Source organism: Choristoneura fumiferana, chromosome 18 (assembly GCF_025370935.1).
Source record: "Choristoneura fumiferana chromosome 18, NRCan_CFum_1, whole genome shotgun sequence".
Taxonomy (NCBI): Eukaryota; Metazoa; Arthropoda; class Insecta; order Lepidoptera; family Tortricidae; genus Choristoneura; species Choristoneura fumiferana.
The window spans coordinates 12,999,772-13,066,160 of record NC_133489.1 but is presented as its reverse complement, the minus strand read 5'-3'; the positions used below and the strand labels follow the sequence as shown (position 1 = coordinate 13,066,160).

The following is a 66,389-nucleotide window of genomic DNA, read 5'->3' as shown; positions in this document are numbered from 1 at the left end:
TGATTTTTTTCGTAACGGCCACGGAACCCCATTTTTGGGCGTGTCCGACACGCTCTTGGCCGGTTTTATTAATTTGGAACAAAGGAACTGTCTATTTTGGAATTGTACTAAATTATAACCCGAAAGCGATATATATGTCGGCGGCCGATCGTAAAATCCGCCAGATCACGAAATTCCTAGGCATATCGTGAAATGCCGCCATTTCATGAATGGCTAAGGGACATCCGCCATATCGTTCAAAAACTCACCGTTAACGATTTGCCTAGTGACGTTTAGGCAGTTCATGGAATTCCTAGGCATATCATGAAACGCCGCCAATTCATGATTTGGCCAGTTTAGGCAGATCATTAAATTCCTAGGCTTATCATGAAACGCCGCCATATCAGTTCTGGCACTTCGCCGGCCGCTGCCGCGGCACGCTCGCTTCGCTCGCTCGGCTCGTTCGTCGTAATCACAACTTACACTAACCACTCCTCGCTTCGTTCGTCGTACCTAAATTTTTCTTCTTTTCGGCATATCACGATGTGCCCGGTATAGAGATAAGAATATCGACGAATGCGTTGTTCTAATCGATCTACAACAAAATACTTACCTCCAAAATACGGGCAGCCGTCCATGGCTTTTTCACATTGTGCACAGAATCCGTTTCATTCACATAAAAAGAATGGAGCTGTTGTTCAAAAGCTTCTTTTGCACTTCTATTTTGAATTCAATAACTATTTTCGGTTCAAAGATCATTTTGTTGTGACGCCGACATTTTTCTCGCGGTAAACAAACACGGCCGGTCAGCTGGTCACGGCCGCCATTGCATACGCAGCGCCACCAGTGGCCAAAAAAGAAACTATTTTACGATGTGCCCGGTAAAGAGCTAGGAATATCGACGAATGCGTTGCTCTAATCGATCTGCCGTATTATTTCTCAGGAACATCGTGATATGCCTGGCCAACGTTTAGGCATATCATGAAATGGCGGCGTTTCATGATATGCCTAGGAATTTCGTGATCTGGCGGATTTAACGATCGGCCGCCGACATATATACTTGCCCTGATATATTTTAATCACTTTCAATTATACATATAACATTATTATCATTTACACATCACATTCTACATATGTATGTACACCCGCATATTTCTATAAATATTCCTCAGTTTGATTGTTATTACCTACATGATTTAATCTCAATAATATTTAAATATTGTAAGCTTGTATAATTTTATTCAATAAGGATAATATTTTGATTTTATCTTGAAACAGTTCACTAGTAATGTTGTAATGAATTTGGGAGTAGATGCTGACACTTGAGATACAGGTTTATACCTAGTTCAGTGGTCAGTGACTTCATAAAATTATGTATATATCTCTTCTTGATGAATAAAATATTATTATTATTATTATTTATACTTGTCGAACGCGCGGAAATATCCACTGAAAATCATATATTCTGTTTCTATACTCTGTTCCAACGGCAGGCAAAAAACAAATATTGAAGAAGTATAATATATTTTTCGATGCACATGTTTACTTATCATTTGCTCTTAGTACAAACTTGCAAATTATGGGCTGTTAGTGGGCACTCAGGACAATAAAACTTGTTGTATCATATTTTAGAATGACGTTGAGAGACACATGGGAAAGATTGTGCATATTACGTTTTTTTGCCAGCCGTTTAGAGTATACTCAACTTTACTGACCTCAAAATAGAATGAGTCGAATTAGCAGACTCCTGTGTAAAAAAGTAGTGAACAATAATAATACATTACATGTTATATACTAAGAGTGAATTGCGGGGAGATAGAAGCGCGAGCGAGCCCCCCACTGTTCTATTTGCACACGTTTTGAATGTCATTGTCACCGTACTAATTGCCCGAACTGCGTCGCGCCACGCTACCTCTGCCTACAATTATAGGTCCTATATGTCACGCCAAATATGCAATTTTGGCTTTTATCCTTTGCCGCCGCTCTTTCATTGCAACTTTTTGAAGCGACGACTATATTAAATTGCTTGAATTCCTTAATCACACTGCAATACATTGTTAGAATAAATTATACTTTTATGAAGCGCGACAGATATTATCAGGTGTGCGGAATATTCCGTCTTTGATGTTTGCTTTCAAATTTCATGGTAGCTTGAATTTTTCAGACTTCAGTTAAATCACAGCTATCGTGGGTGCTACTGAGAAACATCAAAAGTAATTATAATATTCTTATTTCGTTGAGCAAGCGAACATATTTCTAGAAAGCTCTTGGAAAGCACACGCACTCGCCGGGGAGCGGAAGCGGCTCGCTACAGCAACTTCGAAATATTTTTTCCACGCAGTTGAGTTCGAATGCGCTTCCTGCTCGAGTCGCCTGAACTTAAAAGCAGACTTTACGTGTTTACATTAATCTTAACTCTTATGATATTTAGCGAGGTTTGTTTACGACTGTCGCGGGTTGACTCTTAAAACTGAAGTGTACGATGACTTCGAAACGCAGGGGCTTTAAATTGCAGGTTCAACAGCGCGGCCATAAAAGCATGCAAGGAGCATTTCCACTCCGTATGAGTATCTATTTCACTAACAAGTTTGTATATATTGTTAGGCAATGGGATATTTTTTCTTTTAGGAACGATAATCTACAACAGCGTCGGAAAAACGCCGAATACAATTAATTTTTTTGTTGATTATTTTCCTCGAGCGTAAAAAGCGGATTAAAAAATAAAAGATGTAGGTAGGTAAGTATTTGTTTAGGGTCGCAGAATGTTTTTGTGGCATTTGTGGGTCAGCGTGAGTTTAAAGACGAGCTTAGAGTGTACATAAATACTGGTATACCTACATGGATTACTTTTACATACATACAGTTAAGACGGAGCCAAATTTCAAACACTTTTTTTAGGGTTCCATACCTCAATTGGCAAAAATGGAACCTTTAATAGGATCACTTTGCTGTCTGTTCGTCTGTTAAGACCTTTTTTCTCAGGTACGCGTGAAGGTATCAAGCTGAAATTAATATCAAATATCCGACTCTGCTACTTTGTTTTGATTTGTGAAAACGGGTGTTTACAAAAAAGTTTACACTTTTTTATTTAAATTTTGGAAAAAATATGGTTTTTCCTCCTCAGAATCAAGAGCACAATCGATGCCGATAGGTTAAAAAAAATGACAGTTTTGTGATATTTTTTTCATAGGTACACTTAGTATTGACGTGACAAAAGTAACTCATAAAATTTTGTATGAAAAAATTAAAGAAATTTTGAAAGAAATACACCTTTTTGAAAACGCCCAATTACATCAAACTTCTGAGTGAAGTGGTTGGTGTTTTTTTTTATTCGACTGGATGGCAAACGAGCAAGTGGGTCTATTGATGGTAAGAGATCACCACCGCCTATAAACATTTGCAATACCAGGGGTATTGCAGACGCGTTGCCAACCTAGAGGCCTAAGATGGGATACCTCAAGTACCAGTAATTTCTCCGACTGTCTTACTCTCCACGCCGAAACACAAAAGTGCAAGCGATGCTGCTTCACGGCAGGATTAGCGAGCAAGATGATGGTAGCAATCCGGCCGGACCTTGCACAAGGTCCTACCACCTGCTAAACTGCAACTGCACCTGCAAAACTTTGTCGACGAGACTTTACAATGTGATGTGGTTAATGTAGTGTAGGTACCATCAGCCAAATATGTGGTCTACCACCCTAAAGTTGATAATCGTTTGCATGTCACAAAACAATAATTTCAATAGACGTGTCTGTCAACTTGAAAGTTTGACTTTAGCGACATATTCATTTCATAGAAACTTGTTTAAAAATTGATAGACCATTTATTTGGCTGATGGTACAGTCGCCATCAGATATTTCGGAGCGGCCAAAGGTGGTTAAAAATATAGAAGCATACTACACTCTATTATTAAAGTATTAGAGTTCATGTTTTGATATTTTTGATCACCTTGGCCGCTTCCAAATATCGGATGGTGACTGTACATCCCTACGAGTGACTAAGTATAATAATTGTGATGAAGATGAGAGTAGCTTTTCGCCGCCGCCAACGGCTACTTTGATCTGAGTAGTCTAGCTGCAAGAGCGCTCCGCTGGCACGCGGTTCACGTTTGGCTTTTCGTTCGAGCTCTCTTTGACAAGGAACCACAGATTGATTCGCAACATGTCGGGCGTACCTCGGCTATTGATACGTGAGTGACTCGTGCAACACATTTTAATAATTAGTACTTATGTAATTTATTCCATTTCTAAAGTTGAGTTTTGACTTGCAAGAAAAATCGTGCAAGTTGCATTACATTGGCAGGCCGTAAAGCCAACGAGTTTGTAGTGGTCAATCGAGCGCCGCATGTAATGCAACTTGCACGATTTTTTTTGCAAATCTAAACTCGGCTTAACTATTAGATAATATGTAATGTATCATTTACTCTTAAATTTTAATGTCTATATTTTACAAATAAAAATTAAATTAAGTAAATAAGAAATTAACTTCAATTATAAATTAAATCAAATTACAATTAAATTAACCTAGATTACAACAATTATATCAATTATTTGGTTACGCGCGCTAATAAATATTGTTTTGTAAATAACCAAAAATGTTACCTACTCAATAATTGGCAAACATTGTGGACGCAGGAAACTATATATGCTTTTTCATCAACGCAATGCTTTTTCATCAACGCAGGATCCCATATGAAGTTAGGACGCGTTATTTTTATTGGCAAATATGGAAACTCACACAAACGTCAAACAACATTTTCGATACGATACCGTCAAAGTAAATATCACCGACAGAGGAAATGCCATAAGCAAATATGATTCCGCGACGAGCTCGATCAAAGGTTAATTGCCAGTACCTACCGATGTGGTGTGTTCAAAGATCTATGGGCAAACAGTCAGGACGTTTGTTTAAAAAAATGTCTAGTCTAATTTCGGTAGCTTGGTGAACGGTTGTGTTTCTCTGAGGATGAACCCTGGTTGAGTTCGAAACGCATCAGTATAGTGTGATGGTAGTGATAGTTGGGATTGTGTGATTCGTGTGTGTTCTTACGTGGAGGTGAAGGAGCTGCAAGAACACGTATTTTTGCATCGTAAGGTCGCGGGTGAACAAAGTGATTGTTTATGGATCATTGATATGGACCTCCTCAAAGTAACGCCTGATTTAACAAATTATTTAAAAAAAGGTTACGTTGTTTGTGAAATAGATACAAATTTTGCAAAAGTTCTAAAATAGATACAGACTTATGTAAGAGTCAAAATATCTATATAGGTACATTTAAAAAGTGAAAGAATTTACCTATTATCGACGTTAAGTTAAACTGCTCAGGGCGCCGAAAGTAAAAGGATAACTAAATACATAATAATGGCATCACAAACTGCTTTCTGTAAGAGTTATCGAAGAAAATCAGTGACTTAAAATTATATCACTGTGTTCAAAATAGTTATTTGTGCAACAAGAGAGCAAAGTTGTTTTTTGTTGCGAGTGTTGATTTTGAATCCCGAGTAAGCGAAGGATTCTATAATTGAATCACGAGCGTTAGCGAGTGATTCTAGGTTAGAATCCTGAGATCAGCAAGGGATTGAAATACACGAGATGCAAAAAAACTTTGGTCTCGTGTGACACATACAATTTTTCACCTCAGCAGCGAGAACATAATTTAAATGTAACATAAGAATAAAACCACATATACCTACCTGTTTACAAAACAAACACATTTTTTAAATAGAATCCGATTATTATCAAATATAATAATTACATTTAAAACCATAAAAAGAGTCCAGTAGCTACAATACAAATCGCATACTCATAACATGCAATCTTAACTTCTTGTACTAATGTCACACTTATTTTTTAATAGGTACTGCAAAAAGCCTCATCTCGGGGTAATTGAAAAGGTTGAACAATTAAACCTTTAAATATGATTTTTATTAAGATTTCTATTACATAAACATAAATAGATTTGTTAAAAAATCATTCAATTAACACATAATAATTATACTGTAGAGGCCGTATACGGAATTCTTTTAAAAAAAAAAAACAAGAGCACGGCTTTCGTGCAACGAGGTTGCATACTTTATTAAAGATCGGGAAAATTTACATTTTGGAAATATTTCGATATATTTTTAATACCAAAAATTTAATTTAAGTTTGTAATCGACAAATTTGATCCTATCTCTTGCTTTTTTCGAGTTGAAGTGAAATGACAGATCAAAGTAAAGTTCAAATATTTGGAATTCAGTGAGTAGACCCAACACTGTACTCAGCATTTAAAAAAAAAAATTAAAAAGTTACTTTGTCTCACGGAGTGAGCAAAATGCGATTTTGCTCACTGATTTCTCATAGCAAAACCTGCCTGTTTGAGGTGCTGAAGTGAAAAATATTTTATCTACACCCATATAGTAAATCCTCAATTATGCGTTCAAAAACCATAGGTAATGACCAGCATTACGACATTGGATTCTATTATGAACTCGGCTGTATCGTAATGGCTGTTTCATACATCATTACAACACGCAGCAGCACGTCGTCGCGCGCGCAGCGGGCGCAGCTCATGGGGCAGACATACACATATACACTCATGTGACCCTATTATGTTTTAAGGACTCCTATTGCGATCCAGTTACATAAAATACTATAATCCACATATACATGTACGTATATAGAGATCATCTATTCAGAAGCCAACAAAAAGTAAAATTTTATGTGTTTTTATTAATAGGTATAAAAAGTTAAAAAATGAAAGGTATTTTTGTTTATACAACGCGGGGCAAACAAATCCCAAATGTATTAGATACATTTTATCGTGAATAATAATCCTATCGATTTGTAATTTGTATTATAAAATAGCTAGTGTTTTTTTAAAATTTTTAGTTGGTACGATTCCCGGGTGAGACAAGCAAAGTCTTTAAATGCAGTTTTTTTTTCATTTTAAAAATAAAGGAATGTTTTCTTTCAGTACAATTAGCCAACTATTAAAGGATTTAAGGTAGTTGCCCTCCAGAGCCCATTGATTCTTTCCACCCTGTATATGAGGAAGCAGCCGGGAAACACACATAAAAATTCATGCTACGACGTAGCAGTTTTCGTAGACATTTAAATCTTTTTTCACTAAGCTCAAGTGAGTATTACAAGCATATGTAAAGCACAAGCAAAGGATGAAGGTATTGTTAATCCCACTAATATTATCCGAAAGTTTGTAAGTTTGTTTGTTGTTTTGCTACGCCGCTGAACCGTTTTAGATGAAATTTGATATACTGGTATTTTGAGTCCCGGGGAAGGATCAAGGATAGGAAATAGTTTTTACTTATCCTGGAACATTGCATATTTCCCGAGGGACAGCGATAAACGAATTGTACTCGGATGGAGTCGCGGGCAACATGCAGCTAGTAGGTTAATAAATGCTTGCTCTTCTTCTCAGCCTATACACATGCCACTGCAGGGAATAGGCCTCATTTCAGAACCAAAGGGCTTGATCTGTAGTTCCCACGCGGGCCACATATCAGGGACACCATCGAACTTCTTCGCAGGCATCTACAGGTTTCCTCACGGTATTTTCCTTCGCAGTAAAGTTTCACGAAAAACCCAGTGGTGAAAGCCCGGGTCGAACCCACGATCCTATGCTCGAGAGGACATAGGTCAAACCACTACGCTACCACGACACTGAATGCTTCCTCATTATCTATTAATTACGCTATCTGGTAAAATAATGACAGAGCGTCACACGAGATGATAAATATGGTAATTATTATTTAATTTGGAACAGGAAAGTAATATTAATTAATGACTTCTCAGTTTTTACCGGAATTAAAAGCCCACGGCTCACAGTCGTAAATCAATCTAATAATTTATTTATGAATATAATATATCAGTGTAATATCAGTAATATCAGGTTTTTTGTGATGAATCATCGTAACTTGATCGATACGGTCTACCTACCTATTCATTACAGATTAAATAGATGAAAAAATAAAATAAATTAAAATATATATATATATATATATAAGTACGTCGAGTTATATAATTGTTCGAATTATGTGATTGATAAAAAATAATCGAATAATCCAATCGCGTTTTAGCTAAATATACCTACCAAGTCATTGTTAGACAACTTAGATGTAGTACTAGCAAGCAACTGCTTAAATAATAAAAAGGTGACAGTGACTTTTCTAAGTCACAAGCCATAGCAAAAGTTGGAGTAGATAAACCCATGTGTCATTTTTAATAAAATGAACGAAGGACCCTTGCTAGGTTGCACTTCCATTATGATGAAGTCGTAGTCGTCTACCTCACCTACATACTATAACTATATATTAAATAAATAAATAAATTGGGCTTCGATCACTCCTGGTGGCTCGTGCTGAGGCACCGACTTCGGACTGGCAGAAAAATATTTTTATGGTTTTTTGTAGTCGGTTCAATTTATTGTTATAATTTTTTTATTATCCAAGCATTGCAGGCGGAAACATTAAATGTACTATTTAATACGAATATTCGACGCTACCGTGCGGCGGTTATTTTATTTAGCTTGATCGCACTACTTCACGGAGGAGCAAATCGAATTAAGTATCCATTTAATTTTAAACATGGTCCTCCAAAGAGTAACGTCTGAATCTATTCAGCAATGTATGTATGATGTTGATAATGCGCGTCTCTGCTCCGCTCCGTTTCAATGTAGGTAAGCACACCGTCACTCTAAATCCCGCTCCGAACTTAATAAATGGCGACAAGCACTCAGCTTGATTAACTACAGTGAAATGAAAATATTTAGAGACTAGCGATTTGTCCGGTCATTGTTTATTTACTTACTTAGTTTGTCAAGAAATATCATGAAGTTATTGTATAAAAGGTCAACGACATTAAATTTAACTACTTAAATATTTGCCCTTTGCTAATTAACCCCCGACGCAAAAAGAGGGGTGTTATAAGTTTGACCGCTATGTGTGTCTGTGTGTCTGTATGTCTGTGTGTCTGTCTGTGGCACCGTAGCTCTTAAACGGGTGGACCGATTTGAATGCGGTTTTTTTTATTTGAAAGTTTGTTTTCAAGCGATGCAGATAAGATATGTTTTATCAAAATCAGTTCAGCCGTTTCAAGATCATCAGCTCTTTTGTTCGCTGCGGTAGGAATCTTAGAAGCATAAGGGGTATTTATTTACTTTACTTTCAAACATATTTGGGACCTAAAATTTGAAACATCCATGTATGCTATATAACTATGCAAGATTAAAGAATTCCCGGCCTGATGCTGCAGCCAGGATATCCAGAACACTAGTAGGTACACTCTTGAAAAAACTATAGCAGATATATCGTGTTTGGATTCGTTTTGATCAGTATTTGATTCTACATACAATGCAATGGTGTCAACAGGATGAGCTGATGCTGCAGCCAGGATATCCAGCACACTAGTACACTCTGTAAAAAATAATAGCACATATGTCGTGTTTGGAATTTGGATTCGTTTTGATCAGTAATTGATTCTACATACAATGCAGTGGGGGCAACACGACGAGCTGATGCTGCTGCCGGGATATCCAGCACACCAGTATACTCTTGAAAAAATAATAGCAGATATGTCGTGTTTGATTCCTTTTGATCAGTTTTTGATTCTACATACAATGCAATGGTGACAACACGATGAGCTGATGCTGCAGCCAGGATATCCAGCACACTAGTACACTCTATAAAAAATAATAGCACATATGTCGTGTTTGGATTCGTTTTGATCAGTAATTGATTCCACATACAATGCAGCGGTGGCAACACGACGAGCTGATGCTGCAGCCAGGATATCCAACACACTAGTACACTTAAAAAAATATATACAGTAAAAAATAATGAATACACTAACCTAACCCGCGACGCAAAAATAACGCTAAAAAAAAAAAAAATTAAAAAACAACGCAAAAAAACTAGTGCTGTACCTAGTAAAAGGCCTATGCTTCATAAAATTAGTAATTTTATATACCTAGTAATATTTATTTTTATGTAATACTTAATACTTTAAAAATAAACTTATATGTACCTACTTAGATTGCCAGTATATTTCCATAATTACTGTAGATATAAAAGGGTTTACCTGGATATCCTTTTATCCGTTTTTTAAAGGTTAAACAACAATGGACTAGGTATTTAAGCAGGAAGATTTGGGTACTTTTCCATATCTTTCATTCTTGGTATTAAATAGAAAGGAAAGAAAATCTCAAAAAAATAATAATTATGTTTTCACCTCAGCAGCTCAAACAAGCAGGTTTTGCTATTAAAAATCGCGTAAAATCGCATTTCGCGTTTATTGTTCAACCTTTATAATGACCCAAAGATGAGGTTTTTGCAGTATTAAAAAGTATGATGTTTTACAAGGAGCTCTAACTATGTTGAAATTACAATGCATGTTATAAGTATTAAGTATGAGATTTGTATCGTTCCTACTTGATACTTTTTCGTTCCGTATTCAAAACCGGTCTACTTATCGGAGACTCTTGATCGTTGTCTTTGATTCTTAAGTGACATTTTTGAAAAATACTAATGGCGACTTTAGGTACGAATCATTTTTGACAAAAGGTTTTAAATATGATTAAGAACTTATATTTGTTTCTTAACAATCGGATAATATTTTAAAGTTTTCGATATTTTTTGTCTTCTAAATATATGCGGTTTTATTTTAATCTTTAATTTTAATGTTCTCGCTGCTGAGGTGAAAAACTGTATGTATCGCACGGGACCAAAGTTTTTTTGCATCTCGTGTGTTTGAATCCCTCGCTGATCTCAGGATTCTAACCTAGAATCACTCGCTATCGCTCGTGATTCAATTGTAGAATCCCTCGCTTACTCGGGATTCAAAATCAACACTCGCAGCAAAAAACGACTTTGCTCTCTCATGTTGCACAAATAACTATTACATTAACACACACACTTTATTAACTTACGTGGCTGTGCCAACGCTATACCATTTTCACCTGTTCAGTTTTCAATTTACTAGGAACTTTGTCTTGTCGCTCTCTGATTTCCCACCTTTCAATTAACTGGTAATCATACACGCCCCGGGAAACCCTTTCATTAAATGCTGTTAATGACTTTTCACCCTTCGGCGAATGGTGGACGAAGCTTTGGCAGCTGGCTCGCGTCATGTTTTGTCTTTTAGGTTTTTGCAGACTAATTGGGCAGGCGCAGTCGCTGCATTGCGCATACTTTATTTTGTTAGTGAATACAACAGGCTTTCGGCTGAAATACATAACGTATAGATTAATGTGTCATTTTTGTTTGTGAATCTACTGTAGATACAAAAAGTCACTAAGTCGTATTTTGCTGTTTTGAGATACGGAGGTTTAAAGTTGTAAAAAAAAACTATCTTTTCATGTTTATTATAATTGTGGTCTCTTTGCAATGATATAATGTCATGGTATAATCTCATCATCATCCCAGCCTATATACGTCCCACTGCTGGGTACAGACCTCCTCTCAGAACAAGAGGGCTTGGGCCATAGTTCCCACGCGGGCCCAGTGCGGATTGGGAACATGGTACAATCTACAACTGCCAAATCGAAACAAAAAGCTTAATTTTTCAAGTAGTGCGATAATTACTTTTATCTACACCCATATAGTAAATCCTCAATTATGCGTTCAAAAACCAAAGGTAATGACCAGCATTACGACATTGGATTCTATTATGAACACGGCTGTAACGTTTTGGTCATTACGATACAGAAATCTTGTATCGTAATGACCACGTGCAGCAGCCGTCGTCGCGCGCAGCTCGTGGGGCAGACATACTTACCTACCTAGTTCTCGTTAATACAGGTCATTCTCAATGGTTCTTGAACACATGATGAAGGATTTAATATATGGATATAGATAAAATATTGTAAACAACTGTACGTAATTAGGCCTTAAAACACTCATGTGACCCTATTATGAAACGAGGCGTAGCCGAGTTTCATAAACCCACACTCGTGTTTTAAGGACCCCTATTCCGATACCTAGAGTTAGTGACTATTCGCATGATATTTAAAGCTCATATTGCCATAATTTGATAATCGAAAACTCAACGAAAATATTTAGTTTATTTTCGCTTTCATATTTTGTAACAAATTATGCAATCGTTAGGTAAGTTGTTCTAGTGAATTTTGGGAATAAAATAGTGCTTGGTCATAGAAATAACTGGGTATGGCAAAAATAACTAAAAATACTTAAAGTATTTAGTTAATTCTCTCTTGAATTCATGAGCAAAATAACAAAGTAATTATTTTACTAACTTTTTAAAATTGTATCTATAATGGTTCCTATTGACATAGCAATAAGACGGAAATTTGCAGAAAAAATAATGATATTTTTTGGCATTAAAAAACCAATTTCGAGATTTTGGGACTCGGTGACTTGTCGCTCTACGGGGACGATTGACTAAGTTGATTACTTAGGAACCTACCAACCCTGAAGTAGGTACGGTCAAGGCCATAGATATATAATATATATACGTTATCAAGTCGTGAAAAGTATCTATAGGTACAGCTTATGCCACTAAACATAAGGTCGTTATATATATGACGCTACGTACATATATATCACGCTATGGCTGTATAGATATTTATGCTCTCGACTGTACTTATTGATAGGAAAGAGCTGCAGTGTCACTAAAATAAAAACCAAGGTCATAGTAAAGAATCCTGTTTTTGTTCAGTTAAAATCCAAACAAATACTCGTCACTCTTTTTCACAACTATCTTTAGGATGAACTTAAGTTTTTTTTATTTACTTTTTGTAACGTATCGGTCACAGACCTAGTATAAGTAACACAAGCTACTTGTTACTTGCTACTAAGTACTCGTGATACATTGGAACACACGGATTCGAGCCGTCATGTTGCATAGTAGGTACCCCTACTAGGAGATAGAAGCTCCAATTTCAAAACAGAATCGGCTTACAAAACCAAATTATTAGAGAATGCTATCGGACACTAGTGAATGCAGAAATAATCCTACCTTATATTAGGTATACCTAACTTCTACCTATAAATGCGAATGTGAGTATGTTAGGCTTTCATGTTCAAAGTTCTCAACCAACTCGTGATGAAATTTGTTTTTATCCCGGAAAATAGTGTTGCAGGTGTTTATGGGCGGTGTTGATCTCTTACCATCAGGAGACCCACTTGCTCGTTTGCCATCCAGTCGAATAAAAAAAAATCAGACAATGTTGGGGCCAGAGGGCAAAGTTGAAGTAGTTTACGGTGTTGGTGTGTGTGAAGCTCCTTATTCCGCACCGGGCCCTCGTAGGATCTAAGGTCCTCACATTTTGTCAAGAGGCTTATAATAATAATATAATATAATAATAATAAATATTGGCAGTTTCGTAGAGACACAATAGACCAAGTTTTGTACAATATCGTCAAATCTCAATCTTTGTTTATGAGCTGCTATAAATAATCATTAGGTAGGTACTTTTAATTGGGAAATTAGTTTTAGGGCCAGTCTTTAAGAATGCCAATGGTAATTCAGTGGTTGAATGTGCATTGTGAAAGTAAATCTTTCAGCGAAATGAAAATCTCACGACTGACGAGTCGAACTGTCCTCATTAGAGGTAATGGCGGTCGGTCGAAGCCGATATTCGAGACAGAGCGGTTTAATTAATGCCGAAGCCGCAGACCCTTTGTTATACCAGATTATTACTAGTTCGGCTAACAATGATTCAGTCGCATTAACTATCGGATTATTCCGTAATAGTAACTTGTGTTTATCTGAAAAAAAAAATGAAATTATTACGAGTATTCAATTATTTGCACTGAGTGTCTGCCCGAACACTGCTTTCGTTGTTTTGTTTGAAGATTTTAATTGGAATTATCTTCCATCATATCATCATCAATTCGTTATCCATGGGTTATCTCATACAAAATCCTCGAATTCTTTGTTTCATTCTATTTGAAATATTATCCGCTACAAAAAAATTACTTTAGACGAATAATATTGCGTCAGCACTCCTTTTTGCCTTTAGATGTTACTATACTTCGAAAACGTCCAAGTCATTGTGTATGTAAAATTGTCCCTTCACGCACTTCGTTTGCCCGTCGCCAGTTTTCTGCTCAAAGTACGCGCCTGTATAATAAGATCCATAGATTGATCCCTATTTATACCTTTAACCAATATGAGGTCAAAAATAAAGTTAAAAGTTGGTTGCTAAAATTGACGTACAGTGATACTGAGAATCTTCTTGTATCTGTAATATAGGTCATCCCTGATTGTTTACCTTTTTATAGAGCATATTCCACTTGGTGTATGTCTAATCTAGTTTTTTCTTTTCTGATAATCCCTGAGTGTTCATCGTTTTGCTATTGGTTAAACCAATTATTACCTTGTTACTATAATTGCTTTTCATTGTTCTAAAGAAAGTTATTGTACTGCCATTTTGTCCTAACATTGTATTTAAGATGTTCGAAATCGGAGAAATCATTTGCCCCTAAGATACAGGTGTTTTATACCTAGTTTAGGGGACAGAATTTCTGAATACTCTATAATGACTCTCATGTACAAACCTAATTATTGTATAGTGAACTGTGACATGCTTATGTACAATTAAATTATTATTATTATTACCTACGTTATCAGTATGGTAGGTAGGTTAGTCTATTTTTCTACGTCAAAAAGATCAGAGATAAATTATGTCCCAAATACTATCTCTATATCCCTTCGTCATAGGTTTTACTACCTTAACTCAACATAGATATTAGAATGTCACAAATCAGCTAGCCCTCTGCCCAGAACAGGCAGGCAAGCGACATTATTTATGGATCGTATCCTAACGCAGATTCGGGTTCCTATTTTTGGTTAAAAGGAAAAGGCAGAAACGTCTTTTCAAATAGTAATATTTAATGCGAACAATCGGAACAGTTTTGAAAAAATACATTATAAAACTGTATTGGTTACAAATGTTGGGTCTAAGTAGCGTGTTCAGTCTTGCCGCCCGTTCCTACAATTGACCCTTATTTCATTTATTTAAGACTTGCACTTACAAATTATTTTATAAACATTCATAATAATGATGGGATTATTTGTGAATTAATTTTACGAATTGCCTGCTTGACAAACTTCCATACAATGTGTGATCGCTTAATTGGTAATATTATTTACAAAACAATCACAAATAAACTGATTATTGTGATAATATTTTACATTAGGTCCGAGAACTTATTCATTATTTAGAAAATACTAATCTACATAACATCTGTACATGATTCAGTTGCATTTTGAAACTGATTTAATACATTTTATACCCGTTTTAGTTATGTAAAAAAATAACAACATTACGGGCCTGTTTCACCACTCATTGATAGAGTTTATGTGTGTGATTTGTGATGCTGTCTCTGTTTATTTTATCCGATTGAACAGAGACAGAATAACATTTACCTGTCACATAAAGTTAATCAATGAGTAGTAAGGCAGGCCCTAATTTATCTAAATTAAACCTGAAATTGTATGTGTAAGAATATTTAGGCCCATAACGAAGAAAGTTTCTGAAATCAGGTTGACTGGATGACAAGTGTTGTAAAAATATGATTAAGGTAAACGTCCGAGTGCTCGATACGCTAATTCCTAATAGACGACACCCTGCTGTCACCTCTATTGCTAATGACATAAGATTAAAGATGCCAACTATTGGGACAGTGACGGGCACTCGTACGTTTACCTTACAAGCACTCTTTCTGAATATAACACGGTAAGAACAAGTCTTTGGCACAGTAACCTTAAAATTGATATACATTATAGCTGAACGAAAGTATTATACTGAATGTGTATATTCGAAATATTTAATTTTAAGCTTAATTAACTAGGTATGTAGGTACTTTTATGAAACATAAATCTGCCTCCATCCCCTTAATAAATCATCTGTACACAACTCAAAAACATAAAAAATATCTTTGCACACGATTAAGTGTATCTGAAAATATAAATTAATATTTAGAGAGGTATCTATGTATACTAATATACTTAATGCAAACAAATAAAATATCTATAAAAATTTAAACATTTTTATTAATTGTCATGTCGATTGAGTATTTTATTTACATGAATGACTTAATTAGAATTTTTATGATATCGTCGAGTTAATACCGCTTTTAAAAATTTAAGAGACTTAAAAGCAAGCTCAGTTTTGAAAGACTACTTTGGATACGAGATTTAGTTTGATGTCGGTTCATAGTTCAGTGCTCATCTCAGCTGTGGCTGAAGTTTTGGCGCCATCCGTCGAGCCCGGTGTCGCCTCCGCAGGAGAATTCAATTGCTCTGGAGCCTGTATTTTTACAAATCAAAATTAATTATACTTAAAGTAATGATCATACTAGGGGCTGAATTCATCAAAAATACTGAAATAAGAAAATAACATTGCAGGTAAATCACGTGTTTGGTTATAAAAACATGTTTAATTACAACAATAGATACAGGGTGCGACAAAAATAAAAAAACACATTTGAATAAAAGTAAAATGATAAAGGTTAGTCAACTCGTGTTAGTCTACTCTACCACCACACACGTAACCACTAAACCACAAACGTGCACAAATAAAGAAAAACACAAAGAATGCCTCCGCAGGCAACAGGGAGACCAATGAACAAACCAGGTTTGCGTGCAGCTATTTTCATTCCGCTACGTGATGCGACACAAAGTGAGCTGGGGAGTGCGAGCCTTACTTACTGCGTGCTTTCTATGAGAGGCTTAAGGATAATGTCGAGGGTGTTGTCGTGGCGGTGGATGCGCGCATGCGTCCGCGCGAGATTCGCGTTGTGGTCGCGCGCCTCACGCGTCTCCCGCGCGTCGCCGCGAGACACGCGCGCGTGCCGCCGCGCCAGCGACCCGCCTGTGCTCTCGCCGACCAATATGTTGTTGTTGCTAGCATGTCTCTGTGTCCCAATCACACGAGCGTCAACATACAACTACCGGTGCACACCTCATAGCTTTATACAAGTACCTACTAATAAAGTAATGTAATTATACAACAGACATAATTAAAGTTCAGTGTTCCCAATAGCGAGAGGCATATATTGACGCAACGAACTACAACGGTCAGGTTATATAAGTGACGTAGGGAATATCTAAATGACCACTGTAGGACTTTGCTGCCCTGGAAATTGGAAGCCCCATAGCATAGAGTAGCTGTATGTAAATGAATATTTGAAGTGAAAAACGATTGACCGTCTAGTCTAATAAAAATGCGTCAGTGAATTAGACTATTCAACTTATATATACTTCATATTATAATGCGCATAGAATAAGAAGATACTACAACGTATTGGATATCTCTTACACCATGATAAAATCCTATAATGTAAAATGTTTAAACTGTAAATGGTTTTCGGGTTTGCAGCAGCCTGTACACGGTTAGCTTTGTCAGCGACCAAGAAACAGGAGCTGCGGATTAATCCGTCGGCCCTTGTAAGCTTCTTTGTAATTTATTGTACTTTGCAGGGTTCCGTCTTGAGCGAAGCAAGTACGTAAGATACAACATGTTCAATAATTAGACAACGTTACTATATACGTTTAAATAACAAACGCATTTCAATACATGCATAAAAATTATAAAATTTATAATAATAAGTATGTTGAAACAAAAAACAACCAAAAATATGTTAAAATTTCTGAAATATTGAGAAGATTATTATCTCGAGATTCACTATCAGCGACGCCTTAGTATGAACCAAGCGAGACATCGTGTCGCGTGGAAAAGTTTATAACCAGAATGCGAAAGTGTCAGGTACTGTAGATACCGATATTTCTTGACTTGTCCATTCGTAGAAAAAATCCAACAGTTCAGTTATAGACACCGACTCAAATTTGGCTTAACGGTAGACAAACGAATTCTGATCTCGTCGCATAACGAGAAATAAACTTGAATCAAATAACACCAAGATTTTCTTCAATTCGCTGTTTTAATTGAACACCTAAAAATGGTATACTTAAAACCAGATGCGCGGTATCGTCTAACGCTCTGACTCTTTCCACCCTTGTCTTATACTGTGTGATAGAAAGAACTGGTGAAAACGATTATGGTTCAAGTGCGTTAGACAATACGGCCTAAGATAATTTAATGAGTACATGGACAATCTCTAATCAAGGGCCGACGGATCGCGGAAGTGTGGTTAGAAAGCCAAGCGCCCACTCACGAAGAGAGAAAAGCCAGCGTCCGCGGGATGGGGGTAGTGGCGCGGCGCGATGTCGCGCGGGCGGCGCGCGGCGGCGCTGTCGCTGGCCACGGACAGCAGCGAGCGCTGCGAGCCCGAGACGCGCGCGCGCGGCGGCGCCGGCGGCCGCCGCGCCAGCCCCGCGCCGCCCGCGCCCGCGCCTGCGCCCGCGCCTGCCACCCGCCACTGCCTACTCACTGGCGCCGTTGCCGCGCTCGTGCCGCATTTCGCGCTGTCGCTCGACCTAGACAACATAGTTTTTATTACAAAAAAAAACACTTTTAATACAAGATTATCTTCTTGACTGTACTTTTAGCTGACTATAATTACAATGAACTGTACTAATTTACTTTGCTTCTCGGGTAAAATCGAACAGCACAGCTACGTCTGCGCGAGTGCGCGACACATGTGTTGTGTTACAACATAAATAAACTATCATGGGACAGTTGACACCATTGACCTAGTCCCAAACTAAGCAAAGCTTGTACTATGGACACTAGGCAACGGATAAACATACTTATATAGACAAATACATACATATTAAACATCCAAGACCCGAGAAAAAACTGCGTTTCGCGTTTATGGTGTGTGTTGTAGTTCTGCGAGATGGAGGGCGGAATCTTTTTAACAGAGGAGAAGCAAGGTAAATTAATGTAGTTCATTGATATGGACCGCCGCAAAGTAACGCCTGAATCAACCTATGACTATACTTGCTCAACCAACCAACCTTGAAAGCGCACTACAGGTGAGAAAAGATTCGGACAACATAATATTATACAACGTCCTTGTCTCAAACAAATACCCGAGATTTCAGAAATTCCTTAACGAGGCATTCTAGGTGTGAAAGTTTTGAACTTAACTGCCAAGTATTACTAAACAATAATCTAGGTACGCCCTATGTAAACAATCTTAGATTTATTTTTTTGATGCTATATGCGAAAGTGAATCTTAATTCAATATAAACAAGGCTTATATTTTTAACTCATAAGTTTACGACAACCGTTTTGAAGTGCAGGCTAACTCTCTAAAGTAAACTTTCGTCTTCCTTGTCATCCTACTAATATTAGGTATAAATTCGAAAGTTTGTAGTCTGTTTGCTTGTTTATTTGTTTGTTTGTTACTGCATCACGTCTAAGCCACTGAACCGACTTCGGTGAAATTCGGTACACAGATAGTTTGCGTCTCGGGGAAGGACATAGGATAGTTTAAAAAAAACGGAACCCTTATAGTTTCGCCATGTCTGTATGTCCGTCCGTCCGCGGCTTTGCTCAGGGACTATCAATGCTAGAAAGCTGTAATTTTGCACGGATATATATGTTAACTATGCCGAAAAAATGATCCAGTAAAATAAAAAAATTAAAATTTTTTTTTAGGGTAAGTATTTCCCATAGACGTAAAGTGGGGTTGATTTTTTTTTCTCATCCAACCCTATAGTGTGGGGTATCGTTGGATAGGTCTTTTAAAACCATTAGGGGTTTACCAAAACGATTTTTCGATTCATTGACTTTTTTGCGAAATATTCAATTTTAAAGTGCCAATTGTCATTAAAATCGATCGTCCCCCCCCCCCTCTAAAATCTAAACCAGTGGGTGGAAAAATTTGAAAAAAATCAGGATGGTAGTAAGAATATCAAACTTTCAAGGAAAACTATACCGGCTAAGTTTTCTTGAGAATTATTAGTAGTTTTACTCTTAAATCTCTTAAATTACCTACCTATCAATGTCAGGTAACAAGATTATTTTCCAGCAAGAGAGTTTTAAATCGCATCGAATGACACACGCTCGCGCTCGGGGCGAGCAATCGTTCAATTACGTATTGCCTTTCAGTCCTCAGTCACAGCAAATTGATTTAAAAGTGCAGGATATATTCTCTGCAAATGTAGTTTATAATAGCATAGGTAGTTTTTATGTGGGTCTACGAGTATAAACGGAGAAAAGCTTAAACATATTTTTTCGAATAAGTTTATTATTCGTTTTAGAAGAATCCCCTTATTTTAAAACAAGTTGCATAAATACGAGGTTACTGAAAGATGTGAAACTAACTATTCGTTATATTTATTTTAAATTACTAAAAACTCAAGTTAGTCTCTAAGAAAATATTTAAAATTTAGAAATTCTAACTACAAGTTTTATCAAATGCTTTATTTATTTTAATTTAGTTTGGATGTCGTAGCACGCCCAGAAAATGACCGTACTTATATTTACATCCAAAAATACACGTAGTATTATGAGATAATTAAATTGCTTGTTCACCTTTCGGAAGAATACGCGTAATCCTGATCAGCTCCGAGGCCCGAATCGGTGTGTTCGTGGGAGACCCTCGCGCTCCCTGATATCAATTCCCCGCTTGAGCTGTTGCTATTACTATTTGTCACGGGGCTGTAAGGGTTGTTGTTGTTCGGAACGGGCGTCACGTTGCCTTTATACCCGTTGTTTGTTAGGAAATCATCCCCGCTCCGGCCTACGGTCTCGTCATAGCTCGGGTACACACGCCTGAAAACATTTGTAATATTATAACCAGCACTGCGTAGCGTAACGGTGTAACCAGAAGGTACAGTCGCGAACAGGGATTGTCGAGCCACTTGCCAATATTCGTAATTTGGCCGTATAAAGCTGCTCTGGTTTATTAGTATGAAAAAAATAAAGAAAATACATTTATTTAACGTCAGACAAGATTACAATTGACATAACAATGGATAAACAAACAAGACATACATGACGCTAAATATATAAGTCCCCACTCAGCATAATGTCACGGCAAGCCAATATTTATTAAAAGTATTTACAAATCAGGTAAATCATGAACAGTGGCTCAACAATCCTGGTTTGCAATGATACATGACTCTGATTTGTTATAATAAAACATTTTGATGCCTGATCAAAAATTATCAGTGCTGCAGTGTTACTAAAAGCTAGCTAATTTTATTAGTCATTCCACCAAAGTTCTTCAAGTAGCTGCAAAACGAGTAAACAAATCCTATCACGTGACTCGGTGAATCCAATTAAGTCAATCTTTCGCATCTGTAATCTCAGATTGACAGACTAACTTATTTTTGTGGTCTCGTTTGTTTACCTCATTTTACGTAGTTATATTTACAGAAACGTGGTAAAATGCTATTGATATATCAAATTACCGCAAGTTATTTATAAGTTTCTTCTAAGTTTCAGGCTATATAATTTTGCCAGGTGCTATGCTACCCATTTCATTTGCTGACTCTACGGTAAAAGATTACAGATATAAATCTTGCGTCAATTATTATAAGTCTACAATTCTACAACTTTGATTCCATTTCTGCACAATCATAAATTCATCTAAACTATCTAAATCTGCTTTCTATAGATACTCTATAGATAGATAGATCTAAATCTATTGAATATTTACTAGAGGCCCTGGTATGCTACTTTTTGTCGCAGGTAACTATTACTTACTCTATGGTAAAGCTGTATATAACCCTGTCAGTCTCAACGAAGCCGCAGTGTTGTGCAAATCTGCTACCTATTGTAGTTAAATCTGTTATAATCTCTAGTGTACTAGAACCTCTGGCTGTGTGATAGCTAAACGCTCTAGTAAAGTAACCGCACAAATCTATTTCGCGGTATTGAAGTCTTACCTTCCGTATTTCTCGTTACCGGTCCTGTGTGTACTGAGGGTACTTGAACTCGATCGGAGAGATCCTTGGTTATGGTTGTCATGGGCGCTTTTGCTGTGAGTTAAGGAACTCTTCTCACGCCTCGCTAATGATCCGTGCTCCGTCCTAAAGGGATGGTGAAAGGAATTGATTTTAGCGCGTGTAATTTCTATTGACAACGCAATTAAGTTTTTTTTTACAGACGAATAATTTTATTTTATTTTAGAACTGCTAAAATCAGACATCGATATATTTTTGTAACTACCAATAAATAGATACTTACGCGTGCTCACATTAATAAATATAATAATAAAAACTATGTAGTTGTAGCTATCATGCAATAAATTGAAAATAATTTAAAACTATTTGTTATTTCAAAAATAGCAAAGCCGCAAAGTGATGTCGTTTTAACCCAAATTAATTTTGTTTTAGAATAGAATATAATATATTTATTTGAAAAGAGTAAGTAGTTACATAAAATATCATTAGGTGGTGTTGAGACCATAGGCAGCTTATTCTGCTATTTCTAATTTATAGCATGCAAATTTTTTTTTAGACTTAAGCTTAAGGTTTTTAGAAGGACGTTTTTTTGTTTCATCATGCAATATAACAGTTTTAAAGTTTATTATCTGCTCGTGCTCGTATTTGTTTTCCGGTTTAAAAGTTTGTGTACGGGACATTGCGATTCTCAAGCTCGGCAGGTCAGAAAAGCAGGTCAGCTTGAATGACTGTTAGCGTTTTCTAAAGTTTCATCCATAAATTTAGATTAGAACCATATCAAATGCGAAAACTTGTTCTTCATCGTTTTAGTAAGCAACTCTATCAATAACAAGGTTTCTACTAGTACCTGGTGTGGTGACTCGGACAGGGTTCGGAGAAGGAAATAGTTGGGACTAGTTTACTTAATTTAATGTTTCATTGTTTTTTTGTAAAGTTTACTTACTGCCTGTGCCTTGAAGAAGTGCGAAGTTTCGTCTGACGCGCATGACTGGTCTGCACGACAGTGTATGGGATCTCTTTGAGCTGTTCCTCTGTCATGCCCGTCGTATCCACCAGGGAGAACTCCAGGTGCTGTTTCAACTCAGTCGGAAGCCATTTTTTATCATTTGGAGACCCAGACCGCGACCTAGGCGAAAAATTCATAGTTTTTACCCGCTGCTCAAAGTAAAAGAGTGTATTGTTTTCAGGGTTTATTAAGTATTTAGTAAGTACTTTAAAGAAACTGCACACAGGAATTTCAATCAAAATGAAATAAAAACATTACATGTAATATTACAATAGGCACAAAAAATAATTATAATACGTTCATATGAAATAGGGCAATCGCCGTCAAACAAAAGTTTCAGACTTTCAAAGATAACAAGCATTTTGTAAATAAAACAATAAATACGGTAAGGCTGCCCAAAAGTCAAATGCGACTCTGAAAAAAAAATAAAGCCGTCTGGAATCTAGACTTGCATTTGACTTGGGTTAATAATACGTTATTCAGCCTTAGGCTGAGTAAACAAACGGATGAAATACATATTCGTCTACTGCTTTATTTATTATGTATAGGTACCGTGTTGCTTTATTTCAAAAATAATTCACTACCTCGAAAAAACTTTCTCAATTTCATGTAATGGTGGGTTACGATCAAAGTTTTTCGCTAAGTCACTATTCGTAACTATAGAAGGACAAGATATATGGCATGCGCCGTCATGTAATAAGTGAGCGGATAGAAAGTTTACCGGTGTTTCCTGTGTCTCCTATGTTTGTGAGACGATCTATGCGTTCCCGTTTCTGGTTCCATTTGTGAGCGACGGACGCTTGCAACCTACAAATTTAACAGGACATTTAGTAGTTTACACCCGTATAGCGTGCTTCCCCGTCCATTCCTTCGGATTTAATAGTGTAAGTGCTTCGTCAGAAATGTAATTGTTATGTTTACGATCGGCACTAACCTGGACGCCGGTGCCCGCGGTTGTCTGTCGCAGCACTTCCTTCCATTGTGATTCAGATTCAACCAACTCATATTCTCTGAAACAATTATTATGTTTAGAATTTGTACTCCAAGATACCAGATTATACTGTAGGTACCACCAAAGTTTACTGTATTCATTTGGGCTAAATAAGAAAGAAAAAAACGTTCGAAATATTCGATAATCATTTGCAAAACCAAAGTTTAAATCTGTTCCTTGTCCTGTCGTCTTTCAGAAGCAAAAAAGTTTAAAAATTGGTGGAAAAAGTTAGTTTTTTAAATTTCTTTCCATAGCAAAAATGACAAATTATGGAAACTTGCGGTCATTATGAAATTTTACTACAGTAGAGCGCACAAGGCGTAGGTAGGTATGACAGAAAACACGGTCGTAAAAGTTGTGGGATACCTATAAGTACTATAGTGACTATACTGCACCGAAGTCTTATTCGGCCATTCTAAACTTTTGCCCTTGCCTACCTTGCCTTTTGCCCCGATATATTTCCAAATCTTAAAAATATGAGATATGTTTGTTGCAGGACACAGTAAATATCACACACTCTGCCGAAGCATCATAAGATATAAACTTTAGTAAATCGGTATCAGTTCAAGTTGAACTGTTTAGACTTGAAGAAATAGGTATTCATTTTCTGGACATCCTACACACAAACACACGTTTTAAAAATGTATCGGAATATTTCAGTAGATGCTGACTGTACATTATATCGTCGGCTTACTTGGTATCTGGCTGCGAGTCGTCCCGTTCGGAGCCGGACTCGTGCTTGTGCCGCGAGCGGTGCCGGCGGTGCCGCCGCCCCGAGCGGCCCGAGCCGCGGGACAGCTCGCTCTCCGCGTCTGATTGCTGTCTTCGGGACCGGTGCTTGTGCCTACAGTAATAAATAAATAAATTAATTAAATGATCTACTCTCAGACGTTTAACGTCCATAGTATAGATTATCTTGTAAATTAATTTGGCAAATCCACACAACCACCAAAACAAATAAACAAATGATACCAATTAAGAAATCATAAATGCCAATATACCGGATCCGAAATACTTATAGTTGAACCAAACTGACATTTCATTGAAGTAAGTTGCATTGCATTTAATAGAATAGAGTTGTATTAAATAAAATTGAAGTATACTAAGTACCTATAGCCGTGGTGGCAGAGTGGTTTGACCTAAGCCTCTCAAGCAGAGGATCGTGGGTTCAAACCCAGGCTCGGATCTCTGAGTTTTTCGAAATTCATGTGCGGAATTACATTTGAAATTTACCACGAGCTTTACGGTGAAGGAAAACATCGTGAGGAAACCTGCACAAACCTGCGAAGCAATTCAATGGTGTGTGTGTGAAGTTCCCAATCCGCACTGGGCCCGCGTGGGAACTACTGCCCAAGCCCTCTCATTCTGAGGGGAGGCCTGTGCCCTGCAGTGGGACGTATATAGGCTGGGATGATAGGATGATGATGACTAAGTACCTATGCTTCATTTAGCAGTTTAAACCCACCCAACTAATATTCCCACACAATTCACGAAGGATTCGTTATTTATTATTAACTATAGCTTTCGCCAGCGACTCCGTCTGTGAGTCGATCGTTTATCGCTATTCCGTGGGAACCTTGCAATTTTTCGTGCTTCTGGTTCTGTACTTTGACGGTCATCGTTGCAGCTTCATAACCTATATACTGACCTGCGATTAGACCGCGAGTCATTAGAGCTCTGCGAGTCGACGGAGGCGGAGCGGTGGCGCGGCGCGGGCGGGGGGCGCGTGGCGGTCGGCGACGCCGAGTACAGCCCGCGCCGCGCCGGCGCCGAGCGCGTGGAGCGCGGCGAGCCCGGCGCGGGCGCAGGCTCGCACCCACCCGTGCCGATTATCCTGGAGAAAAGTTAGCGAATAACGAATGTTTCTTGGCCAGATGTTGTTTATTGAGATTGTTGTGGTTAAAGGCGCGGATTCACGATAAATACAAGCCGCTTCTAACCGATGCAACTGGAGTTTCAGCCAAATATGTGGTCTATCACCCTAAAGTTCATAATTTTTTGCGTGTCATAAAACAATAATGCCAATAGACGTGTCTGTCATCTTGAAAGTTCGACTTTAGTGACTGGCACCTTTAAAATTAAACTGAAACAATTCTAAATATTCACAGTTCCAAAATAAACTTTAAATAAAACACAATATGGTTGAATTTTAAAAAGACATAATTTCGAATTATTACAGTAATAAAGGTGCGACACATTCATTTGATAGGAACTTGTTTAAAAATTGATAGACCATTTATTTGGCTGATGGTACATTATTGGACGTCATACGGCTGATATAATGATGATGATAAGATAAAAATATTTTTAGATAAAATCATAAGTAGGTTCTTAAATACATCGCTACGACTCAGGTACAAAAAACGTTTGTATTCATCATACAAGCGGCTGCCCCAACTAAAGTTCGAAACCCCGGGCCTCTACCTTTATACTCAGGATCACTAACCACTTTGCTGTCATATTGACAAAATAAAGCTCGGCTTAACACAAAACTCCTCAAATCAGCAATATAATTTTTGAATTGTCAGTCACTTGGCACTTGTTGCCGTTTTTACAAATTCTTTTGTCAACCTTATCATCTTAATCTGCTATTATTTTGGTTAATTTTCAAATGCCCGTGGTGTTCTAATTACAAAGTCATAATTTTTCCTCTTTTGAACGGATCTAGAAACGTTATTCCTCGGCAACCCTTGGGAGTGATTATAAAAATGACTTCAATCAGTCACGTGAAAATCGAATGAAAATCTGGTGTGGCACTTACGAATTGGGTCGGTGTATTGAGGTAGGTTGTTTGATTTCCGGAGTGCAGTCTTTTATTCTCAAGTCTTCTAATTTGTGTCCTAAAAGAAAGAGAATTAATTAACTATTCGAACTAATCATAATGATAATGATCTACTCTTTTATTAACGCCTATATATACTTTATTTGTGTAGGTGCCGGTGGTAACTAATTACACCTAACTCTGAAAACTTTGGAAAGTCAAAAAGTCAAAGTAGAATCATGTACGAGTACGTTTTTCGTAAGTTACGAGTAAGTACTTATAATATTTTTCTATAATATTTTAGAATCTAAACTATTCTATGAAAGAGAAAAATCATCTTGGTGAGAAATAAAAATAATTTATACTGGTTTTAAAACATGAAGATATTTTTTTATAATCACCCTTTCAGCTTCTTAAAACTGAGTGACACTATTACTTTTTAAAGAATCCTTGTATACTATTTGTAGTATATAGGCTTCTTTAAGAAACGTCAACCTGTTTTACGTGGGAATATTTACCATCATGTAGAGACGGGTGCGACGCGTGCGCCGGTCGCGCGTTACGACGAGACGGCGTCCGCGTGAACGCAGGCGGCGGGCGAGGCCGGGCGCCTCTTCCACTAATACAAAAAATCGTTTCAAACATCAATAAAATTATAACACCAGAAACCATTGTGTATGACGGATATTTAAGCCTCTACCCTACCCTACCATATGGACAGTAGAAGTGTAGAGAGAATAGAAATCTCTTACGAGAGAAAAGTTGCAAAAGTGTCCAGCTTTATGCTGTAAAGAATAATTCTCTAAAGGTGCGCTAGAGTCACAGAATAAATAATAGCTAGAGTGTGTGTTTGATCAAATTTAGTAAATATTTATTAAAATCTTCAGAGCAACACAACCGTACACCATGTAGTGTGGTGGTGATAGATGGGTTTGTGTGATTTGTGTGTGTTCTTACAGTGTGGAGGGAGGTGGAGGAACTGCATGAACACGCATATCTTGCATAAACGTAGCTATCATAAGGTCGCGGGTGAGCAAAGAAATTCTTTTAGTTCGTTGATATGGACCTCCGCAACCGCCTGATCCAATTAAGTATATTCAGTATAGTAACGGAAATATTCCTTTTACGTGTAACTTTTTCTTCAAAGTTCAAAGTTAGAAATGACAAAGTAAAGACTAAAGAAACCTAGACAAGGTTGATGTAAAAAGCTAGTGTAAAACCAAAGAGTCGAAACTTATTAAGAAGTTCTTGAGAACAAGTTCGAACAACTATCAGACTGATCACAGCGATCACGAAGAAAGTTAAAGTCAAAGGTGCTTCTTTTCTCTATCGCTAAAAGTTAAAATTTACGTTAATATGCGAAAATTACAAGCTTTTTTTACAACGTAAGAGAACATTGTGGACGTGTGATGATTAGTTACACTTCTAGCAAAGCAGAATAACAAAAATGTTACCGCGAGTAATTAATTGCACACAATATCAGCTCCATAAAGATTACTGACCTATTTCTCAAGCGCGAGCCTAACGCGAAGATGTCAGCTGATGCAGGCGACGTCTGTTGGAGGCGGAAGAAGGCATGGTGGTCCGTGCAGCACCGCCACAAGTGCCGGCAAGCTGACCTCGTGGGCGATTCGAAGCCGTACGTTGCTGTTTCATTCTAGGAAACAAAACGGCAGTCGCTCAAATTTAAATTGAAATGAAATAATTTATTTCGCAGGAACATACACAGGTGTTAAAAATATTACACATGTCAGAAGAAAAATTACATAGGTACATGTCATGTTTGTTCTGCCCCAATTTGGCATGCAAAATCTTAACCTAATCGCAAATTAATAATCTAATTTAAAATCAATACTTCATTAAATTAATTATATACTTTATCAAAATATTCATTCAAATTATAAAATGGTCGAATAATCAAGAAGGATTTGAATTTTCTACAAAATTCACTAATATTATTACATTGTTTTATGTCCTCATTTAAATAATTATAAATTTTAATACTTTTATTATTATTTTAATAAATACTACTTTAATAAGAACTGTCCGATGTGTATTAGTTTCAATAAATACAGCAAAAAAAATGTAATGTAAGACGTTTAAGTGCGACTTTTCTGAGCTCTGCGACATAGCGAGGCCGCACTGGCGACGCGGTTATCAGCTACCCCACAGCGCTGTAAATACCGCGCTCAGTCCCTGCGACTTATCTATAATTGCCTTCCTACGAATGTCTTTCAAGGAAGCCTTACAAGGTGGACCCGACTTGCACCACTTCACTATTCACTGCGCAGCGATCATGAGATAGCTGCCAACCGGAAACGGGGTCAAGAGTCCCGGCAGATTTTGATGTTTATTTATTCGTTTCTTAATTAGTAAAGTTGCAGCTGGATTTTGCGCTTGAGCTGTCGCAGGCGGAAAAATTTCGTGGATACTCGTTAATTGAAGATGAGTGCTTACATTTTTGTCCGCCACACGGAGCATGAAGTAACGACCCTTGTAGTAGAGCTTGGAGACACGCGGCCAGTAGTAGTTGGCAACTGTGTGTTTTCCTCTTAGCAACAGTAGGCCACTAGGTGCCAGGCCGAGGAAATATTCTACACTGTCTTCACCCTGTTGGACATTTACTTCAGTTAAAACCACTTTCACATTGAAGAACATATCAAATTATGACAAATGCAAAATAGCTTTCTGATAAAGCTTATCCTACTACAGGAGCAAAATAGCAGCTAAGTAACAATTTGACACTATTATAGTTATAGACCTACAAATATATTCTATCTGCGGCATTTGCAAGTTATCCATGAATGAAACATTCCTTTGAATGAATAAAACATAGCACACACAGTGTCATAGTTACCAAAACAGGGTGTAAATCGACGCCGTACATGTCGAGCCATTTCACTTTATCCAGGTAACTCAGTTCAGCTTGCGCCGGTGAAATACCTCTGTAACAAATAACGCAATTTGAGCCAAAGGGTTAACATAACAATAGATAATAATAAGGAATAGCAGGAGCGAATCATAACAAATTGTTACATTATTCTGGGAAGTCTAACAATGAATAATCAGTTGGTTGGCGTCCGTCGCCGGCCGCGGCGCCGCACTTGGTGCTAAGTACACGTAATTTGCATGTAATTGCGGCTTTGTGACGCGCCCTCGGCCGCAGACTGCATCTTTGTACGGTTAAAAATTCATTCAATTAGGCGAGAAGCGCGACGAAGTTTAATTTCCGGCGCGGGCTGCGACGCTTCCGGCGTGAAACTGCTCCCTCTGAAATCTTAATTCCCCTGAACTTACTTTCTTTAGAAGATGCAGGCAATTTACTACTTACTCTCTTTACTTACTGTGCTCTCGGTTTACGGGTTTTGGTATATGTGCGTCTTTTTGTTCTAATCTGCTTTAGAGTCAGAACGTACTGTTCTTATAGAATTCTCACATGAAGTTTCTCACACGAAGCTTTCAAGACATACTTAGACACGATGCAATAATTATGACATCTTTTATGATGCTTCTCGCAGTTTACAAGTTTTATTTTACTCAGAACAGCTAGATGCTGCTCGCAGCTATTTATATTGCTTGGTATATGTACCCGCAGCAGAAATATCTGCTAGGCAGGCGTATTTTGCTATGTTTATAAAAATAATTAAATGGCATCAATCGGCTCATAATTTCAAAGATTTCTTACTAAAAATGGAGCGTTTTAATTCACGACTACGATTAAAACTTGGAGATGATTCGACTAGTTTCGGTTCTTTTGGAATAATATTTTCTCAGGAGTTAGCGCGTTCACGACGAAGGTTCACCCTGCACAACAGCTCAAAGTGCAGCGCTTTGCGCTTGTATAGGCAAAGAAGAAAGTTTTTTTTCTTCAAATCAAAATGTGTTCTCACGTTATAGTCATGATTGTTTAGCAAGGTGTGTGTGTGTGTGTGCTGTCACTTGAGTTCATCGGCGGTGATGGCACTCACGTGAGGGTGCGGTGGATCTCGGCCGCGCGGGTTTCTAGTTCGGGAGTCTGGTGCGCCAATAGTCGGAACTCTGACACATATCCGGACACGTGCCGCCGAGGGTCGTAGTCGCCTAGCTCCGCTGCAGAAGGAGAAAAAAAAAGTTGAAAACTTAGGTACCTATAATTATGTTTTTTTCCGTTTGTGAATATTTAAATATTATTAATAGTAAGAAATTGATGTCAAAACTACGGATATTACTTGCACTATGAAGTTCAATCTAGAATATGGTACTTATGTAAATACAGAGAAAATAATACCATCAACCATACTAAATGTGGGAAATAACATAAAGGGCGGCCCTGAAGTTTGTTCCCGAACAGTAATAAATAATAATCCTCAGGTGATTTATTATGTTACCTAGATATGCCAAACCATACCTACGCTTAAGACATAAGTGCTTGAATCTTAGTTACATAAATCATGAGCGAGTGGTCGCCTAACTAAAGTACCCTTAGTTTATTGCTTACATCAATCTATTCGCCAGACGTACAATTTTGAGACAAGTGATTTTGCTCGACACGATCTTCTCCTTTAGTCGTTTAAAATGACTATTAGTTTAAAGCTTCACTGTACTTACAAAATTCATACTTTACATCTCCTAATTTTCTCACAAATATAATTTAATTTTAGTAGCATTGCTTTTTTACGTGATTTTTATTTTAGGAAGAAATAAACTACGACCGCCTTAAATTACCTATTTTGACACAACTACAGCGTCATAAAACAGACACACAAAGTATCATGTACTTAAGTCCATTTAAAGGCGCTGGGATACTTCAAACAGAGGATAGAAATAACCGGGAGCGCGCGACGTTGGACCGTTTTAGTAACAAATGCCTTGTTTGGGGCCACGTCACATACTATTATAGTGAAACGAAAATACCAACAACACATACCCCGACGTGTCTGTAACGCTATTATGATGCCGACCTGCCACCCCAATCTTTGGAAACAATTAATTTAATCAATGCAAAGGGCTCTATTCCTAACCAAATATCAGTGTTTATGTCTATATGTGCAAGCATCTAGGACTAGTTAATACAATTATAATCGTCCTTACGTCGTACGAGAACTACGTGTTCTGTTTATTAATGAATTTCGGTTCGGATAATAACGTTATATTCGATAAAACGGGTAATATAATTAATGTCATTATACTTTATGTCATCAGATAGAAGAAACAGACATATTCATGAAGCCTACCGAAAGATTAATGGCTCGTTCTGTGTTTACCGGTCTGTAGATGGTGTTTAGCGGACGTTGGAGGCGAAAGCAAAATATCTTCGCAAAGAGACTCGCCAGAAAAAGTAGGATGAACGAGGCGGAGTGTCATTTCCCGCCGTATATCTTTTTTGTTGTAGAACATCATACATCTGCTACGTGCGTTTAGTGTGAAAACGTGCATACGTAGGTATCTAGATTAGGCACTTTTACTTAGTACAGATATCTCTACAAATAGGTTTGTATTAGGTAAAGTACATAACGCGCAATTGTATTGTTTGTTCGAATGACTCAGTAGTTAGCCAACTATTTAATTTGAATCTTTTAGTTTTTTTAGTTTGTCAAGCATCTAATTAAGCTATTACATGGTACGTCAATGATTTTTCTCTTTGTAAAAGTCTTTTGCTGAGTTTGCAATAAAATATTGCTTATTATCAATATCGTTTGAACTTTTAAAATTTTTACAAGGTAAGTACTCGTTAAAATAAACATTATTTTCCCGGTGAATATTCGCGGTTAGCAAAATATCCAATCCAATCTGTGTAATTTATGAACACAAGCACATTACGTTTTTCAATATAATTTGAACATCAAAGAATTTCATCGTCTGATGGTTTCCATCAGGTGTATCATCAGTATAAGTCAAGGGGCCGGAATCTGTTTCGCGTTAGTGGATGTGAATGATCTGCGGAGGAACATCGATCATGAAGCGGACCGCCCATCCGTCGGGCTAGACGAATGTACAGCCGCCACAAACACTTACAGTGGCCACATTTTAAAGACCTTTTATAAACAAGTAATAATTTTATCCCATGTGTTAACTGAAAAGTAAACAGTTTTGAACGCATAAAAAAACATTCTACGAATTTCCTATCATTAAATTTAGAGCTTTTGACAGCAGCTTCCCGTTACATTAACGAGCATCGTTAAGTTTCAAATCTAGCATTTTGTCAAGTGTTTATAAGCCGTTTACATTTAGTTGAGCCAGATCTCTATATTGCGGTTGCCGCGCGACGTCTCATTTGGCGCTGGCAATTACTCGACTGATAAATGTGAGTTTTCGTCGCTAAATTGTTGCGAGCGAGACCAAGCGGCGCTGGAAGGACCAACATTGACAATGAGCCGCTCCCGACTGCACGAAGAGATACGATGTGCTTTTGATCATTAACACTAATCACTAAATGCGTTCTTCTACTGGGCTGCGGCTACAGCCAATAATCTCATCTTTCCAAATGCATACAGTTACATATAGGTACCTCTGTTATACGAAACCAAAAATAGATAATAGCATCGCCGTGATAAATTGAACGTTGTCGTTTCCTGAAATGTGCTTCTTTTTATTTTACTCCTAATAGTGATCCTCCCGAAATTATAATGAAGTTATTATTTAGGGTGATTTATTAAAATTACTCTACGTAATAATGGAGGCTTAAATATGAAGAATTTAATTTCAACCAAATAGATTCTTACTTTTCTATTACACATATTTTCAAGACGACATTTTATGGAAAAGGTGTCCACGTTTAAACGCAGCCTCGGCGGCTTGGATAATTTGGGGTAAAAAAGGGCGGCCAAGGGGAATATTTCACTTTACGAGTAGGTTCTTACATCGCTGCTCCAGGAAGACAAACGAGCGTTCGGAACGTTCATCTTTTGTGTCTGATTATTAGGTAAATTATTTACTAGTCATTTCAACGCTATTTCAACGTATAGAAATACACTATACCTATAAACAAATTTAATGTTTTTATTAATTGATTTTATTTGAAGCAGCGTGTAATGGCAGAAAACGTGGCTTTATCGCGGCTCGTTAATGAAGTTATTCCAAGTCTTGTAAACTTGAACGCTTTCTTGTAATTGGAAGTTAGTACAAATTGCATACGATTACGGGACGCCGGTGTGTGTCTCGGGGGCCACGGCGACACGGCACAAAGGTCGAGATTAGATGCAAACGACGCCGCCGCTGATGGCTCATTTACCTCTTGAATAACGCATCGATATTACCCTCCGCCGCCCTTGTTTACGGCACTTGCAACCAAACGGGGATGTCGAGAAAAATGCCCTTTTTGAGAAATTACTTTGGGATGAGTGAGCATTAAGCGGTCATGTTCAAAGCTGTCATTAAGCATCAACATTGCGCGAAATTTATATGCAATCACTAACTCGGTGCTGTTTTTCAATCCTTATTTTTTCCATGTCACGCGACACTATTTCCAATCACTTAAGGGGTATAGAACATTTCCAGTTTATTAGCTCTACACACAAACAAGGTAAGACAGCAATAGACAGCACAGTAGGTACTACTACGAGTAGCAGCTGTATAATAAGTATTTTAATAGTAGAGAAGGTTGGATCCAAAATTATGAAAAGAGAGATTACATTTTCAAAACATGACGGGCAAAAGTTTCACTAAGGAATTTTACTGCTTTGCGTAAAATTTATGGCTTAAAAGTTTGTAAAAGGATGAGTAAAAGCACCTAAGTGGAAAGGGCGATAGTGATTGTGCTGGCGTGGTCTCGCCTTATCGCGACGCCTCATTCACGTCAAGAATGGTTCACAAGTTCAACTTTCAACGACTTTTAACCAAACTCATTGCCAAATACACTATAAATGGATCTAACATCGAGTAAATGATGCGAAAGATTCATAATGTCTTATTTGGATGAACACAATCTTTTTAAAAACATAAGTAACGAAAAAGTATGTTACCATATTTTCTTCCGACAATTTTAAATAAAAAGAAGTGCAGTATATGGTATATAAATCCAATATATAAAAAGTATAAACAAAGACGCCATTAACCCGACCACAGACTATTTAGTGATGTAAAAACCTACAACCTATTGCAAAATAACTAATCGATTCAATAAATCGATTAATTTATTCACCGATTAAATCGCGTTATTTGATACTTGAATAGATTGACGAATTTAAAAATTAAATTTTATTTTCAATTATAAAAGCAGTAAGTAACTATTTTTAATTTTTAGGTAATTCAAAATCGATTATTGACCGAGCTTTAATGTCTAATTTCTTCCCATCTCTACGCTACTACAGACTATACATGTGTGTTTTATTCAAGAAATATTACGTCAGATTTTGACGAAGAGTTTTCGAATGAAAATTTAATATTGAAATCAAGTGATTTTTGGTGAAAAAAGTGATTAGACGTCTGGTTAAAAGACACAAAGTATAGATAAATGAATGAATGAATGATGACTATTGATTCGATACAGTGGGTGTTTATAAAAGAATTTTGATGAAATAGGTTTGTTTTATAAATTGGATTGATATAGGTACCGTATACTGTTGCTCATAATTTACAGCAGCAAATTACATTTCTTAAAGGAAATTCCAAACTTTTCCATCTAAAAGCTACAATTAGGTTATTAAATTACTTGTGCTTTTACGTAGTAAACGGTGGGTGTAGACACTTGGACGAATAAAATCGGCGTGTTACTAGCCGGGCACTTTGTAACCCGAGCACGGGCTGCGATTTTATACGGCTACTACTGCTCTTGCCGTACCACCAGGGAACTCTAATTTGAAGCAAGATTTTTACACGCCTTGAGTACTAGGATTATGACTTTAGTCCATTTTGCTTATTGGTCTCAAAGGAAGCTCACAGCGCTATTCACTCTGTTGGAACAAGATGGGTATTGTCGGAAATGTGGCGTACCTACTTATCACCGGTTTTCGAGAGTGGTCGATAACTATTTTCTCTCTCAATTCCGACGTTATTGCCAATTTTATGTTGTTGCCTATCTTGTCTTGTGTCGTAGCTTGTTTTCAATCCAGTTTTGAGAACACTGTATCATAATAACGTCAACGTTAATAAAATTGAAATACTTAGATTTTTAAAGACATGTTTTTAATTTAATGCTCTAAAAACAAGAAAATAAAGATGAGGTAAACTATATCTATCAATTTATTACATTGTAATATTTATAATATGAAAAATAAAACTTGTCGCGACGTTTACGCCAAGCTTTTAAATGTAAGAAACTGAACTGAACATAAAGGTAAGTTCAAAGTTTTGTGTCTGTGTCATTAAGCCATTAACTATTGAATTATTGATGCTTTCCCTCCTACGGAGACAGTTTTAGCCGACCTACCAGGATGTGACCGCCCGATTATTTGTATTGTCACCCACAGTCACTGACCGACCGAATCCGACCACTAAAAGTGGGTCAAAATTCACTTGTAAAATTTGATCTGAAGAAGATACCTACATACAAATAGTGCAAGTTAATATAAGCTTATCAAATGGTACTGAATGTAGGTATATTTAAAGTAAGATTGTTCTTTACAGATACTTAAAAATCAAACAATAATAACAAGTCGGTTCTCTGGGTCGTTTTATAAACACTGTTTACAAAAAATAAGTAGATTAAATCTTGCGTTTATTAATCGAAAGGAAATAATTACAATAGTTGTACTCACATTGCAGCACATAAGCGGCCAGCTCAGCCGCGAGGTCAAAGTTAACGGGCAGTCGCCCGCGCAGCACATCTTGCTTCACTTGCAGGAACAACTGGTACCTTCGCAAACATAGACATCATAAAATACTCTATAATAACAAAACGAAATAAAACTCCAAGCAAAAAGAAATACAATTATGTCTCCATTTAAAAATGCAAAGAACAGAAGCAATAAGAAAATTAAGAACGGTTTGTCTCAAAGAAAAATGCATAGAAAGTTGCGCTGGGAATGCTGGTTAAAGTTGTTTCGAGATAATTTAATGAGAGATATAATTAATTTGTAACTCATTTCTCTCCTTCTGGAATTGCGAGCTTAGTCAAAGCGGTCTAAGGGAATACAGTCCTAATGCGAACTTAAATATTAAAAAGCGCATTAAGTAGGTACTGCAAAGATTTTACGAGTATTAAATTCCGCTCTCATCTACGACATCTGAAGGGAGATGTTTTTTCTGCACTAACACAAACCGAGACGCGGACAACGTAATAACGAAATTTTAATAAAACATTTCAATTCCCCCTGCAAGCCTACCTACGTGGAAATAAAGAATAATGAATACTTTTGGAAATTCTATTTAACTGCCTCCAATTGTACCCATTGTTACAGACTTTAACAATAAAAGTTTCACAGGAAAAGAAACCGTTTCTTTTAAAGTACTTATATTTAAAAAAATACAAGAGAAAGAAACAATTAAGTAAGAATCAAAATTGTAACGAAAAATTGGTTAGGTACATTTGCTAAATTTCATTTGAAATTGTTTTATAAGAATTTCTAGAAACTAAAAGCTGATGTGGTTGAGTTTACGAGCTCTAAAAGTTGCGTAAGCACCACTTAGGTACCCGTATTGTTACCTGAAGTTACAAAAATAATTATAACAGTACCTAACCAAGTAATAAAACTACGCCATATGAGGAGTGTCTCAGTAGTCAGTATAAACATACTTTATTATATCATATACTTTATGAATGCTAGTATTGTTTACGACAACGGTCTCAAGATCTCTGAATTTTATTACCAAAAATGCTAACTGTTGGATTTAATACTTACTAAATAAGTAGGTACAGTCAAGGGCACAGATATCGACACGGCCAAAGTTACAAAAATATGTATACACGTCTTTATGCACTTAACATTAAGGCCGTGTATACATATTTTTGCAACTTTGGCCGTGTCGATATCTTTGCCCTTGACTGTAAAAGTACGGATTTAATTTGACCCTAAACCTGTGGCTATTGTTCAAATAAAACTAACAGACAGATGTTCCTACTCATCATCAATGTGCACTTTTATATGTCCAGAGTTCATAAAGCTGAAGACTTCATTAAAACCAATAGAAAAGTGAAACTGGTTTGACCTGTAATAAAATGTGTGAAGTTTCTACAATCACTCGTAAGGTTCTTGCTTGACTACTTCAGTTTTTAATTAAATATAATCATAGTTTGCAACTTTATTTTCATCTGACTTTAAAAAGGAGGAGGTTCTCAATTCGGGTGTATGTTTTTTTTTGTATGTTTGTTACGCGATAACTCCGCCAATTGTGGGCCGAATCTCGAAACTATTTTTTAGTTCTAAATTACATACTTCCGCGGTGGTCCCGTTGACACCAAGTCAGGATCTGATGATGAATCCTAGAGAAATCGAGGGCAACCCTCGAATTTTTAAAGCACACATATAGCGATTTTGGCATTTTTAACACCAAGTCAAGTATTTACTTTCAGGAAGTATCATTTGTTGAAATGGACCTGATGATGAAGACCATAGGTACCGGTACTCTGTTATATAATAATATAACTATGCCATCTTTGAGCTTAATAGCTACAAATCACTAAAAAGTATGAAAAAAAATATTTTTTACATAAAATGGAACCGACTGCAAAAAACTTGAAAATATTTTTCTACTACTTTTATGTCGATGCCTCAGCACGAGCCAGCAGGAGTGATTAAAGCCAAATACATATTATGTAAGTGAGGTAGACGACTATAGTTCCACTCCTGCTGGCTCGTGCTGAGGCACCGACTTCAAACTAGTAGAAAATTATTAGCAAGGTTTTTGAAGTCGGTTCCATTTTTTTTAAACATAGAAGCGTATTATTATAGTCGTTCCAATCGTTTATTTAACTTTTGACAGATCACGCACGTGAAGTTTTGCATTAATTTTCGGTACAATGTACTACAGAGAATATACCGTACTTCATGGACGGGTACCGCACACTTAGTGATTTCCCATTCGTAATGAATGACCATAGACTATAAAAACCGTGTTGAAATAAATCGATTTTATAAATAAAACATAAGTATAAAACTATTGTGATTATATTTTATATCAAAATCATTTAAAAATAATAAATACATTAATATGCCTTTAGGGATTAAAAGTTAAAACAACTAAAATAGGCACTGTACTTAATACTATTTTTAATTATACCTACCATGGGCGTCTCGTTGTGAGTGACAACAAACTGGCGTCGCTGCCGCGTCCAGTTTTGCCGCTTCATAATTGACAAAATTACTAAATTACCGTCGGAAATGATAAACATATTAACTTAACATAAATGGTTTATTTTAATATGTAAGATAAAGTAACTTAAACACCTGTGAATGTTTATAAAACAATGCAAAATGTTGAGCAAAAATAAAATATGAATGTGTTAAATCAATTAAAACTTCTTCACGAATAAATTGTTAAAAGAAATCGAATCAGTAACGCATCAGGGCATCACTATTTAAATTAGTACTCGAGCTGTCAAAAGTTAAATAAACGATTGAAACAATTATAATAAGATGTCATTATAATTGTAACCTGTCACATCACATCTGTCACGTTCATCTAGCGGCTAAAGAGTAATCGATGCGCGTGGTTTGTTCCCATGACGTAATTCCTAAGTACGGCATATGGACGTGGGAGCGATCCCTCTCCCATGTGCGTATCTATTTATCTGGCATTATCTGCGTTGTTTATGGATTCAATGAGCCTAGGACCGTATTACCACTTTAAACTCTGTCGAAGAAGTATTCTGGTGATAACTGCTTAATGGTATAGGTACTTACTAATGAAATGAAGCCTTGTCTGTACTGAGGGTTTTTATAGAGATTAGTAGGTAGTTAATGTTCTCAAGCCATTGTTATCGTATCGTATCTCTTTCTATCTTACTAATATTATAAATGCGAAAGTTTGTGAATATGTGTGTGTACATTTGTTACTCCTTCACGCTAAAACAGGTGGACGGATTTGGATGAAATTTGGTAAGTATGTAGATTTGGGACGGGAATAACATACAAGCTACTTTTCATCCCAATATTCCCACAGGATCGGGATAAAGACTTCCTTTAATGCAACGTCGATGAAAACTACGACATAACTATTGAGAATTCCCATGAAATTAAGTACCTAATATCCCGGAATTTTAATTCAACTGCCGAATCTAATGGATTACGGTTACGAAACTTGGGGGAAAGTTTAGTATATAAATAAATTTACCTTTGATAATTATATGGAAATACGAGGGAAATACGATTGTTTTGGTTGAAAGTCAATAATGCACATCGATTGGTATGCGCAACCTAGGTAAGGTTTATATATTATTTGGTGACACTAAAAGAAAAAAAATTACACCATGCATGTGGTAGATTTACGGTTATTTTCTGAATTATCTATTTAACCATATTTTGTAGCTTAGCACAATAAATATATTATGATTATGAACAAAAGTCCTCACAAGGGTACCTATAGGTAATACAGATAATCCAAATGGATTTGACCTTTTATAATAATACATATAAGTATATCCGTTTAATAATAGCCGAGGGGTGTGTTAGGCGATGCTGGCGAAGCGCTGAGCAGAAGCACAGATGTCTTTTATCGTTTCGATCCCACCCGCAGGGCTACTACGAAACTCGAAACTCGAAGTTCGTGTCGTGCGGTCCCTCTGACACTTATACTATTCAATACGAGAGCGAGAGGGACGGTACGAGACGAACTTCGAGTTTCGAGTTTCGTAGTAGCCCTGCCGTCCTTCCGCACATATTTTCGACGTGCGAAAAATGCCTCGAATATGCTTGTACGTATTCTTATTTTAGTGCTTCAGCCAGGTTGACTTTCAATAGGTTTTTAGTATACTTTATGAAAATATTTAAATCATCATCATAATTATTATACCAGCCATAAGACGTCCACTTGTTGGATATAGGCCTCCCCCAAATATAATTTACATACGTAAGTATAATGAAAATTTTAAATGTATATAATAACTGCAACAATTTTATATTGTTTTCTTTATCCTTTTAGTTAAGTTATTCAAGTTCTAAACATTCTTAATAAATACGATATTATATTTAACAAAAGTCAAATTGAAATTCAAAATTGTTTATTGCATGTCACATTACAGGCAATATCTCACTGGCTCTAGCTATACCTATGCATCTATGTGTGTACCTACTTGCTTACCGCTACACGTGTAGGTATAATATTGATACACGAAAACCACTATGAGAGGTAAAATAAATATAGCTGGAGCATTAAATATTAATGCGTGGCCATTCGTTTAATATTCACAAGCACAGTTAGCGGTTTCGGCCGGTCGCTTTATAATAACCGATATATTGCTGGGATGAAGGTTAGTGGTACAAGATGATTCCGCAAACAGGTTTCATGTCCACTACTCTCGATACAGTTAAGAGTATTCCGCAAGTTCGACTTCACTGAAATAATCTTTGGTACTTAATAAAAACTCACCGACATTTTTTTTAACAAAAGCAGTGCTAATTATCTCTTGACTAATATTTTGAAAGAATCTAGGAGCACAACAGTTAATGAAATAAGTCACTAAAATATTATTTAATCATCACAAGGAGGAATTTACCTGCTTTGTATTTAGAAATTTTGAAGTAGGTAGGTACTATAATTTGATTTAGGCTCTACTGAACTTAAGGGCCTTTTGGAGAATATAAAGGACAAAAGAGACACGACCTTGCCTTTTATAATTAAAACATATTATAATAATGATACTGCAATTTGGTCGCTTTCAAGTCTAGGGTGAATGAGCATTTACTAGGCAAGCGTGCTCCATCGTAGGCCTCATCCTCGCTTTCCATCAGGCGTGATTGTGGCCAAACGCTAGCCTATATTTTATAAAAAAAACTTGAATTTTATTAAAAAAGTTTGATGTGGTTGAGAAAAAATATTACGCACGCATAACAATTTAATTTGAGAGATTATTTCATTACTTAATACAAAAAATATACTTTAGAAATATCTTAGAAACTGCGCAATAAATTTCCTTACTTAATGACGACCGGATGGCCCAGTGGTTAGAGAACCAGACTACGAAGCTTGAGGTCCCGGGTTCGAATCCCAGCCGGAGCAGATATTTGTATGAATAATACGCATGTTTGTTCTCGGGTCTTGGATGCTTAATATGTATTTATGTATGTATTTATCTATACATCGTGTTTTTTTTATATCCCTTAACTTCGGCAGACGACTCAGTTCATTGAAATGAACTACTTACCCGATAATTGACTTCTTTTTTTTGCATATAATACCTTCATATTCATTGTTAATTGTTAAATTGTAAAATAAACAAATTTGACAAGTGACATTGACGTGACACATAAGAGAGGCATAAAAAATCCACATATTTAACTTTCTTTTGCTAAATATGTGTGAATTAAACACGGATTAGTTATGGACTTTGAAAAAAAAACATCATAAATTAAGGACCTTTACGCTTTTAACTGCTAATAATTTATTATGTTAACACTTGATAATCTTTTAAACAGTAAGAGTTAGGCCACTAATGTCTTAGAGAAATTAACATCATTTGACCTGTAGATTGTCCCCTTAAAGTTAACGGATATCAAAAATAACACGGTGTATAAGTATGTTTATCCGTTGCCTAGTCTCCATAGTACAGGCATAGGGAGTTGCTTAGTTTGGGAACTTTGGGACTAAGTCAAAGAGGGCTATCACGTATGAATTCGCTGCTAGAGGCGCTAGTGTAGCGCGAGGTCTCCGAAATGTCAAATCTCATAGTTTTTGGGTGAGCTACGCGGGTTTATTTATAATTAGAATAATTTTGTGAATATTTTGCATTACTTACCTGAAATTAATTATGGCAATTATGCGATAAGGGGCAATGAATGTCTGTGCTTTGAGACAGTTTTGTCTTTCGAATACTTTTGTTCTCCCTTTTTCCGAACAAAACGGGACTACGCAAGACTGTGGTTGCTCGATATTTTTATGGTACGGTTTTAAGGTGGATTAAATATGATTTTAATCTAAACTTTGTTTTCACGCCCGTAATAACAGACTTTGAAAGCCACACTCCAAAACCTCAAGCAAAAGTGGTGCCATCTAGAAAGACAAGAACGATAGCCCTCATTGGTGTCAAGAGTGTTCCATGATATTTATTTTGAAGTTTTAAGACCCCTTTCGGGGTTATTTGTTACTAGTTTTGATACACAAACAATGTTTTCTTCCAATAACATAACATACCTACAAAGCATAAAAGCTTTTTGGGAGAAATTGATACTAAACTGTCAAAGATTTTGCGTATTCGTCGCTTACCTTGTGATTTCCTCCAACAACTTGCAAGGGTCAGCGGCATAGAACTTCACTCCGAAGTAAAACGTGTGCGGGTCGGAACCCCGAAGCTGTCGACGGAGTCTTTTACCGGCATCCAGCCAATGCTAAGGAAAAACATACAGCTTTAGAACTCTGTAGTAACTGCAACACTGATATATGTCAATTTTTAATACATACTGAGGTCTTATTGTCTAACGCACTCGGAATCACAATAGTTTTCACCACTACTTTCTGTCACACGGTGCAGGATGACAGTAGAGAGAGACGGTGAATGCAACCGCAAGCGCACGGACGTTAACGTTAGACAATAGTACGATCACTGGCTCATAAGAGAGAGAGAGAGAGAGAGAGAGAGAGAGAAACATTTATTTACACATTCGATACACATTAGATGGAGAGAAAAAAAACATAATCGAACAACAACATTTTTGTGAATCTTCACTTAAGTATCTTCATATCTTCACATAAGCGATTGAACACTTAAACATAATATAATATGTATGTCTTTAATAGCTTGTACACATTAAGCATTTAAATGGCCCACTTTGGAAAGGGAAATTACAGGAATTTAAATATTCTGAACAGCTGTACGTAACACACTAGAAGCGCACGTAAGTATTTGTCCACCAAATTCTAATATCTGGTTCTTACATGCGTTTCCAGAGCGCGCGTTTTAAAATGGTAAGTATTTAAGGAAATATTGTTATGTATTGTTAGAAATTAAAAATATTTTTTTGGCAGATTGATAGCAGTTGTATTTAAACAAGCGATGCCTACATCGGTAAGTATCAGAATCGTTACACCCTTACGTATACTTACCTGTAGTTTACTTATATAAAATAAAATATAAATATTATAAACTTTTACTTACAGTTTGGTTATCCTGGTCGACATATCGCAGCCCGAAGTAGGCTGTTTCTAAGAGATCCAGGTGCCTGAACACAACATCAAGGAGAACTTGACCCGTGCTGTTATCCTGCAAAATAAATATTTTCATTCATCCATACTAATGTTATAAATGCGAAAGTGTGTATGTTTTGTGTTTGTACGTTTGTAAGTTTTTCCGTCTTTCACGTCGAAACGGAGCGACGGATGACAAGATTTCTGATATAGAGATGTTTATGGGCCAGAGAATGATATAGGCTACTTTTTATGCCGGAAAAATTCATAGTTTCAGAGGGAACAGCGCGCGATAACCGAATTCCACGCGGGCAAAGCCGCCGGCAAAAGCTAGTACTTTATAAACACCAAACCGTAACTTCCCGTCTATTTAACTTGGTGGTCATCGTAAATTCTTTTGCAACTTTTCAGTGCCATTATAATCTTTAAAAACATTTTTTCTATAGGCTTCATTCCGATTTCAAAGAGGTATCACAAATATTATTAGGAGCTTTATCAAAAATTAACACGATTTGAACTTGTGAACCAAGCTAGGTCAGGTAGATGCCTAAAGTTAGTATCACAATAAAGTATTTTAGGTGTAATAAAAAGGAATTATTCGAGATTCTTACGGAATGGGAATAGTACTGCCCTATTTTCTATTTTTCCACGAGGGCTAAATCGCTGACATGTGCACATAAAAATAAAAAAAATACAAATACACAGAAAGGAGAACAAAGGCGAGCTTATCCCTAAGAAGGGATCTCTTCCAGCTAACCTAGTTTAAGAGAAGACATTTTGTTATATAGAGGATAAGCCAGGAGGTACCTATTAGCAGTGCCCTTAGTGTAAGTTTTCGGTAACAAAATACGTCTCGATCGATCGCGTTCGCGTTAAAATCTTAATTTGTATGCAAACACGAACAGCGCCTCTAGCGGAACGTTTGCGATGTTCGTGTTTCCATACAAATTGAGATTTTAACGCGAACGCGATCGAGACGTATTTTGTAACCGAAAACTTACACTAAGGGCACTGTATGCCTTATGAATTAACATCCGTGACAGTTGTGTTTTACCTGACTGCCTGAAGGAAGGTTATGTTTTTCGTTTAAAGCAAGTACCTACTACAAATAGATCCTTCGCCACCACACAGTAACAATAATATACACAGAAGATGAATTTTATGGCTAGTAAAAGGCTTCAAAGCCAAGTAAATTAAGTAGGTACCTTCTAGAAAAGTCGTTTGTTCTTGTGAAATTTACTAAAGAGAGATTTATATCTGCTCCGGGCGCTACAAAAGTCTCTGAACTGTTCCCTCAACTGAATACCTACTTACTGTTCGCAATTCCATTTCCCTGTTGTTTCTTCAAATAACTTTACATTTAAAGTCATAAATTTAAACGTCTGGAACGGAATCTCCTGGTTAACTCCGACTTTTCCATTTTCACGAAACTACTTAGTTTACCTTGACTTTCTGAGGACCATTTCTATTTCTACAACCCTCGGGATAAGAAATATGAATTATTCAAGTTCAGTGCATAATTGCTGTGGTGAAATGATTGTTAAACAGTGTTTCAAATTGAAATTTGTCATTCGGTGCCAAGTTTACCGATTTTTTTTTTGAATATTAGAAAGAGAAAACGCACGAAAGCCGAATATTAATATCCCACGGTATCGGCACGTAACTATCTCCAATTTGCATTTCTCGAAGCTTGGCTTTCCACAATTAGGCTAATTCACACGCGATGGCTGGACTCGCAAGACCAGTAGTCGGTGATATCGCGCGGGCACCATAATGAGCGGGTGCTGCGTCTCACGCGCCCACGCTCGCGTGCGTGTGCGCCCATGACGCGATAACCACTCTAGAATTGCTACAAAAACTGCTGGCAAAATTACTGGTAACCTTTTGTTTCTTCTAAAATTAATGTTCGTGACTTTTGAAAGATCAGGTCGATGGCCTGATGTGGGAACCATGAAGATATTGCTTATTGCAGTGATGATGATAACAACTTGATTTGTTCCATAATCGTTACTTTTTTATTATTTTTTTCCTTTCAACTACAATTGAATAGCAATTAAAGTTCGTAAAAAGCACGATTCCATTTCTTTACTTAACATTTGGTATATGCGAACGATCAAAAGCTTTTTAAGCTACGCGTTCTCATAACCTATGAGAGTTCTTAAAGCAAACTGAGATACGTAATTAACTCAAGCTCACTTCACATTCATAACGTAGAAGCGTAACAATAACAGAACACATATACATATATCTACAAGTGCGGTATTTGCTTGTACATAAGCCTCCGAGCTTGTGGGAAAATTGCGAAACAGTTCGTTGGGTTGAATAATAAATGATTTAATAACAGAGCCGTTTGCTCTCAACGTACCTACGTTCAGTTCGAAAAATAACAAACGATTTAAAAAAACCGCCGGCAGTCGCGGTATGTACGGCGATGCACGCGATCCGCCTCCAGCCGCGCCGCGCCGCAGTACTGCCTCCATTACGTACCCTCCGTCATTATCCAACGACCAAATTGTAACCAAAACTGGGATGTGTCTATTGTGGGACTTGTTGAGTACTTTAAGCATGAAGATAAACTGAGCTGAGAAGAGCTAAACAAGATCAGACTACAATGAAAATATTTGGATTCATAAAGATACCCACTTGATTATGCCGTGCCCGGTTTGAGAATACGTCGGACTCATCCCTCCCCGTCGGTGCCATAAAAGGTGACTTAGGGACTTGATATGAGTGTAGCAGCGCTCTCTATCGCCAACTACCAACTTCGAACATCAGCACTGCTTTCTTTTTTTTTGGAAAATTATGGTTTTTCCTACTTAGAATCAAGAGCACAATCGATACCGATCGTTTAAAAAAATGACCCCATTTTTTCATACAAAATTTCATGAGTCAGTTTTGTCACGCCCATACTGAGTGGAGTGTATGAAAAAAACGTCGCAAAACTGTAATTTTTTTGGGGTCATTTTTAACTACAGGGCAAAGTGAAACCACCACACTATTTTGCCATGAAAGTTGTGTTGTCATGAAGATTCACTACTGACGATCTTCAACCACGACCCTTACGCTACCTTCACTTAAAAATAAAAATGTTCCATCCTGCAATTGCAAAGTAACCCACTTAGAAATGTCCAATTGACTTGTAATTAAGTACATCTATTAGATACTTATAATAGGGGTTTACTAATGTTTCGGCGAATAACGTTTGGCAACCTGTTTCATTTCGCAACTTTTAATTTACCAACTGTTTGATATTTCTGAAACTGTAAATATTTCAGGATTTTTATAAAACTAACCTAACCTAACCTAAAGGGTTCTACACGATGGCCCTGAAATAAATCCTGAAATATTTACAGTTTTAGAGTTTGCAAAATGAAAAGTTGCGAAATGAAACAGGTTGCCAAACGTTACGTAGCAAAAAGGCAGTACTCGTATAATAGGGCTCCGATGACAAAGCAGAATGAAGAATCGTCGACGCAAATCCCAAAAGACGACAAAAAAATTCACAAAAATTCTTTATCTGACAACTAAAAGTAACCTAACCACCACCAAGTAGTAGTACCTACCTAATAATAAAATAAATAAATTTATTGAATTATCTCAGCTGAACGAGGAAATAAGGAGCGATATACCTAAGTGCCATCCACGAAGACGAGTGATTTTGTCAAAATTAGCCATTAATGACATTGTAAATAATATAAATAATTGTAAATAAAATATAAAGGGGTAATTTGACGGGATTTAATTCTCGTTATTTCGTGAAATACCTATTCAACGGGTAATTTTGTTTCAGATCTAGAAAACAGAATTTAGGTAGCAAAAGGGCAAAATAATTAACTTGGAAATAAGTTAACTAATGTTCAAAGCTTTATCGTGAACGTAACGAACGATAGAGAGCTTTAATATCAACAAAAACTAAAGAAAAATAAATCTAGCGAGGTGCAATGTAGATACAACAAAATAACTATACAAGTACTCGTAAGACAAAGCAGAGCAAACAGAGAAGATAAAGGACATCATCAATGAAACACAAGTTGTCGTAGCTGTTGAGTGCATCACGCAGCAGACCGTGAAACTCCGCCGAGTCAATTTGCTCCGCGGCAATATACAGCACAATGGCGAACCATCGCGTTGTCGCCGACACTAGGCTCGCTTCATAAATTGCTGTGCAATTTCTTATCTTCCCCTTTTCGTCTAGTGTTTGAGTCAAATAAAAACAGCGTCGCAGAAAAAAGTCCAACAAAGCTTTATTTTCCTAGGTTTTGCACCCGATAGCATCTCTTTTATCGTGCTCAATTATTTGTAGTAGTTTTTTACTAATTTAATCAATTTATAAACCTATGTTAGTTCATTGAAAAGCTTATCGCATCGTTATTAAAAAGATTTTATCTACTTTAACTAAGCAATCAACCGGCAAAAGTAAAAAAGAAACGCTTAGCACAGCGGTCAACAAGTTAATGACTTTCTTCTAATTCATTATTGTATAACGATTTCCTGATTTCACTTAAGATACGTCATGGCAGTTAATTTTGCGCAGAGGTACGTAAGTAATGTGGTTTCCCCGGCACGAACAAGTACCTGAGCTAAAAGTCGAGGGAAAATTACTTAATGTCCTTGGCCCAGTTTTCTTCCTATCGAAGAATAAAATACATTATTATTTTGCCCGGGGAAATCTAAGAGAAATATTCTATCAAAAACACAAAGGCTACGTTATTTCGTAAAAATATGTTCAAACTGGTTATTAGTTTAGTCACTCGAAATAAATTATATTTTGTTTGCCCTATTCTTAGAAATATGTCTCGTTATTCTATCTATTCATCGTAAAGTTCCTTTTTTGACTGCATTACAGAATTCCATGCCGTCAATTAAAACAGAAGTCTTTATTTTAAACGGCCCCAACACTGATACAGGTAGGTCAGTAAAATAAGTATAGTTCAGTCGACAGCCGCGATCGGAGTGAGCGGGCCGGTCGACCGACCGACACGGTTGTAATCTTCAGTAATAAACGTAATAAAAGCACAAGCGCAGCCAATTACGTGTTCCGCCATTCCTCAAATCGAAGATCACCCATAATCGATGAAGCTCCAGTGAACTGGTAAATTCCCAACTAATTGAATGTTGTTTCTAGTACAACAGTTTGAGCTGTTAGAGATATTCACAAGCAACTTGAGTGTATATTTGATTATTCATGGGCTGTACACGGGCTGTAGGAAAATATATTTACCTAGAAAATATACTTAAGAAGTTTTGGGACGAAATACAAAAACTTAGTAACTGAGAATTGTGAGTAACAAATCTTGATATTTTATCGGATGTGTGAACGAAGAAAAGTTTTTGCTAGATCCGTTTAAGACAAATGTCCCTTTGTAGATGGAAAACTGAGGAAAGAAAGGCGATTTATCTAAAATACCCATACAATTTAGGGAAAAATGTCGAATTTTCGTCGCTTTCACTTTACCCAAATTGGATGAGTCTGCCCTCAATATATTTTCTAGGAAATTTATTTGACTAAGAAGTTGAGGGTCTATGCACGCCAAACAAAAGCATTTTTAGGACAAATTCCGTCCTTGTTTACGGTTATGACAGAAAAACTGGTAGGAATTCATTCAAAGTCAGTCTTACGTGTTTTCATGTTGCCAGAGTTTCAGAGATATTATATATTATGGGTGTGTCGGTGGAGATTTCCATTATTGCAGGAATCGTGAGGGGCTGAAGCCAATAACTTATCACAGCTTTGAAAAACTTGACCGAAGTTTGGACCGTTGTACGGGAAAGTAAACAAAGGACAGAGCTTTAAAAGCGGGTAAATGTTCAACAAGTGAAACAACTACTACTGTTTGGCGCGATGATGAGCCGGCTGGGAGTGTATAATTGCCTGATAGTGAGGAGCTTGTGGCGGCAGAGCGCGTCGCTCGCGAGCCACTCTCACATTCACCACGCGGCGACAATGCCAGCCAAATAGAATTTAATATTCATAGAGTCGACGTACGATTCAGTGAATTCATCGTCCGCACCTTGGACCCGAGCTTCGCATATAAAGGACCTTCCTCGCGCCCCTGGGTACTTCAAATAATTCGTCTCGGAATTGCTGGTGCACTTCAAAAGTGCGGGAAGGGAATCCGAGAAAAAATTCATGCGTTGTTTCAAATGGGGAAATTGAAAAATACCGCCAGCGTCCGCCGGGACGTGGCGGCAAAGGTTGGATTTCAAAATAATCCCCGTTCAATTTTAGCCGTACAAGAAACTATAATCGAAGTTTTCCTGCAGAAGTGTGAAATTGTTTCAAATACGAGAATTATTAGAAGTACCTTATCTATTCAAATTGGTGTGTTCGTTTTCAATATAAAAATAATTATACAAAAGATACTAATTATTAAGCTAATTTCAAACATTTGATACTGGGTTCTACAAGTATTTTTAGCTTCTTACATTTCAATACGATATCGTATTTTCAATTTGTCTTGCTAGAAATCTGGTAAGTAATCATTCATGGCATGACATTACATACTTATCAGCAAGCCAAAGTCAACACAACTACGGTTATTAGTGAAAGTAAAAACTGATAAACTCTATAATACTTTTATTTTTTAATGTTCTATCTATCCCGTATATTGAGTACCTAAGTATAATTAATATTTCTCTGTTTCTCTCTCTAAATGATATGTCTGCATTTTAAGTCTCTAGCTCCAGTAGTACAGGCTCCGCGTTGTTTGTCAGTCAGGCAGTCCCGTCCCGGTATACTTTTATAGGTTATAAAGCATTTTAATTAAAATTCCGGGATTTCACTAAAATTCCCATGAGAATTTTCTAAATCTACATCGTGGATAAATTTCAAACACACTCGCACCAAATTTCATGTATGTATTCTTAGCGGTTAAAATTTTGGGATTTTGTCCCGATCCCGTAGTAATCATCATCATCATCATCATCAGCCGGAAGACGTCCACTGCTGGACAAAGGCCCTTAGAACGCCACAATGAACGACAACTCGCCACTTGCATCCACCGGTTTCCCGCTACTCTCACGATGTTGTCAGTCCACCTGGTGGGAGGCCTGCCAACGCTTCGTCTTCCGGTTCGTGGTCGCCTTTCGGGGACTTTTCTCCCCCAACGGTTATCTGTTCTCCACTTCAATTTGCATATTTTTCCAGCTATAGTGACTTTAGTTCTTCGACGAATTTCCGTATTCCGGATTCTATCGCGCAAAGAAACTTCAAGCATAGCTCTCTCCATAGCTCGTTGCGTGACTCTGAGCCTCTCTTAGAGGCCAACAGTCAAGGACCACGTCTCAGCGCCATAAGTCTGGCAACACACACTGGTCGAAGACTCTAGTCTTGAGGCACTGCGGAATATTGGACGAGAAGACATCACGAAGTTTCCCGAACGCTGCCCATCCGAGTTGGATTCTTCGGGCGACCTCTTTTTCGAAGTTGGACCTACCCAACTGTACAACTTGTCCAAGGTAAACATAGTGGTCAACAACTTCGAGTGCATCGTTCCCAACGATAACCGGCACGGGTGTTGACATGGACATTTGACCTGATTTTAGTCTTGTCCATCCCGTAGTAATATCGAGATAAAAAAACGGGCCAAGTGCGAGTCGGACTCGCACACGAAGGGTTCCGTACCATTATCTATAGGTAGGTACAACATTAGACATTATCAAGTTTGTTGTATGGGGGTATATTTAAGGGGGCTCTTAAATATTTATTATGTTCTGCTTTTAAGGTTCCGTACCCAAAAGGTGCTAACGGGACCCTATTACTGAGACTTCGCTGTCTGTCTGTCGGTCTGTCTGTCCGTCTGTTACAGGGCTCTATCTCTGAAGCCGTAAAAGTTAGACACTTGAAATTTTCACAGATTATGTAACAACAAATACTAAAAATAAAATAAAGTTACAAATTAAAGGGGGTCGTCATACAATATTTACCTTTAAGTTCCATTTCAATTTTAATGATGTTTTATAAAAGCTTCGATAGTATATTATACTAACTGTCTGATTCTGTGGTTTATTCGTTTTTGTGCAAAACTAATAAAGCAATTTGAACAAACAAACTACCAGAACATGTAGTCTCAGCACTGAATGTGAACCAATTTAAGAACCGGCTCGACCAACACATTAACAATAGAAAGAATACTTAACCAAGGAACAGCTAGATACAGGCACCTATCAGTTGCTTGCAACTGCCTGCCTGATAATTTATATAATAATAATAATAATAATTTATGAACCACAAACCTCAATGAAGCCAACTTTGTTAAAGCGCTGGCCAAATCCACACCGTATTAATCACTATGTTTACCTATTGTTTTTTACACAAAAAAAACATACTAAGTATTTAACACTATTTCCAAGGTTTATAATACAGTTTAAAATTTATTTACACTAGTCGAGCTTCTTATTATTTAATTACACAACATACGAAGTCCGCCGAATTTCCCGCGAATGAACAGAGTTGACAGGTAATTTTTTTAGCCGCGCGCGGCAAGTTGCGAGCAGTGGCTTCAGAAGCAAACAGCCAGAACCAAAGAGGATGAGAATACAAATTGTGATTGGTTTTTTTGAGTCTTTTTGTATTTTTTTATTTCAATTCCAAATTTTTACTTTTACGGTCATCCCGTAAAACCAACAGCTGAGATATGTGGTGCATAGGGGAAATTCGTGTCTGTGCCGTTGACCAACAGTGGTGTAGCGATATAGCACGCGGTACGGAATACCGAGGACCTGCATGGGTTCGATTCGCAGTGTTGGTCTTATTTTTCTGGTTTTTCTGTGCATCTATATTTCAGTTTGTATTTTCAATACAAATTGTTTTTTATTCGAAATACTTGCACAAGTGCTTACATTTCGGCGATATTTTTAGAAGCTTTTCTTTAGCTTGCCCTGTTTGTTTATTTACTTATTTATTGTTTGTTTTGCTCAAATCTTGGAAGCTAAATTTGACCCACTTTCAGTAGTCCGATCGACTTGAAATTTTGCATACTTATGTAAATTTGGTGAAAATACAATAATATAGTAGTGATATCTTGGTGGTCCTGCCAGGATCGTCTCTGCAGGAGGGAACTCCTCAATAGTTAATAGTACCGACTTAAAATTGGGTACAGATATGTTGTTTAGCCGACAGTGCAAGTACAGTTAACAAAAGTACATTCGGCAAAAAAGCTTGTATTATGGGTGGAATCTTTCAACTCAAATTTGAAGTGGATATCTTCAACCGATTGAGCTGAAATTTTACACGCATGTATAAATCCGATGACAATGCAATATTATTATAACATGGATTTGATTTGATGATAAAGCTAGCGGGGGACCATATGGACTCTGTGATAAACGACACGACCGCATCGAGTTTGGACTCGTTTGTCGTCTTGACGAGTACTTTGGTAACCAGGGGCATAAAGTACAGTGAGCAAAAAAAACTTATATTAGAAGAATTTAAGAAAAACTTTTACTGAACTGTTTACGGAACCCTTCATGTAAGTACCACTTGACCATTTTTTTTAGTATTTGTTGTTATAGCGGCCACAGTAATACATAATCTGTGAAAATTTCAAGTGTCTAACTATTACGTACGACTCAAGAGATAGAGCCCTAGACGGACGGACAGACAGACAGACAGCGGAGTCTCAGTGGTAGGGTTCCGTTGGCACCCTTTGGGTACGGAGCCCTAAAAAGGCTATAATGTTATTTGAGACATGCAGCTATTAGTCACCGCTTGGCTTTCATGATGAAGTGAAGGCTGTATTAGAGTTTATAGCTGTATTAGAGGTTTCAAATGTTGGCAGCAAACCTGTATCTCGTGCAGTAACTCCCGCTCGTCCAGCAGCACGACGCGGCAGGCGAGCGTGCGCGGCGCCGGGCACAGGCAGTCCATCATCGTGCTGCGCCGCTCGCCGCGACCTGCCAACAAACACACCTTTAAAGGACCTTCCTGGTACACGGGGTAGGTACTTCAAATAATTCGTCACGGAATTGCTGCTCTTAACAGTACAATAATCTATTTATTGTAGAAAAGATTAATTTATTGAATCAGGCGTCGGAGGACTAAAATAATTTCTTTGCTCACCCGCGACCTTATGATAGCTCAGTTTAAGTATGCAAGATATGCGTGTTCATGCAGTTCCTCCTTGACCTTTAGGAATCAACCAGTCAACGTAATGATTTCGAAAATTAAGTTAAGTATTATTTTAGCAAGTGTTTTGCTAATAAAAATTACCAAAACACTTGCTCAACGACATCTAAGATTTTTTTAAACGATAAAGGTTTTCAGATCTTCGGATGGGATTTGAACCCGTACTTACTTCATGTCCATCTGTCGATCCGAAAATATTTTTCGTTTAAATAAATCTTATATTATGTTAGACAAACCAGTACAAGTTGATTCTGGAGACTCGATCAGGATCGGCCCGTGATCGTGGTTTTAAATTAATTAGTTATATAATAATAATAATCTTTATTAATTTAAAGTAAACATTTTACAGTATAATGTGGAGGCCTCCTAGTTGGAATTTGTACACCTGTGTAAGGAGGACTCGCTCTTCCCGATATCTAGATACATTTCGTTTACCCTTAATGATAAAATAGTTATTTGTGATACGAGGTTGGCAAGTAAGGTTTTACAAACGATATATTATTTATTACTTAGTTATTTCAATTGGACTGTTCTATGTATATTTTTATCAATTAATAAATAATAAAATTCTACAATCAAACAGCGTCTGTCTCACTCAATATTCCTTTATTAAATTGTTGCCGCTAAATAGAAAACGAAAACCTATGCAGCAGGTAGCTAAATGCAGACCTCAGTACATATTATTCTATCCACAAAGCCGAAGTTGTTTGTAGTCAATTACGGAGTTATTTGCAGTCAGACTCAATAGTAAAATCACCAAAGGGTTGGTCGAAACCAAATATATACTCGTTAAAAGTTAGCCCGGGAGAGCGAGCGCACCGGAGGGTGTGTTTTAACAATTTTGTTTTAATTAGTAGCAGCGCCGCCCTAATAGACGTATTCGATTCGGCGGGACTTTTTGTAATCTCGAAAAGGTTTTTCGTTTATTGAAATGCCGAGCGTAACATACATAGGTACGCGAACCGAAATGTGAATAATACATCACGGCAAAGGAACAGCAATTTAGTAAGCCGAATTTTGTGAGTAAAGCAAAAAACAGAAAGTTCAAGTCTGCATTTACATAATTATAATGGTAATGGTACATAGGTAATCCATCCATCCCAGCCTATATACGTCCCACTGCTGGGCACAGGCCTCCTCTCAGAATGAGTGGACTTGGACCGTAGTTCCCACGCGGGCCCAGTGCGGATTGGGAACTTCACACACACCATTGAATTACTTCGCAGGTTTGTGCAGGTTTCCTCACGATATTTTCCTTCACCGTAAAGCTTCAATCGTAAAGTTCAAATGTAATATCGCACATGAATTTCGAAAAACTCAGAGGTGCGAGCCGGGGTTTGAACCCACGATCCTCTGTTTGAGAGGCCATAGGTCAAATCACTTGGCCACCACAGCTTTTTGTATTACAAAATAATGCACTATTTGTTTATTTTACTTTTTAATTGATTATCTTTTCAGTCTAAATAGCAATAATAATCATAATAAGAGACAACAATTTATTCAATCATTTAATTTGAAATTATCGAATTTACATCTAAAAATCACTTAGCTACGCCTACTTCAAAGTGTTTACATTACAGTGTCTAACTATTGAATAAACACTATACAGTGTAGATTACTTGTAACGAAATACTGAAACAATCGAATATCCAGTGCAGTGCAGACATTCACAACGCAGCTGTATTATACTGCACTTAATTCACCATTGTCAACTAAAGCGCAATGACATCGTTACAATTTGGTTGCAGAGAAGCGATTACGTAACTGCCTTTATATTCATTAAGAAAACATGACGCTGTAAAATAGCCGAAGCTGCAATAACGCTTTTTTATTGCAGTATAATTGTACGTGGGATTGAGGACAAATAAATCCTGGCGCTAAACTGTGTGCCAAAAGAAAAGCCAAACATTAACGCAACGCGTTTAGCGCATCGCTAAACTTCTAACAACTAAGCAAACCAAGAACTTCGCAACAAACAACGACGGAGACGGCAATACGAGCCATTAATCCGAGCGATCCCGAGCCAACAGAGATTAGTGCCCCCGCTGACCCCGCCCCCACACGTGGAAAACATTTTCCCGCCATTGTCTGAGCGGGAGAAAAAAGAAGAGTTGCGATTGACATCGTGGCGCTGCGCTAGGACGCGTCGGGGCGTAGTCCGAGCGCAGGTCGCAATCATCGCACGTCGTCAATCTAATAGGTAGTTATTTTCTTCCTTTTACTATTTTTTCGTCGTAGTGAAGCTAAAAATTGAGTGTTTCTCGCAGTTGTAAAGTTGTTGCTCATCTCGTGCCTTGAAACTCTCAGTTGCGGTCAGGATTCTTCTTTTAAACTACTCACGCCAAACAGTAACTTTCCATAGCAAATACCTACCTAACTATAGTCGTTTCAATAGTTTATTTAACTTTCGACAGATCACGCACGTGAAGTTTTACAATAATTTTCGGTACAATGTACTAAAGATAATACCGTACTTCATGGACGGGCACCGCCCGCTTAGTGATGTGCCATTCATAATGAATGACCATAGACTATAAAAACCGTTTTGAAGTAATTAGGGATTCAAAAGTAAAAACAACTAAAATAGGCACTATACTTTAAATAGGTAATACTTTTTTTAATTATACCTATCATGGGCGTCTCGTTGTGAGTGACAACAAACTGGCGTCGCTGCCGCGTCCAGTGTTGCCGCTTCATAATTGACAAAATTACTTAAATTACCGTCGGAAGTGATCAACATTATTAAATTAACATAAATGGTTTATTTTAATATATAAGATAAAGTAACTTACAAGTACAGTTAGCAAAAAGGCCTAACTAGATTTATTTATACTTTCTCCATGATTTTTCTTGTGTTTTTGGCTTATTCTATTTGTTTTAATGTAAAAATGAATTAACAACACTAATGTGATAATGTGAATGTATAATATATTGTAATAAATCAATAAAGTTCACTACTAACATGCATGATTTCTCATTAAGTGAAATGTAAATTTCTTTTGAGAGTAATAAATTTCTTTAAACCGAACTTAAACACCTGTGAATGTTTATAAAATAATGCAAAATGTTAAGCAAAAATAAAATAAAAATGTGTTAAATAAATGTGTTATTCGCATTATCATTCGCATCGCATTCGTGAACAGTTTCGGGTTGCACTAAAAATCTATAATACGAGTATGCTGATGAAAATGCTAACTGAGACACAAAGCCTCCTTTGATATAGGCCTATATCGAAGGAGAACCCTATTACGACTATCATTAGTACCTAACCAATTTGTTGTTCTTCCCATTACAGTGACATTCCCATTAGATATCCTCCTAAGTAATGATGCTAACTTCTAACCCTACTTATTTTTATCTTGAGCCGATAACGTGACTGATTAACTGGTGGGGTTCCCGTCTATCTTGGAACAAGGCCCGTCCCCCAGCGCTAGGCGTCTGCTCGCTGCGATTTTCCCCTTTGTTCGAGATGCATACGAGATACCGGGGTACCGCGTAAGGCCCGTTAATATAGCAACGGCAATATTCTCGCGGCGTACCCACGATAACAACGTTAATCGTTACGCAATCGTCAATTCATCACTAGGGTCTCACGAGTGCCTTTTCTCATGAGCGCGCTGGTAACGAGATTAACAGGAACAGTGGAAGCCGGTTTTGCTCACGTTCAATTGTTTTTCTCATAACGCCAACGGTAAACGGAATATTTTATGTATGTACGCCTATGCATCCCCCGTTGTACAGATCTCGGAATCAGCCAGATACCTAATTCAAATGGCATAGGCGTGAGCGTATTATTAAGTGACTCAGTTGGAGGTAAATGTCCCGTCTCTATTTAAAAGTGCATAACCCGCTATCCAGAAGGCTCTACAAACTTGTCGGTATCTATAAATGTCCAGTGTTAGCAGAGCCTTGCTCTTAAACAAAACGTATACAGTGTCAAGGGTCATATTAGATTGGGTATTGACATAGACAGACATACAAAAGAAATATCTTCAGTCTTTTCTCATTTGTTGTGCTAGACCTCCCTGGCCATAGCATAATGAATAATTCATATCAAATATCAAGTTTCTAGAACAACTGGAGCTAGCTTGCGTGGTGCCACGAGAGTTTAAAGTGAATGACTACACACACAGCTACAAAAAGAACTAACTGCACAAAAAGAGAATGAATGAAATAAATGAGTATGTCAAAATCACGCTGTTATTACAATATGACATGTTCTTGTGTGCGTGACTTTAACTCTGGTGGCACTACCTATACCCTATTGGTTCCCCGGCGATTTGTAAGGAAACACTTTGTTAATGACTGTATCTTGTAGTAATTTCAGCTTGATACCTCGACGCATTCCTGAGAAAACGGGTGTTGACATAGGGACGGACGGACAATGGTTTATTTTATACTAGCTTTACCCGCGGCTGCGCTCGCGTTGACCATGAAGTCAGGCAGTAAAATTCAAATTTGGGAATTAAACTTGTAGCGACACAGTTGTATAGCTACCTATGTAGCGATATCTTTATAGGTTAGCTATACCAACGGGCTCGCCAGTAGTCTCTCGCCCATAGGACTGTGTACTCGTCCTATTTGGGAATAAATAACAATTGGCAGTATTAAGTGTTTGGACTTATCTCTCATTGACACCCCAAATCAATAATAACTCAAAGAATATTAAAAACTAAACTTCCATGAAATGTCCTTAAACATTTCCTTAAACATCCTACTGGAAAAAAAATGCTTATACTTGATTGACAGGAAATAGGTATACGAGAACATGCTACGCCAAGGGCAGAAGAAATAATTATATGCCATCTCTTATTAATTAAAAAAAATAAACAGAGATGGCATAGAAGATAACACAGTAGTGAAGCAGATGGTAAATATCAAGTTAAAATAAAGTAAGTACTACAATATCTACTAGACAAAAATACTTTTTGTATCAAACACCGCCTCTTTGGGGAATACCAAACAGTCGAATATTCTCAGGCTGTATACATATAAACGAATATTATGTGTACTTACACAGTTCTTTTTTTAGCATTACGAATAAACTAAACAACCTTGACCTGTCTTTTTGTTGCTACAAATACCGAAGTATACCTAGTTCAAGTTGCTACACTACGGACCAACTTGACTGCGTTATACGCGTTAGAACAGACAGCGGTTAATAATAGCTACTTACTCATGACTGTGGTGTCGGTATCATTATCCCATGATTCCCACAGGCGATTACTGTCATGTGACAGCCATTTTGTGTTATTATTAAACAAAATACTTTTTCTAGGTAGTATCTAATGGTAGCATCCATTCCTGAAGCGCGGTTCGTGGAAGGCCAAACACGTAGCCAGTTACTGCGCCGTTAGCATCGCCCGCGGGTTCAGCCTTATTTACACTTTTGTTTCGATAATAGTCACTTTACTGGCGTAAATTGTCGGTATCCACCAAAACTACGTATGTAGTATAGAGAAATAGACGTACTACCTTACTACCACTCTATACTATCGTACTAAATAATATTTTTTTGTCTTGTGTACTGTTGTCTATTGTTGTGTTGTAAATAAATGTATTTCATTCTTTCTTTCTATCTAGTATACCGGGTGTGGCCTGTTGTATAGATAGAAAAATAGCAAGCAATTATTTTAATAAATATAATGGTTTTGTGCGGGCAACACTTTTTTTCACAGGCTATCTTTATTAATGGCCAGTGAGTAGGTAAAATAGAAAAAAGTTTTGCAACCTTTCTTGCCACTTGCGGTGTCTAGAGGTGGTTAATTTGAAAATAAATACGCTATTTTAATTTTGATTGATAGTTTTAAATTCGTGGTTAATGAAAACAACGATTTTATCAAAAGAAAAGAACGCACCAAGTTTTTCGCAAGAGGCTGACAAGTTAACCGCTTAAGGGCGCACTGGCTCGACAGTTCATCGTAAAATCTTAAAAGAGGCAGTGTTGTGTGTTCTGTTTTGTGTGTATGTGGTGTATATGAATATAATTATGTATTTTGCATGTAGTTTATTTGTCTTGATATGTATTAATTTATTGACTTTATTATTATGTATTAGTGTGTACCTACCTATATTATGTATGTATTTATAATGAATTTTCGAGTTAATTTAAATTTCGATTCTTTTATCTTTTCATTGTACTTGTAGTGTCTACTCTTGTGTCTGATATCCTGTCAATCGTTCAAATAGGTTAACTGGAAGAGATCCCTTTAAGGGATAAGTTTGCCTTTGTACATCTTATTATCCTGTGTTCTGTTATTGTTTTTATATACAATAAAGAGTTTTACAATACAATACAATACAATTAACTTTTTTTGTGGCCTGTATGAAAAATCTTGTTCTAAAGGATTACCTGCAAAAGTATATAAATTAATAAGCATATCCCTAGTCAAATATTATTTTCTAAAAATACGAGTAGGTATCGTATCTAATTTCATTTTAAATTTAATATAAAATGTGTAGATACTAAAACGTCATTAGAATTTTATTACTGCGAGCCTGCGAGCGTCAAAAAGCGAAATCTAACTTTTTGGTATAACATTTCTGTCGAATTGTTCGCAATTATTTTTACATTAGGGTGCAATAAAATAACACAGAACTCAATTTAAATTTCAAGTAGAATCCTAAAAACAACTGTGGTTTATGTTTTCAAAAACTTTTGCCACACAAAATAACGTAACGGGCACGCGATGAAATACGAAGGTTCCGATTCTGGTAGTACTTTTAAAATTTGGTATTTTTATTATCTTTGTTAGGTCTAGGGGCTAGTTTATTTAATACATAAGACCACTTAGGGCAGAGAGATTTCAAGCAATTCTTATTTTTTCTTACAATGTGGCTCAAGGGGAGGGGCTAAGCGAATAATTTAAGTAATTTATTGAATCAGGCATTACTTTGCGTAGGTCCCTATCAATGAACTATGTGTAAATAATTACTTTGCTTACTAGAACCTTACTATTTGCTCGTCTGTGCAACAAAGGTGTGTTCACGCAGGATATGCAGCTCCTCCACCTCCTACAGAAATCACACACACCCAACTATCACTACCACCACACTACGCTGACGCGTTTCGAACTCAACCAGTGTTCATCTTCAGACCAAAACAGTGGACGGTTGTGTTCATATGGTCTTTAGTTCATAAGTTATAGATTCAAAATGACTCTGTTATGGTGATAATATAGGTAAGCACAGGCGCGAGCGGACGCCGGCACATACCGTCACGTGCAAACCCGCATACTGATGCCACTGCCCGCAGACCACCGTAACCTTATAACTTTTACATACGAGCTTTATCAAAATCAAACTGTTCAATAGAACATTCGAATATGTACCTACCTACACTTAATCTAGTTTGCTGATGTCGTTCGGAACTTGAAACAAACGATCGGTTGTCTTTTTCTTTCTCATTCATTTTCAGGAAAACGAAGAAAACCGACGAGTCCCGAGCGATATTAACATTCTGATTGTACTGTACCCATTATTAGAAAGCACGAATGCACTTATTGCTAAAACTAGCATAAAGCTCCTCTACACTGCCCTTGTGAGAAGTAAGCTGGAGTCAGCTTTTGCCGTTTGGAATCCCCATGAAGCTTAGATTCTGCTATTAGAAAAAAATCCAGAAACCTTCTTGAGCTTTTTATACAACAAAAAGGTCTTCGGGTACTACCCGTTTCTGTACCCAACAAAATTTCTACTGGGGATAGGATTATTTTCGCTGGAGGAGAGGCGAAACTACGCGATGATATCAGTTACTTGTGGTTGTTATATTTACGGAGATATTGTGACTTTTTTGTAACTTAAATTAAAATTATTGCTACAATGTGGACTAAATTACATTAAATATCATCGTTAATTATCATAATTACTAAAAAAATCTCCGTAGCTTCAGAATAATAGAAGCTTTTTGTGAGAATAATTCCCACGACACACAAGAGTCACATTTAGTCCTTAATAAAGAACATCATTAATAAGCGACGTAAAAAAGACGTAAAAATAAATTCGCCAGCAACAATGAAGACAAAGACTCATAAAAATGCTAGAAAACTACTTAATTTTGCATACAAATATTGAGCTTGGCGAACTCAACCATTCGCCGCCAAAGCATTCTTGTTTTCGTGTGCTGGCAGTAGTCTCGCGAGATTCCGCAAAATCTTTCCTCTGCTGTAATTCGTTTGATATTATATTCGGCTAAGTCCATGTACTAAATATATACTTATTAGACTTTACCCGCGGCTTCGCACGCGTATACCATTCGATCCGGTTATTGAAAGTATATTCCGGGATTTTACTATTTTTCCATGGGAGTTTCCAAAAATTTGTCTGCATATAACACCTGCGTCAAATTAAACACGAGCTACACGGTTAAGAAATTTTTCTTCAACGTGTAGCTTGTGGTAAATTTCAAAATTTAATTTCGCACATGAATTTCCAAAAACTCAGAAAATATGCGAGCCCGGATTTGAACTCATTATCCTCTGATTAAGAGTCTATAAATCAAACTACTAGGCCAGCACGGGATAAAACTTGATAAAAGATAGCCTATGTTAATCTGGGACAAAGTAGTTTTCTAGTTATGTATCTCTGGGGCACGGCATTGCCCCCGCCAAGTCGAGCAAAAAAAACATTATATTTTATATTGTTGGGTCCAGGGATTGGCAGTGTATAAAAGTTTACCTCTTTATCATATCAGTATAAAAGGTATCTATAAATAAAGTATAGAAGAATTAAATTTCGAAGTTGCTAACATTCTTCATCGTATATGTACTCTATGATCGTGGGAATCTACTATTAAACACTAAACAAAATTGTGTAACGGAAGTTGTTTATTTAAAACAACATTTTGACTAAAACCTAACAAAGTCTGTCACCTGCTCAACTCAGTTAAGTTGTGATCTCTCTTTGGACAGAAATATATACCAGTCCTGGATTTGTCAATAGGCCGTATAGGCAGCGGCCTAGGGGCGGCAGATTTCAACGAGAAAATTATTTAAGAAAGTTACATAGGGCGGCGGATATAAAGTGGCCTACACTCCTAAAAAACATAAATCCGCCACTATATACATTTTCGATAAGTTGATATAGAAAAAATTAATGTGTATAAGTAAATAAGTAACTACGTACGTCAACGCGTTTGACTAACGGCATGTGAATATTTCGTTCATTTCACTGCACGTATGGATGAATAACTTCGCATTTTTGGAACTAAATAAAATCCAAACTACGTTTTGAGAATCTCAATGTATTTTCTATCGATTAGTTGAATATGAACATAACTGCGATTCACGTAACGTTGTTCGTTGCGTTTTAAATGTAGTTTACTGGCTGTATAATAAAAATGTCCTTGACGAACACGAATTGAAAGTTACATTACACGTTAAGTTAGTTTCTACGAAGTCACTTAGATTGGCTTTATTTTTATGGTTGTAGCTTACACGCAACTTCATGCAACTTCCTTTTACGTGGTGTAAGATGATAGGGAATAAATTGATCAGAGAGGCCGTATCATGGCGGACGGACGTCGTAAAGTTTGCACAACACCAAACGGCGCGAGCGCCGGCCGGCATTAGTGGCGCTTCAAACCATAGATTATGACCAATGTTTACTCACACATCTTGAACACACACACGATGAACGTGGCAGTAAAGAAATACGTAAACTGTAAATCTTATTAACTTTTATAAAATATTCACAGTATTTTGTACTTGCTAAGTCAAGTGTAAATAAGAAATAGGTACATTGATTGAGAAACCACTGGAATTCCATTTTAAGACGCTACTTATAAGTGAAGTTATGTTTTATAATTGTATCTACAAATGCTAAGTCGTGATAGTGTGTTAGTGTGTAAAAAATAAAACTGAATATTCTTTAAAGCAATTGTATGTATCACACCGTAGTATCCTATAAATTATAAAAATGATTGCCAAAAACGCCGACAAAAAAACGCAGCCAAAAAAGACAACTAAAAAGTAAAAAAAAAATATGCACTACCTAGCTGTTGCCCGCGACTTCATCTGCGGAGAATTCGTTTATCCCTATCAGGGACTATGCTGATTTCCCGCAAAATTAGCCTAAGTTAATTTAGTATAAGTACCTAGTAATATTTTTTTATCTAAGCGTCGTCGGTGTCGGGGGACCGACCTGAGCAAAGCCGCGGACGGACGGACAGACAGACAGACATACAGACAGAGATACAGACAGACAGATAGACAGACATGGCAAAACTATAAGGGTTCCGTTTTTGCCATTTTGGCTACGGAACCCTAAAAATACAACATATGTACTTTAGTTTCCTGTTAACCTTAGCGGTCCCCCGACACCGACGACACAGACAGACACACAGACACACATAGCGGTCAAACTTACAACACCCCTCTTTTTGCGTCGGGGGTTAAAAATGAAGGTCTTTGTAGAACGCATCCTGCATTTTTTTTTCTTAATGTTCTGTTCCAAGTCGCCTAAAAAAATATTTAGATGCTAAACTTCAACGAGTTTAAAACATTTTGATACTTCTCAAGTACGTAGGTACTCACTTTACGCTAAGTATAATATGTAATAGGACATTTTCTACGTGTACTATTTTACATTTGAATTTTTGTATGTGTTTATTTTTTTAGGAACGAGTAGTTTGTTGGAAGGCTGCCAAACGCTGTCGTGAATTGCTTTCGAGTGATATATGGCATGTCGAAGATTGAATATGTGAAAAAGGGGTTTTACCTACTGCATACTAGATCTACAAAATCGGTAATACAAATCGCTGTATTTCTCAGCTATATATTTATCAACTCGGGCTTACTCTGAAATTCATTAACGGCTTTGTTTTGAGATAGGAACCATTATTCAGTAAATTCTAGTTTTTTTAAATTTAAGAGAGAAACTTTACTACGCCACGTATAGGAAGAAAGAAAATTATTGTGAGTTGAATTAGATTATGAACAGGAATCTCTTTCACAATATTTAATAGACTCAACTCAACATTAAGTCTGAGATGATAGGTACACGTAAATATCGACGCTGACTCAGAGATAATCTGTGCCTTAGTTGAACTCAAAGTTCTCGTTTAAAGGTTGCTTTTTTAAAAATTAGTATGTACATTATTATTATGAGTAATTTGTTGGCTCACAAATTACATCAGGTAGCCCGCGGCGGTCCCGCTCGCTGCAGCAATCAGCGGCCTGCGCCCGCGCCGCCGCTCCGTACACCGGAGAAACACGCCCACAGTTTAACATTTTTCAACTCGCCTGGGATAATACTAGATCGGCGTATTATTCATTATGGAACACGGTAATTATATTGTCATTATGTTGAACTCCAGCTAATACGTATCTTGCTGGGCCATTGTTAAAGAATGAGATAAGAATATTAACATAACTTCTTGAGAAGCCTCGTCGTGTTTAAAAAGTGTCGTCACGTGGCGTCCTAAAATTTTCGCCAGCTCGAAAGCCAAATGAAGCAGAGTCCGGAAGGGACGGCTCGTTACTTTTTTGCAGCCTTAAAAACAGCGTTAATTAAAAAGTTGCAGTTATCACGTAAGGATTCTCTGCGCTGGCTCAGCTTAGTGGGGCCGCTAAATGGAATATTAATAATGCCGTTGGCCTCCGCCTGGGGCGCGTTCGTAATGCCATTTGCAAGTGTATATGAAGATGAGGAGCATGGAAGCGGCACTAACACCGCCCCTTCATCCTCCCTTTGTGACAATTCGTCTGAAGATTAGTGTGCCTAAACCTATTAGCTAGCTTAAGGTGAGACTTGAATTCAGTGCAAATACATTGTACAGTCGAGTTCATAAACTTGATCAAAATATCTGAACACGACTATTGTTAACGGCGTAGAGGCGTGTTCAGATATTTTTAATCAAATTTTTACTCAAAAGTATATGAACTCGACTGTACAGCTATGTGCATGCTAGGCTAAGCAAATAGAGTTAGGTAGTACAAAGTAGTGGAAAAGATTATAAACCGATAACACATTCCAAAAGTTAGTAAAAAAATATAATATTATTTGATTCCACTTTCTATTTTAAGTCAAATATGTAAATAAGGGCAAAAATATTGAAGAAATCTTTTCTCAAAATGAAACTTGGTTTAAAATTATTTACTCGCCTAATTGCTGGTTCGTATTTCTCTAAGATTGTAATGTTGAAAGGTTTATTTTTCCTCTAATTATTCCTTAAAAGTAAATTATTCGCCCATTAATCTCTTGAAAAACTCAAGTATTTTCCTGCAAAGCTTTCTAATTCCGTTTCGTGAGATCGTTCCTCAAGGTTCGCGTACAATTAACGCCACTGGTGATGCTGACTGGGCTTACTACCTAGCGAAGTTGGTAACAAGCATAACGGGGATAAAAAGTTAGCTTAACGTAAGAATGAAGTTAGTAGTACGTTCGCGATTACTGTATTCACCGAGTCTCTCCACCTGCGAGTGAGCAACTAACGAAGAACCCCTCTAAACTTTGTTTTGCTCGGCGCCGCACTCGTACCGTTCACAAAGCGGTACCGTACTCCTTTTGCACTAAAACGCTTCTTAATGAAACGCAATCGTCGCAAATTCGTCTA

The 66,389-nt window shown here is 37.1% G+C and overlaps 1 protein-coding gene across 3 annotated transcripts; it reads right to left on the bottom strand.

The window, feature by feature from the left end:
• Positions 1 to 14,805: 14,805 nt before the first annotated feature.
• On the bottom strand, positions 14,806 to 53,625 carry LOC141438088 (band 4.1-like protein 4A). 3 transcript variants are annotated; one of them, XM_074101752.1, is made up of 20 exons: positions 53,498 to 53,625; positions 43,682 to 43,786; positions 42,793 to 42,914; positions 36,192 to 36,289; positions 30,486 to 30,606; positions 29,375 to 29,462; positions 28,975 to 29,127; positions 28,020 to 28,174; positions 27,036 to 27,136; positions 26,518 to 26,596; positions 25,405 to 25,590; positions 24,451 to 24,600; positions 23,700 to 23,775; positions 23,487 to 23,572; positions 22,703 to 22,885; positions 21,742 to 21,885; positions 20,384 to 20,623; positions 18,114 to 18,375; positions 16,648 to 16,853; positions 14,806 to 16,246 (listed from the first exon to the last, which is right to left on the bottom strand). In XM_074101752.1, exons 1-20 carry the CDS (start codon positions 53,582 to 53,584, stop codon positions 16,231 to 16,233), a joined length of 2,658 nt encoding a protein of 885 aa, XP_073957853.1. In that variant the 5' UTR covers positions 53,585 to 53,625; the 3' UTR covers positions 14,806 to 16,230. The 3 variants fall into 3 exon arrangements, with proteins under 3 accessions (XP_073957853.1, XP_073957854.1, XP_073957855.1); XM_074101753.1 differs by having other exon boundaries at positions 18,330 to 18,375; XM_074101754.1 differs by lacking the exon at positions 16,648 to 16,853 and having other exon boundaries at positions 18,330 to 18,375.
• Positions 53,626 to 66,389: the final 12,764 nt, after the last annotated feature.

What these genes read in the sequence shown, in the direction of transcription:
- LOC141438088 (XM_074101752.1), bottom strand. Translation starts at nt 53,584, where the DNA reads ATGATGGACTGCCTGTGCCCGGCGCCGCGCACGCTCGCCTGCCGCGTC. An exon ending in TCAATACACCGACCCAATTC is followed by an intron (nt 25,591 to 26,517) that starts GTAAGTGCCACA and finishes ACTTTTCTCCAG; the next exon opens with GATAATCGGCACGGGTGGGT. An exon ending in CCGCGGGCACCGGCGTCCAG is followed by an intron (nt 23,573 to 23,699) that starts GTTAGTGCCGAT and finishes TTAAATTTGTAG; the next exon opens with GTTGCAAGCGTCCGTCGCTC.